This window comes from Vitis riparia, chromosome 1, assembly GCF_004353265.1.
Source record: "Vitis riparia cultivar Riparia Gloire de Montpellier isolate 1030 chromosome 1, EGFV_Vit.rip_1.0, whole genome shotgun sequence".
NCBI classification, from domain to species: domain Eukaryota; kingdom Viridiplantae; phylum Streptophyta; class Magnoliopsida; order Vitales; family Vitaceae; genus Vitis; species Vitis riparia.
The window spans coordinates 18,340,510-18,408,160 of NC_048431.1; the positions used below are offsets into that span (position 1 = coordinate 18,340,510).

Genomic DNA, 67,651 nt, shown 5'->3' on the forward strand with positions numbered 1-67,651 from the left:
TCTACTGGCGATAAACATCAGTGCAACCCTGCATTACACAGCAACTTGGTATCAAATCCATGTTTCTGCAGCCAAGGTTTGTTACGATTATGAGCTACCATGTTTAGAATTTGTGCTTAAGCTTTGCTGGATTTCTTCTCTTTTTACCAGGCAGCTGTTGATAGCATAACTAGGAGCTTGGCATTGGAGTGGGGAACATATTATGATATAAGAGTGAATGGGATTGCAAAAGAGCATGAGCCTCTGTTTAAACTGGGGGAGAAATGGGATATTGCTATGGCTGCCGTGTACCTTGCATCTAAATCCTTGTCCATGTGAAATATATATAACTTCTCCTTATGAAAAGGAGATGATGATTCCTATGGAGAATGACCCTCACATTTAGCAGTCAAAATTGCCTCTAAAGATGGATTCTAATTGAATAGGTTACAAGGGTGACTATGTAAGCCTTGTTTAAGAGATTAAGAAATGATGGAGAAAGACAAAATCATAAATTCAGTGTAGAGAAAAGCCCATGCTGCTCGGGATGGGCTGATCCTTCTAAACTATTTCACATCAGGACAGGATGATGCACAAGTCCAATGCAGTAGGCAAGTGTAGGAGCCATTTTTGGATGATCCAAACCCCTGCAACCTTACAAAGAGGACTAAAAAAATCCTATAAACCCCCCAACATTCAGGGAAACCTTTCATCTCTGCAACAACTTTCAATGGCGTTCAATCATTTGGAGGGGGTATTCCACGTTATTTAAGAACTCTCATGGGCATTCTAACAAACAGTTTGAGCACAAATGCTCTACCCAACAAACTATAATATGAAATCAATAAGATTAAACCCAAAATTTTTCTTCCTTAAAAAATAACCCAACAAACCACAAAAATCACAACAATCAAACAAACCCAAATCAACAATGAGACGACAACCATATCAAATAGGCTCTAAATAATAAGATATCACCAAACAAAGTTTTTCTTCCTTAAAAAAAAAGAATTTAGATAATACACAATGGGAAAATAAAAAGGGTAAAAAAAAACATGGGAAAAAATATACTAAATATAAAAGGCCACAGGGCATGGGAAACTCAGTTCCTTTTACCCCCATTCCGCTTGGAGGCAACTACCACCCATCCATCATCTGCTTCAGCAACCTTAGGGTTTGAGGCCCTTGGCTCCTCTACTGGCATGTCTGCTGGATTTAAATTTGGTGGGGGGGCTTCTGGTGCATCCACAATCATGTTTGATGAATTATCATTTCCCATGTTCTCATCATTGTCGTCGTCATCATCATCATCATTGTCCTCATTAACAGCCTGGCACATGATAGAAGAGATGCAATCAGAAATAAGCCTACATCAGTAAAATTTCAACTTTCCTATTATCATATACTAGTTACCCATGACTTTAGACCAGTCAAAGGGAAATTGAGGTTTTTCACCACAAATGTTTTCCCAACATTCCTGATACATCTAGAAAGAACCACCCCTTAACCCCCCACTCCTCCTAAGAACAAGAAAGAAAACCCAGAGAAATAAATGGTTATAGAAAACTGCCACTAGAATTGTCCTGGAGCAGCAGTGAGTCTAGCTCCTCATGAATATATATTTGGTAAAAAAAAAACCACTATGGGATAGGTCACACACAAAGGCTTAATTCCACATATAATAGAAATATTTTGATAATATTGCATAATATGATTGCAATAATAAGTAACTAGCCTATCATATCAAAACATTCATTTCCTGATTTTATTTCCTCTAAAAAGTAAGTAGCTCAGTGTTTCTGGTAACTTTCCAAGGCCTTCACTAGTAACAACTGATCCATTGCTCCATTCCCAATAAGCTACCTCATTCAGATGGTCTCAATGTTCTCTTTAACCAAGCATACCCTCCCAAACCCTGAAATGCTACCAGAATCCTATCATTAAATTTTTGTCTCTAATCATTTAGCCTGAAGGTTTCATCTCATCTAGATGCCTCTACAATTCACTGATCACCATAGTAGCTGTAGTATAGATAAAATTACAAAACCCCATTCTGGCATCCACTCTACTCTTATTACCTATAACTCTAAGGGTGCAATTGACACATGAAAAGGAATGGAAAAACAATCAAAATGGAGGTGAATCAAATTAGCTTATAGAAGAAGGGAATCAAAATTCTAGTGAGAGTGAGATTTGGTTTCCATGTTAATAATTTTTTATTTATTTCTATTCTCATCCTAAAAAATAATCCAAACACATTAATGAATGGGAATGTAATTGATTTCTTTCCATTATTATTGTTTATTCCAACATTCCAAACATGGCCTATCAGTAAAAAAGAGAAATGGAGTCACAACCAGCTCCTTTCACCCTTCTAAACAATGTTTAGTCAGGTTTGGTATCATTGCTGGAATTGCACTGATATTCTAATGGCGTTCCAATGGAAACAGAAGTATTGACTACAGGGGCAAGGAGGATTGAGGCAGTGAGAATTTCAGTTAAACGAACAAAGTGATTTAATTTTGTTGTTGTTTCATCTCTGTTCTGTCACTGATTTTTAATTGTGTCAAAAACCATTTCACCTTCTGCTTCCCAACCAAACAGCAAAACAGAACTCTAGAAGATAATTAATATTTACATAATTTCCTAATTGAACAAACTCTTATTCTAGAGAAAATTCTTATTTTTGAGAATGCATGATGACCTATCTCTCATTTGTTGCATGTGGATGCATGTGGATGATTCGATTGTTTTCTAGGATGTGGAGCTGAGACATGTATAATAATGTTTCAGCACACGATGATTTTGAGAATCAAGTTAGAGAAGAGCCACAGAGGTGCCTTCAGCTTTAGTTAACTTGTCAGGTGGAGAGACAGGTGTTGGGGGTCTGCAGATGTTGAGGCAGTCTTAGGCTGTAGAGTTGGCTCTCTTCCAAATATTTATCATCCTCTCACCTTTGGGCTCTCCTTTCCAGGCAAGGCAGTCCAGGATTGTTTGGTCACTTGTTGCCACCTTCTAGCCACATTTTCCCTACCATTCTCCTTCACAAGCTTTCTCTCTCTTTGGCAAATTTCCATCTCTAATGCCTTATTGAACAATTCCAATTTCCTAATATCCAAACACCATCACTCAAAGGTAACACACCTCTTCCACCCCACCAAGGGAAATGTGGCAAGAAGGTGGGTGAATGGTGTCCAAGAGAATGTCGAATCCAATGTGGGGCTTGGGAAAAAATCAGAATGAATATGAAACTTTGTCAAGTACATGCACTTTGTAGTGTGTAACGCAGAAGGAATTCTTTTATGGCCAGATAGGTGGTGTGGGAGCAAGCTCTAGGGCATATACCTTGGTTGCAGAGTATTCAGGTGGGGATGGAGAAGGAAGGAGTTTTTTGACTGCATGGTTTTGCTGAGAGCAAGAAGTCATTGGTTGCATAGCACTTGTGGGAATGGAGAAGGAAGGAGTGGAACTCCAAGTCTTACTAGGAGTGTCAGATTGGTAAGTTGATTACCCTGACAGAAATGATGTGTGATAAGTAGGCCATTCAACTTTTCTGAAATTTCTCCAAGTAGTGTCATTGATTAGTTCAAAGTATTCAACATGTGCTTTCAATGTTTCATCTCATCTATTATGCCCTGCAATCTCAAATCATCATATACAGTAACTGTCAGACTGAACCATTCCCTCTATTCAGAGATTACTTATCCTCTTATCAGTGAGAAGGAAAAATGGATTCAAACCATAGCTCTCTCACTCTCATAGATGTCTTAAGTCAGGTTTGGCGCTTTTTGATGGAATTGCACCAGGCCTTCTTCTAATGGCTTTTCCAAAGGACAGAGGGATTCTGAAAACAGCTGAGAAAGATAGAGAAGGCAAAAATATCATGAAAGAAGACACAGTGAGATTATAATCTTTAGTGATTTCATGTCTGTCCTCTGAAATGCTTGTAAAATTTGAATTAGTAATTGAGTCAAAATTCATTTCTCCTGCTTTCTCAACCAGGCAGCAAAACAGAACTCTGAAAATATAAGTGTATCTACAGGATTTTTTTAACTTAAAAAAAATTCTACTCTAGAGAATGCATGGCGATCTCATTGTTATATGCAGATGATTGAGTTTTTTTCTCAAACTATTAATTTGAGATCGATCTTAGAGAGGATGATGCAAATGATTCCTTCTAAAACATCTTCTTTTACTTTGCTTCTTGACAGATTTCCCATCATGCAATGAACTCAATCCATAAAACAGAAAATAAACAAGAATAACAAAATCATGAGACACAGGACAACAAGATATAGGGCATTATCCTCAGTAAAGAAGAATATCATTCTCATGACGGAGCAAGAAGTTGTTTAGGCGAGTACTAATAACTAAATTACTGTCTAATATGATGAACAGCAGGCCGGGAACTGGCTTCCCTTAGTTTTTCAATTGACTGATAATTACCTTCCAAACATTCTTCATGCATAGTCATTAATTTTTCAGCTACCTGCTTCAAGTTATATAAAATGCACCATTGGTAAGAAATGCATCCCTGATTTCTGAACTAAATACAAGCCAAAGAAAAGCATAAGATTAGATATGGCATGAAGAGTAGACACAACAAGATAAAAGCACTCAAGAAATCTTTTTCAAATCGTTCACATCTAAATATAGTGAGGGTGAGAATCAAAGTTTTATAGAAGGTAGTATAAGTAGCCATACTGTTCCCAACTTGTACAAATAATGCAAAATTGCAGAACACTAGAGCTTTGGTCCTTTGAGGCATGTGGATGACAGCAGTTTAAGCAGTCCAAAATTTGTTCATCTTTAGCATGACATGCAAATCACAAAGAATTACAGTCCACAAATTTTAGGGTGGATAAACTGAGATAAAAATTAGAAATGCAAACACTAAAGTTTGCAAAATTTGGATAAGATACAGGGGAACTAACCAAGAATGTTAAGACATATTATCAAGTACCCATCCATCCAGTTTTGTCATCTTGATTCATTTAATGTTAGATGCAAAACAATAGCAAGACGATGTGAACAGAAAAGCTAGTACATGCCGGATGAAGTAGGGGTCTGAATTGTTGCATAATGAATATGCTGATATATATCAATCAATTGAATAAAAAATTTATACTACAGCTATAAAATAAGCCATATTTCTACAGTAAAATGCTGGGTAATCAATAACAAAGCTGTTAAAAGAGAACCTAGGCCCAAGGCACAACACTCCATCTATAGTACTTCGTTTGCGAAGGTGCACGCCTTACTGAAGAGGGAAGATGATATGACAGATGAAAAGAACTGGCTTCAAACCAGGGACAATCCAAACACTCAATAAGGCTCAAAGAAGATCATTGTGCTTCCAAATATCCATCAATACCACAATGATAAACAAATAAGCCTAAGAAGCAGTTATGTTATGGCAGCTCGTTATGGCTCTGTTTTGAATTAAATGGGTCATGCCCTCCACAGTAAGAGAGGCCCTTTTTGGGCTGGCATAGATCTTTTTGCAAGAAGAAGAAGAAAAACTTGGAAAGCTGCTCTTTTGTATTTATTTTGGATCAAGCTATCAAGTAATCCCTCATGTATATTTTTTGGGGGTTGGTTAGAGTTACAGAGTTAATAGCTCTTTGTCCATGTTAGACTTCATCGACTCCCTGAGCTGTAGGTACAGGCAGGGGAATCATTTTTTGTTCATCCCTCAACTTTGGTTGGCCTTTTCACGCCTTTGTATACAACATGTATACTTTTGAGCGTCCTTTTGTTAGATAGTTTTAATATATTTTATCTTTGCCTATAAAAAAAGGTTTGTTTATGATTTTATCTTTCTCTTTCTTTTCCCTTTTTGTAATTTTACAAAAATAAAGAAAAAATGCTACTGAAGAAGAAATTTTTTTCATTAGAGTAACATGTTAGCATCTGAGAACTAAATGCTCTACTAGTGAATTGTGAAATGCCTACTGCAAGAATGACAACGAATTAAAGGTGCAATGGTGAGTTTACAAAATAAAATGTGTTATGAAGATGTTGCTTTTGCAAATACCAGAAATGCAAATGAGAAAAATCATAAAATAATTGCTAACTTATACTATAAGTTATTTCAACTGCTAATAGTTGGGTTTCTGAACCCAAGATATCCTTCCATGTATTACAATCTTCCTTTTGATGAAATTAAATATCACCATTTCCACTTAATAAAAGATGATTCCTAGGGTTTAAAAGATCACTCATCAAGAATATGATTGTTGCTCGCCCATTGTGTAATTAACACATTTCTTTCTGATAATAAATTAAATAATAACAAAAATATGCATGGACTGTGTCCATTGGAGGCTACAAAGTAATGCAAAGCACTCATACCTCCTCAATGCTGCGTCCTCAGTCATGGTGTTGAGCAAAGCATAGCTTCATCAAGTATATTTTCCAAATCATCAATGTAAAGCGGCTCTGATGAAAATAGGAATTACAAAAAAAGATATAAAAAATTATATCAGAATCAGAGACCAAACATCACTTAGGTCTTAGGTTCTGTTTTATTCAAAATTGTAACCCAAAATCACAATTCAATACGGAATTCACAAAATTGACATGATCTGTTCCAATTAAAACCAATTAAAAACATGGCTAAATTCGAAACCACGATAGCAAGGTATTACTGATCTATATCACCTGTTCCATCAAGTATCAGTTCATATTTCACAAAAACCACATCAATTTCCAAATTGATGTACAAATTTGAAATATTTAATCATAAAATCCAGTTAAATGGCCATTAGAAATTTACAGTTCGATCAAGCGTCAATTCGGAGCATATATCTATATATATCAAAGCATTAATTCGACTAATCAGAAGCCGAATACTTCAAAAAATAAAATAAAATGAAGTGCAAGAATTCGGAAATGAAATGAACGTTGAAAAGTTACCCCTGGAGTGTGTGAACCAGGAGAAGATGTCGAGGGCGAGTTGGTCGGCAAGCTGGCTAGACTGACGACCACCCCACTCGTTATGGACGGCCATCTGGAGAGCAGACCACTGCGACAGAAGCATTACTATGCCTTGTTGCAGATGATGAGTTGCCTCCTCTGACAGCTGTGGCGCTACGCCTCCACTATCCATGGCAAAACCCTAACCTAGTTCTCCCTCTGCAAAACCCTTACTTCCTCTCTTTCCCCGTTTAGTCTCCCGATTTCCCTCGTCTGTATAGAGTTTTTGATAAAATTGAACGAGAGTTGGTTGCATACCCAGTTGTCCTCGTTTACTGTACAAAAAACCAACCAACATTAATGATTAATTTTCAATTTTCAATTAAAGACAATAAAATAAAATAAAATAAAAATCTTCATGAATGTAAAGTTTGAGTATGGCTTGCTTTATACTTAGTGTAACCTTCTTATGTGAATTTGAGCCTAAACTCTATTTACATTTCATTGATTATATCTCATTGGCTCTTATTTCTTAATTCACTAGGATTAAAACGTAAAAATGGCTTCGAATTAACATCAACTACAACTAAAATTTATCCGTTAAAATGTTTAAGGATTGCATAGTCTGAAGTCATTTGTACGTCAACCCCATGTGCCTATTTCAACCAAAACCCAAATCAACAATCAATTGTTTCATGGCCACCAATGGATGGAGAAAGAAAAGAAAGAAAAAGAAAAATAATATTAATTCTCAATGTGCTCTGTTGTATTAAATACTATATTATATGCAAAAATTCCTAACTTGTCAGCAGTTAAATGGAAACTTCAGTTGGTTTGGTATGTCTAAATAGAAAAAGAAAATAATTTTTTCTAACAAAAATATTAAAAAGGATTATATGTAAAGTGGGAGAAAGTGAAGGGGTGCTTTTGAGGGAAGTAGCAGCTCATAAATGGTGGAAAGAGAGAGCAAATGGTGGGGGCTGTGATTCTGTAGGAAAGGATAGCACAAATACAAAGAGGTGAGAAAAGGGTCTACTATGTATTCATAGTAGACTGTACCCAAAAGTAAGAAAACTTTGGATTTTGCTACTGCACATTAAATTCATCATATCCCTTTCAAGTTTCTGAGCATTTATATCATTTGATTGTGTAATAATTGCACAAGATCTGCACTCTCAAAATTTCAAAGCTTTATAGGGTCATAGCTAACAAGGTAGAGTTGTGTGTGTAGAGTGTAGAGAGGAGGCACAGGCAAAGGCAAAAACATGGAGGTGGTATTACACAAAAATCTGTCACCAAACACAAATAGTTTATCTAAATTCCTGAGAGTGATAAAAACATAAATCTTACACAAAAAAAAAATGATATTATCATACAAACAATCTTGGTGTTTGGGTTACTGATTGAGCACCACAAACCAGCTCTTGTAAAAGCCTTTCACTTTATACACACGACAAACATTATCATTGAAAATGTATAGGCCATAAATAGATTAAACATGATAAGAAATACCATAATTTTTGCAAGTATATATCCAGCAAACAATTTCAATGCCCCTAATTATGATTTCTCACTTTCAATAGAAACCCCCAGTCACATAAGTTATACTCTGATACGCCAATGTTTCTTGCCATCTGAACCATTTGATCTAATGTCCATTGTCTGTCATTGTTTCAACCTCTACATGACTTTTCTTTTTTCTTTTTCTTTTTTTTACTTTTTATATGATAAGTTAAATCCCATACAAATTCTAAAAGATAAAGACCCAGCAACCTTGGGGTGATTTAATCATTTGCTCAAGTTTGTACAATTGCTTTCTTCAATCACCATAAGGAATTCTCTGTCGGGTTCTGCCATTGCTTTGTAATAGGACAAATTATCCTCCAAAGCTATTTTAATCTTGTGGGTTATAAAATATTGATATATTAGTTTTTTATAATCAGAACAAAAGAATATAATTTGGGATATGGAAAGGGAAGGGCAGCTTATGACAGAAGATTACTTTGAAAGCCTGATAATCTATCTGATATTGATAATGGCATTATGTTAAAAATTCCAAAATCAGCATTGGGGTTTAAGAAGAAAAGGATAGGAGGAGATGCTCTGTTTGAGCCTCATGCCTTTGATCCATCTTTAAGATTCTGGAACCTCATTGCTTCTTGGTAACAAATTGGGTTCTCAGCAGATTGAGTGGATATTGTATAAAAAATCACTGCTCATGTAAAACTAAACATTTCAGATGCCAAATCATTTTAGAATTAGGTTCCTCTGTAATTGGTTTCTGGGCTCACAGGAACTGTAAAGCCATCTTGATCTTTGTGGAAAAGAAAGGAATGATTTGAATTACCAATTTCTTTGGCAATGGGGGGCATACCATTCTTAAAAATCCAGCTGCTAATGACTTAAGGAAGGGTAAAATAGGGTAACAAGAGCTTGGCATTGGAGTGGGGAACAGATTATGATAGAAGAGTGAATGGGATTGCAAAAGAGCATGAGCCTCTGTTTAAACTGGGGGAGAAATGGGATATTGCTATGGCTGCCGTGTACCTTGCATCTAAATCCTTGTCCATGTGAAATATATATAACTTCTCCTTATGAAAAGGAGATGATGATTCCTATGGAGAATGACCCTCACATTTAGCAGTCAAAATTGCCTCTAAAGATGGATTCTAATTGAATAGGTTACAAGGGTGACTATGTAAGCCTTGTTTAAGAGATTAAAAAATGATGGAGAAAGACAAAATCATAAATTCACTGTAGAGAAAAGCCCATGCTGCTCGGGATGGGCTGATCCTTCTAAACTATTTCACATCAGGACAGGATGATGCACAAGTCCAATGCAGTAGGCAAGTGTAGGAGCCATTTTTGGATGATCCAAACCCCTGCAACCTTACAAAGAGGACTAAAAAAATCCTATAAACCCCCCAACATTCAGGGAAACCTTTCATCTCTGCAACAACTTTCAATGGCGTTCAATCATTTGGAGGGGGTATTCCACGTTATTTAAGAACTCTCATGGGCATTCTAACAAACAGTTTGAGCACAAATGCTCTACCCAACAAACTATAATATGAAATCAATAAGATTAAACCCAAATTTTTCTTCCTTAAAAATAACCCAACAACCACAAAAATCACAACAATCAAACAAACCCAAATCAACAATGAGACGACAACCATATCAAATAGGCTCTAAATAATAAGATATCACCAAACAAAGTTTTTCTTCCTTAAAAATAAACGGACCTGCAACACGTGAACCAGAATGCTCTATTGAAAATGAGAGTTTTAGAAAGAGAAGTACTGGAAAATGAGAATCGAATGCTCTATTGAAATCCTAAACCCAAATAAATTTGGGTCAGTTACCTTCGATCAGATCAACGATGCTGAATGAAAGAGGAGCTTCTTTCCAACTCTGTAGTCTCGGAAGGAGAGCGATGGAGGAGGAGAATGAAGAAATTATTGCTTTGGGATGAGGTGAGGGTTGAGGATCGGGGTTGCAGAGAGCTACAAGGGATGGGTGGGTAGGTTTGGGCGTCGGGGTTCGGGTTCAATCGCATTTGGTAAAGGTTTAAAAAATTGGCTTTTTCTAAATAGAAAAAGCCAAATATTTTAGCTTTTTTTATTTAGTCAAAAATTTTAAAAATTCAGTAATAAGTCATCAAAAATTAAAAAAACAAACAACCTAAATTCTGAAAGTAAATTGTTTTCAGCAAAAAGTCAAAAAAACAAACGCCACCTTAGTGAAATTGATGGTGGAGAGATATTATGTTTGGTTCGCAATGGTGGAGAATGGCAATTTGTAGATGTCAGTGTCTTGTAGTAGTGTAAGCTATCAAAATATAATTTGTGTTTGTGGTGAACAGACGAGTAGCGACAATTTCCTGAGGAAGTGAAGGTGTTGAGGGGATTGATTTTGAGGGTAATTTTGGTCACGATTGAAGACCACTGTTACAGTGATGAAATCATGGTTGTGAGTTATACAGTCAAGGAGCTTGTTGCAGCTATGGCTGTTCATGGGTTTGGATATTCTGGATTCAGATTCACCAACACTTCATTGCTTAGCTATGTCTTAAATCATTTCATTTTGCTTAGCTATGTTTTTTTTTTTTTAGCTTAATTCTAAATAGAACTTAATTTAACTTAATACTAAATAGTGTTTGATAGAGTTAAGTATTGAGTAGTTTATTCTTAAAAAATTTTATTTCTATTAAGTATTAAGTTGTTTGTTTTTTATATGCTAAACATCAACATCTTAACATCTTAATGCATTAAGAAAAATAATTTAATTTAATGTATTTATAAAAAAATTTAAATAATAAAATTATTATAATAAATCATTTATCATTATCATCCTTGAAAAAAATAAATATTATATTTATTTATTTTATATAATTGAAAAAAATATTTAAAATTAATAATCTGAAAAATAATAGATTGATAAAACCTAAATCAAACTAAACAAAAATACATATCCTAGCATATTTATTACACCTACATATTGTGAAAGTTGCTAGTAAAATTGGCTGAATTGTTGTTCATCCATTGTTTCTTTAGATCATAAAGTTCTCCGATTACAGACCTATACAGGATATGAAAGTTGGCTGAACTGTTGTTGTATTCTACACAAACACAAATGCATGCAACCCACCAGAACATTAAAAAAAACATTAAATATCATCAAATGAAAGAGAAAAGGAGAATTTTATAAATTCAATGGGTCATTTCACTATCAAGTAAAGTGAACAACATCAAGCCAATAACAAGAACTCAATTTCTGCTCCACCACAAAAAGAAAAGAAAATAGCCCCAATTTCAAACAAAATCATTCATCCAAAGACACAACACTTTGGACCCACCACTCAACCTCACCCAAATAGAGTGGTTTTAGCTTTATCTATTATCCCTGCTTTTCAATTTTTTCCAAATCAAATCTATTTGTTAATACTAGAAATAAGTATACTCATATATCTAAATACGGTATATTGTTTTTAGTAAAACAAGTAGAAAGAAAAATTTATATTTTGCATTTATCAAAATAATTTTAAAATGAAGCGTTCAAGAGTTTTGGAGAAAGGTTTTTTATCAGAAAGAATAAGGTCGGTGTTTTTTTAAGGAAACCCCATGTTTAATTTTTAGGAAAATTTAGTTTGTATTTAATAAATTTAGTGAATACCAACAAGGAATTAGTAGTATCAATAAAAACATAAACTGGGTACCTCAGCAAACATGAAATTGATCTTACAAACCAAAGAAAACACATTGCAATCAACTCCTCCCCCAATTTCTGAACTCAATTTCAAGCATTTAGCATAATGACCACACTGGGTTTAGACACACTTTGAAAAACTAAAGACAAAATTGATTCCTGTTCTTTATCATACACGTGACAATTCAAACAATGACTGAGAAGTACTAATCAAAAGCATGAACTGGGCAATCTCAGCAAACAGGAACTAGATCATACAAACAATAGAAAAACACTTGACTTTTTACTCAATTCAATGAATCAAAAACAAAAACAAGAACAAGATTGCACAATTCAACACTAAAAAACCCACAAAACTGATTCCTGTACCTTATTCAAACTATGAAGCACTTCGGTGTCTCAGAGAACATGAAATTCATTCCAAAAACCTAACAAAATTCATTGAAATAGACTCTTCCTTCAATTCTGCACTCAACATCAAGTCTTCAGCAAAATAAACAACAGGTTCTGACTTATTCCCATAATCCAAAAGCAAAAACAAAAACAAAGCCAAAACTAAAAATCCTACCCTTACCAAACAATGAATGAGCAATATAACCGAAAAAACATGAACTGGGTTATGACAGAAAACAAAAAATCCATCACACAAACCAGACAAAAAAACAGGTAGAAACAAAAGGGAAACGAAAAGGGTCAGTTGCAAATTAATAAGATGTAAAATTCCTTGCGGGTCACTGCTTAATCATATATGCAATATTTTTACCCTCCACTACTTTCCTGATTTCATCAAACATGCTTTTGGCTTTTGTTTGGATTTCATGAAGTTTTATAGTTGTTGCCATTTTCGTCACACAATGCATCAACATTAGGACCCGAAGAAAAAAGAAAAATAATGCTTCCTTGCTTGTAGAGAAGGCAGAGGAAAACAGAATCATACAAACAGAATCAAAATACAATCTGAAAACACTAACCATTAAAAGCTTGACATACACCCTGAATCAAAAGCCATTAAGCAAAATTATGAGTTGCAATTCATCGAACAAATGACCAAACAAACATCCCCAATTTTTTGTGCAACCAAAACACCAAAAGAGAAAATGAAAGGAAAATATTCCTAATCTTCTCATCCTTTCCTTGTCTTTCCCGACAATCAAATCAGAGATTGAAAAGAAAAAAGAAAAAAGAAAAACTTGACATACCTTGAGAAAACCTAGATTAACAGAGAAAATGGAGAAGAAATGTACCTGAGAGAGTTGGAAATGCAGCAGCGGGGCTTTAGATGTTCGTATCGCGAGGGCAGGGTAGAGAGTGAGGTGAGATCGTGTTTTGGGTTCAAATATTCCTTTTTAGCGTTCAGATTCAGTCCAAAATTTTAAAAATTAACTAATAAGTAATAAGTCATCAAAAACGCAAAACACTAAACAACCAAAATTCTAAATCCCTCTCAACAAGAAGTTAAAAAAACCAACACTCAATCAATCATCTTTTATTATCTATATTATATTTATTTTTTAATTAAATAAAAAAACAAAATAAATAACTTCTTTTTATTTAATTAAAAATAACTTATCGATATCAGTTAATATAACTAAACTAAATTTAATAATAATAATTTTCATTTAGTTATATTAGTTAATATCAATTAATAAACTAAACTAAATTTAATAATAACAACTTTTATTTAGTTATATTAGTTAATATCAATAGCTATTTTTAATTAAATGAAAAAAATCAAAATATTTCATTTTTTATATTCAATAAAAAACAAACATCATCTTAATTTTAAAACTAATTACTAAGTTTGAATATATATATATATATATATATATATATATATATTTAAATAATAATAACTTTTACATAAAGCCTAATAACAAAAATATATAAACTGGCTATATATTCTTAAAAAAGAAAAAATTAAACGTGGGTAACAATAATAAAAATTATCTAATACCTCAATTTTTATAAATAGATTTTAGAAGCCATTACTTGAGTGTCATTTCCATACATTCTTTTTTATTTTCCTATTTTTAAAAACAGAAAACATTAAGAGTGAATTTCGTCTATGACTCAAAAGTAAAAAGCAAGAAGGTGACTCATTACCCATATGATGAAATGAAGAAGAAGAAAAGAACCTTACCTCCTGCAATCTCCATACACGTGGAAGAAATCAAAGGCACAATGCCTTCCTGAAGCTCAAAGCCTCTGCTATAAATAGAGTTTGAAGGCTCCTTCCTGAGGCAGAGTTGAGAAAGGGAAAAAGAGAGTTAAGCGAGAGTTTGAGAAAGTTCCTCAAGAGTTCAAGAGCTTGAAAAAAGTTAGAAGAAATATTAGAGAGTTCAAAAATTCTGAGAGTTCAAAAATTTTTCTCTTGTAATTTTCTTTTTGAGTTCGAGTCATCCCTCTGCTGTCAACAACCTGTAGTCATCAACTCTCTGTAAATCAAGGTATATTTCAATAAACAAAATTTTCAGATTCAAATATTTATGTTATTATGCTTAAATTTCTGCGATAAATTAGACAGTATTAGACATTAAATATTTCTGTTTTTATGCTTGGAGATAATTAGACAGAATTAATTACTGCGTGCATGAATTGTTGTATGTCTGGTGCAAATGGTATCAGAGCCATTTTCTGCTTGAGAACCGAGTGGTGTTACGAGTTGGAACAGTAATTAATCGCAGATTTCGTCCTGACTTAGTTCGGGTTGAATTTCCTGTGAACGGTTGGTCAGCCTGTGATACGCGGTGTTTAAGGGCAGAAGGAGCGTAAGTCCCGTGTTGATCCGCTTGTGGTGGTCCCTGTTCAGGAAATTATCTGAATTGATTAAGGATAAAATTGTGATTATTTTCTGTGACAATGAGTAATATTATTAGGAGATTAAGTAGAAATAGTTATTCCAGATCTCTTAGGTCTCATGATAGTTCTGCATCTGCATTAAATAATTCTGCATATGATTTAGAAAGATCTTCATATAAGATAATCAGCTTTATTACATCATCATCTGCATCATTCTATAGTTATCACATAAAACTTAATATTTCAAAATTAGATGAAGAAATGAGTCAAATAGAAAATCAACTAAAAAATATGTCAAACTTTGTTCTAGAAATTCCTCTTTTTAAAGAAGAATCCGAGTCAATTATTTTCTCTCATGAAAAAACTCCTTTAAACATAAATATCATTAGAAAAAGATACATTAAGAGAAATCCTTTTGTTCCTGATGTAGAATTGATCAAAGCAAATTATTTTTCTCCTGAAAATACTGCAAAAAGAAATTATTTTCAACAACTTCCTCCTCAAGTTAGAAATGCCTTAAGAAAACAATATGAAAAATATATGCAACAAGTTAGGATTACTATTCCTTTTTTCCTTTGGTTTTTCAAATATAGGAAACCCCTTAAAAGAATTGCAACATTAACTTCAAGAAAAACAATAGAAAACTCTCCACATAATAAAAAACTGTTAGAAAAACAAAACTTAAACCAAGAAGAGTCAAGTAAAGAATCAAATGAAGAGTCAAGTGAAACAAAATTTAATCAAATTTTGTTTTCTTCTGCCCCGGGAGAGGTGGAGGAAGCAAAGATAGAAGAAAAAACAATAAAAGAATTAATGAAATACAAAAATAGAAAATAAAGAAAAACAAAACAATAAATGTAATATCTTCAAAAGTATATAAGCAAATATTTTTTGATGTAGTAGATAAAATTCAAGATGAAGAAACACAAAGAAATTATTTTAAAATTTTGAAAAATTTAATTCTCAATGAAGACTCAAATAAAATTCAAATTAAACCTACACAATATTCAATGGATGAAATTTATAATAGATTCAAAAAGACTCAAAGACCAATAACCATTAAAGACTTAGAAGAAGAAATAAAAGAAATAAAACTTCAAATAAATCAATTAAAATTAGAAAATGAACAAATAAAAATAGAAAATGAAATAATAAAACAAGAAAATGAACAAATTAGAAATATAATACAATATAAACAAGATTTTGCTGAAACCTCTGATAATCAAGAACCAGGAATAATTATACCTAATAAACAAACTCCTATAGAATCATTTATAAATACAATAACAAAAATAGATTTTCAAAGATGGTATACAAATATAAAACTCATAGTAGAAGATTTTTGAAATGGAAATAGTAGCATTATAGACTCATGAGCTGATATGAATTGTATTCAAGAAGGATTAATTCCTGTTAAATATTATGAACAAACCGGACAAGAACTTTTTGCTGCAAATAAAGAAAAATTAGAAATAGAATTTAAACTTCAAAATGTTCATATATGTCAAGATAATTATTGCTTTAGAACTCAATTTATATTAGTACAAAATATGAACGAACCTTTAATCTTAGGAACTCCTTTTATTACATTACTTTACCCTTTTCAAGTAAATGATGAAGGTCTCAAAACTACAATATTAGGAAATACCATATTCTTCCCTTTTATATATCCCTTAACTAAAAAAGAAATACATCAAGTTCAAAGTGATTCAATAAATAAAAGAATAGATTTAATTCAAAGAAAACAAGCTCATATAAATTATCTATCTAAAGAAATTCAATATAAAAGATAGAAGAACAACTTGTAGAAGAAAAGGTTCAAAAAGAATAAAAGAGATTCAAGATCTTTTTCAAAAAGAAATTTGTTCTGATCTTCCAAATGCTTTTTGGTCTAGAAAGAAACATGAGATAAGTCTGCCTTACGTTCAAAACTTTGATGAATCTAAAATTCCTACTAAGGCTAGACCTATTCAAATGAATGAAAAACTTTTAGAATATTGTAAACAAGAAATTGATTCATTATTAAAGAAGAAATTAATCAGACCCTCAAAATCTCCTTGGAGTTGTGCCGCTTTTTATGTACAAAATGCTGCTGAGATAGAAAGAGGAGCACCTAGATTAGTCATTAATTATAAACCTTTAAATAAAGTATTACAATGGATAAGATACCCTATTCCTAATAAGCAAGATTTACTCAAAAGACTACATAGTTTCTGTAATATATTCAAAATTTGATATGAAATCTGGATTTTGGCAAGTTCAAATTAAAGATGAAGATAGATACAAAACTGCTTTTACTGTCCCTTTTGGTCATTATGAATGGAATGTCATGCCTTTTGGACTCAAAAATGCCCCTTCTGAATTTCAAAATATTATGAATGATATTTTCAATCCTCATTTTCAATTCATAATTGTATACATTGATGATGTTTTTAGTATTTTATGATTCATTAGAAAACATTTTGTTCATCTAAAAAAGTTTTTCAATGTCATTAAAGCCAATGGAATGGCTTGTTCTGCTCTAAAAATGAAATTATTTCAAACAAAAATTAGATTTTTAGGACATGAAATTTTTCAAGGAAAAACAAAACCGATTCAAAGGTCAATAGAATTTGCCGACAAATTTCCTGATGAAATAAAAGATAAAAAACAATTGCAAAGATTTCTAGGATGTTTAAATTATGTTTCTGATTACTTCAAAGATTTGAGAATCATTTGTGAACCCTTATACAAAAGACTTAGAAAAAATGCACCTGCATGGACTGAGCAGCATACTAGTTTGGTCAAAGAAATTAAACAAAGAGTCAAACGTTTACCATGCATCAGCATCCCTCATCCAAATGCATTGCTCATTGTAGAATCAGATGCATCTAATTTAGGTTATGGAGGCATACTAAAGCAAGAATATAACAATCAAGTGCATATAGTTAGATATCATTCAGGGATCTGGTTGGGCGCTCAAATAAATTATTCGACTATCAAAAAAGAAGTTTTATCAATAGTTTTATGTATTTCAAAATTTCAAAGTGATTTGATAAATAAAAAATTTCTTTTGAAAATTGATTGCAAAGCTGCAAAAGATATTTTACAAAAAGATGTTAAAAATTTGGTTTCAAAACAAATTTTTGCAAGATGGCAAGCTTTACTTTCAAATTTTGATTTTGAAATCGAATTTATCAAAGGAGAGTTGAATTCCCTTCCTGACTTCCTTACTCGGGAGTTTTTGCAGGGTAAGGATCCTTCTCCATCCTAATGGGTACTCCCGTTAGGCCTCAAATTCCTTCCTCATCCAAGAAAACAAAAGCTTCATATGCCATGATTTCAAACTTTTCAAATGTTCGTCCTACTTTTCCTTTACAAACTTCAAATTCCTTTCAAGTTTTGAGTCCAGAGTTTCCTCCTCTTCAACCTTCAAAAAGTTTTATTCAAGCTTCTAAATCAACCCCTAAAAACACTGTTGTTCAGAGACAATCCAGCCCCAACACTATTTCAACATTACCTTCTCATTCTCAGTTTCCTTCTCAGTCTCCTTCTCCTTCATTTTCTTTTAGTCAATATGTCAAAAAACCCAAAACCTTAGAAATTGCTTTCATAGAGCCAGAGTTCAATTTTGAAGAGATTCCTAAAATTCTTCCTTACATCTTTCCTCAAGGAGTCAACTTCAATTCTAATGATCCTTTGAAAACCCATCAATTCTATGAGTTCATCTTGGTCGACACCGATTCAGTTGAGATTACTCATAACACTAACAAAAACAATCCTCAGAGGATTGCTTTTTCCAAATGTCAAATTCTCAGAGTCATGACCATTACTGATTGGAATAAAAAACCCTTCACTTGCAAGGCCTTTAGTCAACCTTTTCATCCCATGAGCTACAATTACATAGATTATATGGATGCTTGGTATAATATGTTTTATTTACAGAGATACCAGCATTCTTGGTTCATCCAATTTTCAAGAAATTGCAATACCCAATTTACTGCTTGGTTTAAAAAATGGTGGACTTTCTTTGGTCTACTAGATTCCTTATTTCCTCCTGAAATTCAAGAAAAATTCAACTTCTACAAGAGCAAGACTTCATATCAGGCTATCACTCAGCCCAGACTCCTGACTTTCTGTTCAAGATTAAGGATTCCATGGATTCTCTCATGGAATATTATCAAAAAGCAAGAACAACCTCTTCCATTTCCATTATCTCTTTCGAGAGAGTTTAGCATCAAATGGTGGGACAAATTCAATCATGATTTTGTATGTCAACAGAAGGTTTTGCAATTAATTTCAACAAGGCCAGGATCATCAAATTCAAAAGATTCAACCAGTTTTTCTCAAGGACCGACTCAAGAAGAATTCTTAACTTTGAAATGCCAATGTCAAGCCTCATTAGCAGCCGCTACTGATTTAGAGCAATATCGTCAAGGACTCATTCAAACCCTCAAACAGTTTGGAGATCAAGAAAATGAAGAAACTGAAGATGCAGTCTATCAGATGATTCATACGTAGACCCTGAGTTTATCCTTTACGGAGGACCTATGGGTCAATCCAGATAAAAGATTTCAAGAATCTTTTGTACATTTGTATCTTTGTAAATTCTGCTCCCTTATGTTTATCCAGTAAAAAAAAAAAAAAAAAAGTGAATAGTGTTTTGTGAATAGTGAATTTCGTCTATGACTCAAAAGTAAAAAGCAAGAAGGTGACTCATTACCCATGTGATGATATGAAGAAGAAGAAAAGAACCTTACCTCCTGCAATCTCCATACACATGGAAGAAATCAAAGGCACAATGCCTTCCTGAAGCTCAAAGCCTCTGCTATAAATAGAGTTTGAAGGCTTCTTCCTGAGGCAGAGTTGAGAAAGGGAAAAAGAGAGTTAAGCGAGAGTTTGAGAAAGTTCCTCAAGAGTTCAAGAGCTTGAAAAAAGTTAGAAAAAATATTAGAGAGTTCAAAAATTCTGAGAGTTCAAAAATTTTCTCTTGTAATTTTCTTTTTGAGTTCGAGTCATCCCTCTGCTGTCAACAACCTATAGTCATCAACTCTCTGTAAATCAAGGTATATTTCAATAAACAAAATTTTCAGATTCAAATATTTCTGTTATTATGCTTAAATTTCTACGATAAATTAGACAGTATTAGACATTAAATATTTCTGTTTTTATGCTTGGAGATAATTAGACAGAATTAATTACTGCGTGCATGAACTGTTGTATGTCCTATAAAAAACAAACATCATCTTAATTTTGAAACTAATTACTAAGTTTGAATATATATATATTAAATAATAATAACTTTTACATAAAGCCTAATAACAAAAATATATAAACTGGCTATATATTCTTAAAAAAGAAAAAATTAAACGTGGGCAACAATAATAAAAATTATCTAATACCTCAATTTTTATAAATAGATTTTAGAAGCCATTACCTGAGTGTCATTTCCATACATTCTTTTTTATTTTCCTATTTTTAAAAACAGAAAACATTAAGAAATTCTACGTAAAATGCAAATACTCTATGACACTTAGCCTATAAAAAGTAATAATTTTTAAAAAATAATTAAAAATATTTAAATATTAAAAAAAATTACCACCTCATGTATTAAAGTTATGTTAGGTTCCTAAAAAATACTAAGAAAAAAAAATGTAAAGGAAAATGATTTTTTCATATTTGGTTGTCCTATGAAAAATATCAAAGATAATCAAACATAATTAAAACTAATTAAAAACTTATATATTTTTAAATTATTTAATCTTTATATTGATGAGTTAAAATAAATAAAATAAGTTTGAAGTAAAAATAAATAAATATCAACTTTTAATCTATTTTTTTATTTTCCTTCACTTTTTCTTTCTTTCTACTTTTCTTTTGTATTTTCTTTTCCTTGCATTTTCCTTCAAATTTTATGGGAACCAAACATAGCATAAGGCTCTGTTTGGTTCCCGGAAAATACGAGAGAAATAAAATTGGGAGAAAAAAATGGAAGGAAAGAAAAGGTAAGGAAATGAATATAATTTTTTTCACTTGTTTGGTTATCCATGGAAAATTCAAGGGGAAAAAAAAAGAAAAAAAAGAATTCATTTTCTTTTGTTTGGTTAACCACAAAAAAAAAGTCAAGGAAAAATGGAAGGAAAATAAAATCAACAATTTGTCTTAAATGGTTATCAATTTGTTGAATAATAAAATAAAGTAATCCAATAAAAAAACTGTTGAAAAACGTGAATTTTTCGACATAAAACATTGCTCATAAAAAGTCTCTGCTATTATTTTTTTTATTAATAATTATAAGATTTATATATAAAATTTTCCTCATGCAATACAAATAAAATATACGAGTAATAACTATTTTTTATTTTCAAGGGAACATTTATAGCTAATAAAAAGCTCTTAAAAAATTCAAAAGGATTTTCAGAATCAAAATTTAGAAATAAAATATGTTCATATAATGTAAAAATAAAAAAACTACTATATAAAATATAAAATTCAAAATTAAAAAGAATTTTCTAAATCTAAATTTAAAAATTAAATTTGTAAAAATAAAAAGATACAATATAAAATATTTTTTATTTGTAAAAATAAAAAATAGTAACTTTTTATTTTTCCATATTTCGATCTCGGCCAAAACTCACTAAGGAGCTCCTTCAAAATATCCAAATATAGGCCCAAACCAACCCGACCAATTTAATCACTCAAGTTTCATTTTTCATAAAATTGAATGTTGAAGCTACCGTTTAAAACAAGATATATGATCTAAAAGACATTTATTGTCAATTTGGAAGGTTTTTTCCTTCTTCTTTTATTTGAGTTGAATACTATATTATATAGATACATAGCAAAGGAATTTGGGAACCTATTCTAGCCTATACACGGGTTGTGGTAGAAATGGTGGATCACACTTGAAGTATGGAATTTACATTAATAGATTTTCCCTAATTATCTAATTAGACAACTCACGCCAACACTCCCCCTCAAGTTGGAGCATAGATATCTCTAATGCCCAACTTGTCAAGTGAGTTGTAGTAGTTCCTTGCAGACACTGCTTTTGTGAGTATATCAGCCAACTGGTCTTCTGATTTAACAAATGGAAGCTGAATAATCTTTTCTTCAAGGTTCTGTTTGATGAAGTTCCGATCCACCTCAACGTGCTTAGTGCGATCATGTTGGACTGGATTGTGGGAGATAGCAATGGCTGCCTGTTATCACAGAACAGGTTCATTTCAGAGCTGGGAGCAACGCCGATCTCAGCTAGCAGCTTTTTCAGCCAAAGAAGCTCATATATTCCTTTGACCATTCCCCGAAATTCAGCTTCAGCACTAGACAATGCAACTACCTTCTGTTTCTTGCTCTTCCATGTAACCAGGTTGCCTCCCACAAAAGTAAAGTACCCTGAAGTAGATTTCCTGTCCGTGATGTTCCCTGCCCAGTCAGCATATGTGTAGCCAACAACATTCAAATGATCATTCTTTGAGAACATAAGTCCTTTCCCAGGAGAGGACTTCAAATAACGAAGGATCCGCATTACGACATCCATATGGTCTTCACTCGGGCAATGCATGAACTGACTCACTACACTCATAGCATAAGCAATATCTGGTCGAGTATGAGATAAATAGATGAGTTTACCCACTAACCATTGATACCTCTGTTTGTCCGCTAGCACTTGGTCTACATATTCTCCAAGTTTATGATTCTGGACAATTGGAATATCAACAAGTTTACACCCTAGTAATCCTACCTCTGCCAGCAAGTCTAGTATATATTTCCTTTGGGAAAGAAATATGCCTTGTCTTAATCTTGCTACTTCAATGCCTAAAAAATACTTAAGCCCTCCTAAGTTTTTCATCTCAAACTCAGTTGACAATTGCTCTTGAAGCCTGGAGATTTCTTCTATGTCATCCCCTGTAATGATCATGTCATCTACATAGACGATGAGGGCTGTTATTTTTCCCACTTGATGTTTTAGGAAGAGAGTATAATCAGAATTGCTTTGTTGAAACCCATATTTCCTCATTGCCGAACTAAACCTGCCAAACCATGCTCAAGGTGATTGCTTTAGTCCATACAATGCTCGTTGTAACCTACATGCGATCTTTGCCTCTGAGGTAGCAGTATAACCTGGTGGAAGATCTATGTAAATTTCCTCTTCAATATCACCATGGAGAAAGGCATTTTTCACGTCCAATTGGTGCAATGGCCAATCTAAGTTTGCTACAAGAGATAACAAAACTCTAACAGTTTTTAGTTTGGCTACAGGTCAGAAAGTTTCCTGATAATCTATACCATATTTCTGTGTATAACCCTTTGCTACCAACCTTGCCTTGTATCGATCAATAGACCCATCTGTTTTATATTTAATGGAGAAAATCCACTTGCACCCCATCGCCTTCCTTTCTTTAGGCAATACACTCAAAACCCATGTGTTATTTTTCTGCAATGCCTCCAATTCCTCTTTTATAACTTGAGCCCATTTCGAATCTGATAAAGCTTCTTCAACACTACTCGGAATCTGACATGAGGATAGTGTATGTGCAAAGGCCCTGAGAGGTTCAGATAATATTTGAGTGGACACATAATTAGCTATTGGATACTTGGATCGTCGTTCTTCTATGTCTGGGGAGTATCGAGTTGGTGGCTTGCCTCGATTGTGTCTGAAGGGTAGAACGTAACCCGCAAATGTATCTATAGCATTAGTTTGTAAAGGTATGATAGAAGAGCTTACCTCAGGGATATTCTCAGGAGGAGGGTCGTTAGGTACTAAAGAGTGAAGGGATTCATCATATTCTACATCTTTCGATGATTCGGGTACAGGTTCAACTTCAGTTCTTGGAGGTTTAACCATGTCGTTGCCATAATTCGGATGTGCTAGATTGTCACCAACGTCTTCAACCATGTTATTGCCATCATTCGGATGTGCTAGATTGTCACCAACGTCCATCATTTCAACATCCAACCAATTCCGTTCTTCACCATGGATCTCCCCCTGAAGAGAGGAATTGGACATCGGTGATGGGAAAAAAATTTCAGATTCTAGGAAGGTGACATCCATGGTGATGTAGGTTCTTTTGGCAATGGGATCGTAGCATTTATATCCCTTTTTTTGTACTCCATACCCCAAAAATAGACACCGGACAACACACGGATCCAACTTAGTTCGTTGATTCTTATGGATGTGAACAAAAACAACACAACCAAAAATTTGGGGAGGAATCATCAAAACATTAGGTAATGAGACATGATCGGAAAACACCTTAATCGGAGTCTGAAATTGTAAGACTTTGGTTGGCATACGGTTCAGAAGATGCACGGCTGTGGCAACGACATCACTCCAGTATCTATTCGGCACATGTGCATTGATGAATAGAGCACGGGCAGTTTCTAAGATATGCTTATTCTTCCTTTCAACAGTACCATTCTGTTGTGGGGTTTGAGAACATGAGGTTTCATGGAGAATACCATGACTATTGAAGTATGTCTGGAATTGTTGGCTAACATACTCCCCTCCATTGTCAGAACGAAGGATCTTAATTTTTGCAGAAAATTCTGTCTGAACCATGGTATGAAATGATTGGAAAACAGCAAATACTTCATCTTTGTGTTTTAAGAGGTAAAGTCATGTCACTAATTATCTAATTAGACAGCTCACGCCAACATTTATAACTTTTCAATTATGATGAGGTGCTTCAGAAACTAATCAAAATGAGTACTCTCTTAGCATTAAAAAAAAAAAAAAAAACACTTGGAAAGAAATCATTTTGTATCATAAAGACTGGTATTTTTTAATTTTATCAACATGATTATATATACGGTTGATGTTTGTTGAAGGGGTAATTATGAGCCACCCCTACATGCACATGGGTCCAAGGAGAAAAACCTAAATGACAAAGGTCCTGAATGGTATTTAGTATGTATCTGGCTGTGCTTTACACAGAGAATCCATTAAGAGAGGGAGACAAGAATGGTAAGGTTTGAAACTGTCATCTCTACCCATTTGGTGGACTTGACTCATGGCACACCCTGTCTTTAGAAGGTAGCAGTTGGAAAAAGTTGAAGTGAAGCCCCCTTTTGACTCTTGCAAATGGCTAATGGGCACCCCCTTCTCTCCAATTATCTCCATTATTTTTTTACTTAGAGGGACTAGTTTGGAGATGCCAGAAGGGCATTCACACTGTTTTCTTCTATTTTGAAATATTAATCCTATCACAATAGTGAGACTGTAATCTCACTGCCCTAGGCCTCCAGAATTAACAAGAATCCAAAGAAAATCACAAAACTAATTTATGATCTGATTAAACTGCTACAGCATATCAAAAAACCCTTTAATTACTAAAAGAAGAATCACTAGAAAAGAAATTATCAAGTTCGCCATAGAAAAACAGAAACTACAAAAGACATCTCAGTGTTCCAAGGCAACAGATCATCAAAATAAACAAACAAAACACGATCAAAAGTTTCCCTATTATCTATACAAAACATATCACCTTAAGCACCTGAGACAATCAAATTGAACTCTGTGCTCTGTTCGGTAGCCCATAATTTGAAACGTAGATAATAAGAGAATTCAATGAAAGAAGAAGTCCAGAATTTGAAATTCAATTTGTAAATTATCGAAAACTCAAGAAACAACAAGGTGGTCTAAACCGAAAAAAAAAACATAATTTCCTCCATTTTTCAGCTAACCAAACAAAGGAATAATTGAATAACATGCTGAAAAGATAGATGAATAAAAAAAGTCTTCATAAGTCTAAAAATATAATAGATCAATTTCTAATAGTCAACTATCATCCATGAGTTTTAATATCAAAACTTCACGTATAGCCCCAAAACAAAAGTAAAACTAAAAATAAAATAATCTTCATCTCAAATTTGGCATAAAAAAAAGTAGGTCCAAATTTAACTGACAACCAAAGCTTACGCCTATCAATTGGACAAGCAAGGAAGGCTCGAGCTGCACTCACGTCACCGGTAAGAGCTTGATATGCTTTCATATGAGATACATCACTCATGCCTCCAATCTAGCAATCTCTTCAAACAATTGATCTTCTATATAATTTTGAAGGTTGCTTCTATCAAGAACCGCAACAACTGCATCCATTCCAACTCTAATTGACCTCAATTCTTCACTTCCAATGTCAGCATATTTTGCTTTTCGCTTTTTTGTTTCTTTGTTTGACTTTGGTGTAGAAACAAATGCATTTGCAGATGAGAAAAATGTCTCAGTTGTTGCTTCATTTTCAACATAAGCAAATGTTTCATCTCTGATCCCATGTTGTGATGATCCTAATGGAATTGTGCCATCCAAATTTTGTTCCTGGGCCCAACGAAGTTGTCTTTCTTTTGCACCTGCAACAAGACTTCCTGTTGTTCGATCTTTTCCAAGAAGAATGGACAACTTATCATAATTTCTAATAGGTTTGTATCTGAGCTGAGATGCTCTTGGGTGTGCCTTTTAACATCAGAAAAAACAAATATTAACAAAACTCGAGTTCAATTATGATAATGTCTATTAGAAATTTATAGCTCTACATTACATGCAAAATTTTTATTTCGAATAACTCAAAAATAATAATTAACTTACCTTAGTGTAAGTAGTCCATACTTCCGTGGTAACTTCGATCATTTGAGTTGATTCATTGAAACCAAATCCACTACCATTTTGTAAAACTTCTTGAGCAGCATAAAAGTTTTTTTTTTAAGTTTTCATTCTATTTTTTATGTGCTCAGAGTTACAACTCAATTCAAAATTTTCCCCAATTTCTTGCGCAACCATTGCATAACCTGTCTTGGTGAAGACTCCTCCTATCTTTTGCCCTTTATGCATTTGCTCCATTAATCGATCAACCAAAAAGTTGTCCATTTCATCAATCCAAGTCAAGTTTCTTTTTTCACTTACACTTTTGTGTACTTCAAAGCCTTCACTGTGTTCCATCTAAAATAATATATATATATATATATATATATATATATATATATATATATATATATATATATATATGTTTAATATGAAAAGTCAAGAGGAGGAGATATAATAATAACTTCATTGTAACTCATTCAAAGTGTGATTTTAACTAGAGGAGTTATAGTTCTAAATACAATCACCGTACTTAATATGAAACACAAAAAACTATACAAGAAAAGAACCATAAAATAAAAGGACTCATCAACGGTTTCTATTGTAATCTTTCCACATATCCATAGCTATTTTCTCCCTTAAGATTTCTCCTTCCTTGCATTAACTCAAGACCATTGTTCAAACTCCGCTTCTTCGCTAAAAAACTCTCTATCGACTTCTACTATTAATCTTTCATCTGGATCAACACCCATGAGATAGTTATGGAGGATACAACATGCTAGTATAATATCAGATTGTGTGTCAACAGGGTAATGTGGCTCCGTCCCACTAGCTATTATTGGAAACCTTTTCTTCAAAACACCAAATGCTCTTTCAATTGCATTTCTCAAGGACGAGTGTCAAAGGTTGAAAACCGCTCGAGCATTTTCTGGTTGATGAACACTATACTCTTTTAAATGGTAACGAGTGCTTCTATATGGGGTAAGAAATCCAGTTTTTAGCTGAAAACCCACATCAACCAAATAATAGTTACCTAAGAAGCATAGATAAAGGATCTATGTTATTAGTAATAGTCACTTGAGCTAATAAATTATTATCTAATCACCAATAATCACCTTGTGGAACAATCAATTATCAAAATCTCTCATTAATGCCTTATCTAGGATTCTCGAGTTTGATGCAGATCCTTCCCAACCAGGTAAAACATATGTGAACTTCAAGTCAAAGGAACATGCTGCTAAAACATTTTGTGTTGGATAGTACTTTCGCCCTCTATACCTTTGTACAACATCATTTGACACTTTTACACGAAAATGTGACCCATCAATCGCCCCTATGCAATCCTATAAAGAAACAAAATTATTAGTTTATTTTGAAATATAAATAATATTCTAATAATGTTTATTAGATAAGTAAGTTTACCTTAAAGTAGGTCCAAAATTTGGTATTGTCCTTGATTTCTTGAGGACACTTTAATCCATCAGGCTGCTTTAAGAAGACATCATCTAAAGATATTATAGCTCTAAGAACTTGATGAAAGTGACGACTAACAATTTCACTAGAACGCTTGAAATAAAATTTCATAGTTCTATTCCTTAAATTATGACCAACAATGTGAAGGAATTTGGCAACTTGTTCTTCTATATTACTATGTGCACTATTTCTAAGACGACCTGTTCCCTGAAGAATGTTTACTAGTCTTGCGAATGCATCATTTCCCATTCGTAGTTGATTATAACAATCTTCATCATCCATTAGTGTAAGTCCTTCCATCAAAGCATGTCGTTCAAAATCTCCTTCATTACAGATTGATCTCTCCAAATAGTTTGAGCGATGATAAACTGAAACAAGAATTACTGCATATGTAGCATACATAGCTATACAAGTTGCAGCCCATCTTCTAAGTTTTTGCCACTCTTCATTATAAGTCGACATGATAGCAAAGTAAGAAGAATGATTTAGTAAAGTCATTATTCAGTCTTGAAATGTGATAGTTAAATTAACTTAATCTAAGATTGATTATGACAATTTATGATAGTTAAATTAATGACAAGTTACCACTTCTTGAAATAGTAAAACAAACCTTACTAGAGTTGAAATGTCTAGTTTAAAGCATGATAACAAAATGGAACTCTTTCTAAGTTCATGGGTAGAGTAGAGTATTAAGAAGAAGATGATGAATGAATGACAAAGAAGTGAACTTACCTGAAATCGTTCAGTTACCAAAGGGTCATTCGGATTTTTGTCAGGATGAACTTGCTTTGCCTGCACAAATAATAGCAAAAGTTTTGAGAAAGTATTATTCTTGCTTTGAGTGAAAGAAAAAGGAGTATGCATTGTTCTGTAAACCAAACAAGGCCATGGGGTAGCTTCTGCATTAGTATCATTTATAAAAACCTGCATTAGTACTTTGAGATTATGTCTTTATCAGGCTCATTTACATCTGGTGATATAGGGTAGCTTGCATGTTAAGCATTATACTGGGAAATTCTGATGGGGTGTTGTGTTTTGGTGGTGGACTTGCAGGTTCCTTAATGGAAGTTAGTCCAATTCAAGTAAGGCCTTGATTTCCTGTAACTGCTTGTGGGCTTGTTAAATATATCTTTTATTGTGAATTATACTCCTAGTTCTCCTCAAAATTCAATGAAAGCTAGGCAACTAAAATTAAGAAAATGGGGTCTCTAAGAAGCGCCGAGGAAACATCCTAGAATCACTTTAAGCCAATTACAATTGAACTGATCTCTCTTGTGGGACTCATGTTGTGTTCTTTTTCTATGGTGGTTTAGAGAAACAGAATCATCAGGGGTAACCTAAAAGGACATGTATGCCGCTAAATATTCTTCAGTTGCTGCAAGTACTTCCGCCTGGTAATTCGAAAGCAGAAAGAGTCCCAACAACAACAGCAGAAGCAGCGGATGGGGACAAGAACTTCATGACTCTGGCATCTGCTGTCTCAAAACTAAGCTATCTGGATGATGCTACTTTTGCTGACCTTTATCAGTGATGGTTGAATTTGGAACTAGGGTGGTGTTGCTGTTGAATACTTATAATTGGTATGGAACTTGGAACCATCTGTATCATAGCATATGGAATCACTAAATGTAATGAAAGAAGCTATTTTTGCTCTTGAACCTCATTTCCTTGGCTATTTCTGCCCTATCCCCTGTTTTATTTCTGCAATATATGATAACCCTCTTCCATGAGCAGATGACAAGCTTCACAGGTATTATAGTCTATATTATCAACTTAAGACAGACCAAATCAGAATGTAAAACAATCTCTCTCTCTCTCTCTCTCTCTCTCTCTTTTTAATCATACATTAGCAAACATCCAGAACACAACCGGTGCAGCAGATGATCTAAGATCACAAGCTAAAAGTTTTGTCTCAACAATATCAGCTGAAGAAGAAAAAGCAGTGCGTTCTTTTACTTCTAGTTATCCTTATTTTGCGAGGTTCATGAAGAAGTTCAATATCAGTGGTTCATATACTCTAGTGAGTAGTTTTCTACAAATTGTTTATTAAGGACTGTAGGAAAAGTTTTCTAAATGGATTTGAACCTGGAACCTCCCCCCTTCCCCACCCGAACCCCTTGCTACTGGGGTCTGCCCTTGATGGCTAGGAAAATAGGAAAAGTTATATCACTTTTTTGGATTTTTACTATGTAGAAGGGTAATTCATGAAGTCATATTCCTGGTTTTTACAATTTTAAAATGGTTAACCATAATTTTTGCAGATCGAAAAAGTTAATCACAGACAGCAGGAAAACCAGATTGGTTTACCAAAATTGGAATTATATAAGATGGTAATTAATCTCAACATGACCATTTCTCCAAATTTTCCTGCAACCTGTATGAATTATGCTGCTGATATTGTTAACTTCTTACTTCAAATCAAAAGAGGAGATATAAAATTCAAATAAGAGAATTTAAGATATTTTTCTATAATTCTTTCTTTTCCTATCACATAGGAACAACAGAGGCTACAGAATATTTGAATCACATTGATGGATAAACACAGAACTTTGCTCAACTTTTCAAAATCTTCAATACCATCAACAGACTCTATATAACAGACCTCCTTCAAACCACTGCCAATACAATTCTTTTCTCAATCTCATTTTCCCTTGAACCAAACATAACCTTTCCCTGAACGAAGGTAAATATGCTACAATACAAAGCTCCAAACATAAAGGGTCCTCTAACCCGTTACTTACACAACAAACACAAATAAAAACCCGAGCCTTTCAGGCAAAAAGAAGCTTAAGAGTTACAACACCCACATAGGCAGTCCAAGCCAAACGCGGTTTTACCAAATCACCTGCAATCGGATTCACCTCTCTGAACATCCGGGCACAACCTACCAAGGCCCCAAACAGTCCCATACATACAACCATCCCCTCTTCTCCCACTCAAACAAATCACAATCCCCACTTCCCATTTGAAAACACAAGCCCAATTACAGCATATATGCAATAAACCTTCCAAAAATTGATGCCACCAACAATGATACAAAACAATAACCAAGCACTCAGAGGCAGCAACAACATACATATATGCAATACACAACTGTAGACCCATTCCCCCAACCAAATTATGAAAAAACCATCAGCCAGTAAACAATAGCAGAACATCAAGGGTAAAAATCAGATCAAATCCAGAAAGCAACAAGTCAAGAAAGTTTAGAAAAATTCTGACGAAATTTAAGAAATGGGAAAGGCGAAAGCAACCTAGAAACCCAAACAGAGAACCCAAGAGAGAATGATTACCTTGGGTTCCGGGTTTCACAAGATGAGGTGGATTGGAGTTCAATTCATACATGATCTGAAGACATGGATCCAAATACATTCACTGGATTTGAAGAATCCATTTCATCCATGAGAACTTGATTTGAAGAACGCACTTTATCCATGGGAACTCGGGTGCTTGAAAAAGGTAGGTTTTCGGCCATGGAAGGTAGTCAGAGTGATTGTGGTGGCAGTTGAAAGGGTCGACGACGGTGAGAAGCCATAGCCACCGATGAAGAGGAAGTGAGAGGTGAAGCCTCGATGAACAAGAGCCCAATAAAATTTTCCCCCCAGCCCGATAAAATTTCCCCCCCCCCCCCTCCCCTTGCCCTTCTCTTTTTCTCTTATTTTCCTCGTTATTTTTTAAGGAAAATAATAGGGAAAATATTACAATATTTTCTTTAATACTTTCCTTTATATATTTTTTCCATCATATTTTTCATGTCATCCAAACTAAAGAAAACCATTTTCCTCTACATTTTTTTTCCTTTCCTTAACATTTTCCGAGAACCAAACATAGACTAAATGAATTTTCTCTAAATTGGGGATGGCAATGTCCTCATTTCTACCCATCACAATTATTCTAAATAATTTTAATCCTCATCCTAACTTGCCAAGCACGTGTATCGAATTGGATGACATACCTCTAGTGGATCATGAAGGGTAGGATATCATAGCACTTCTTTGACAGAGCCCACCTCTCCCCAAAATAAACCTTAACTTGACCAAAATTCACGAGAATCTAAGAACAAAAACATAGATCAAGTGAATGTGATGTGGTTGGATGGCCCAAAAAACAGGAAGATTTCTTAAGCTTGTATCTTAAACCATCATCTTAGCATGCAACAACTCATAATAAAATGATTGAAGGCGGCCCAAATAAATGAAATGCATTGCTCCATACCGGAGAAGATCAGTCACATTATTCAAGGAGACCATAAACCATTACAGCATAAAAATTGAGCAACCATCACATTCGTTGAGCAGGCACAAGGAAATAAATGCAAAGACAAGCACAAGACAACTTGAAAAAAAAAATTGCAAGAATCCTACCATAAAATTCATTACTTCAAAACCAGTGCTCTAGCTAAATGTTAAGCTAAGCTAATCAATCAGCCTCAGCATAAGGTGTCTCAAGTTGTGCTTGCTCCGCCTCCTGCACTTCCTTCTCGGTCTTCTTCCCCTTCTTGCATTTGTAGTAAACACTCATAAAAGTCCCCACTGCTCCATACTTCTTTCTGCAGTGCTCATAAAGCCCAGCATCAAACATCCTCCAGAAGTTCTTTTCAGTCAGCTCAGACACTGCATATTGTGGCTGGAATCCATGGTTTTCAATCAACCAGTTCTCCATTCGGCGAACTGCTTCTGCACCATCAAACTTCTCACCCCTCAAGACAGGCCCTGGCGCATAGTACACCCCCACATCTGTGTACATCTGGGCATAATGTGTGTCACCCTGTCTGCGATGCAGCTCAAAGCCTGGTTCAGGATATATCATTGTTTTGACAGGAAGCTTGTACAATCGGTGTGGGCAGAGCCAAATTGGGTATACCTAAAGAATAAACAACAAGCATACTAAATAAGTTACAGGAAAAAAAGCCAGTAATTTGAAAAACTAACTTGGAAGTCATCAACTCAACAGTGTTTGTGGTTGCATCTAAAATTGAAGATTTAACCACGAAACTGATTAAAGCAAATGGATATATAAATGACTTCCAGGTATAGAATAAACTGTCAGAAGTCAAAAGCCCTGGGCTTCGACAGTCTGCAGGTATAGAAATACAAATAATGCACTGGTCACTCATCTCTGATCCAGACTCCAGTAAAGCACGATGCACTTTTGGCAAGGCTGTGATGGTATGGTGTTGATTTTAGTTCATTTAGAAACCAATGTAAGGCAAAAGAATTAGTACAGAGACTCTATTGAAAATATGTATGACTGCAAGGAAATAATAGTGTACCTCCATCTCATGATGTACCCATTCTAGAGCATCCCCAACTTTGTACAGCGGGACAAGCATGTCCTGAATTACATGCATCTCATGGTAATAGTTTCTGATAGCTTCACCTTGAGTAGCCTTGAGGAGAGAAACCTTTGGTGGCATCAACCACCCAAACAAAAACCTAAACCACCATTGATCTGCAAATGGAAGAATAAGTTTTCCCTCCCAATACAGACACCTAGTGTGCCTATGGTAATATTCCCTGGTTGGGATGTACTCCACAAACTCCCCTTTCTTTAGGGCTGTCTGTGCATGTTGATAGAACCAGGGCTTGTACCACCACCCAACACTGTTAATCACGTTTCCTTTCTTCTTAGCCTCTTCTTTTGAGGCATATCTCCCTGTCATACACACAGCTTCAGTAGGATTGTAAATCATGGTTTCTACAAAGTCTGGAACCTTCTCAGGATTATCCTGATCTCCGTCTCTGGGAGCAAAAGAATTCAAATAACCCTGTGCAAGGTCTTTCAGATTTCCCACTACTGGTTTGTAAGTCAACTTCATGTATTCCTTAATGGGTATAAGCTTGATCTCAGCGGCAACAAGAAGCCCCAGTGTTCCCTGAGACCATGGAATGGCATAGAAAAGATCAGAGTACTCATTGTCTTTGGTAGCTCTAACTAGCCGCCCATCAGCCAAAATGATTTCATAAGCCACAACAGTGTCAGAGAATAGGCCATAAATGTGAGAGCTTCCTTCAATTCCATAGCCATTGATGAGGCCACCAACTGTAAGATCATCAAGCTCAGCAACCACAGCAAGGGCAAGATTCATTGGGACACAAACCCTGCTAATCTGCCCCATGTTGACTAGGGGTTCACATCTGGCAATCATTCTCTCTTTGTCAATGTCCAGGACATTTCTGAAAGCTGAAAGATCAACTTCAAAATGCCGAGCCCGCTTATAGTCAACATTTCTCATTCCAACAGCAATCCATGGTTTTCGGGCTGTGCAGACAAGGCCATCCCTTGATGGGTTCCTCTCTTTGAGACGTTTTATGACTTTTTTGACATTTTCATTATGTTCCTCCTGACGCTGCTTGAAAGATTTCGATTCAGATCTGACATCTCCAAGATATGTGAGGAAGTACAAAGTGAAGGAGATAGGAAGGACAACAAAAATGACAATAATCCATCGGAAGTGAACAAAATAGTCCACCCAAATTTTTTTCCTCTTGGGACGCAAGGGAGCCTGAAGATCCGACATGATGGGAAAGGATAACCCCTTTCTGCTGTAACAAAGCACAATGATTATAAACATGCATGAAGAATTTTACGGCACTTAGATCAAAAGGGCAAAAATAAGAGATCCGCTGACTAGATAATTGTCTTGCATTGGAGTAACAAATTACAATTTTCAACCAAAACATAAAATTTTCACTTATCCCCAAAAGAGTTCAAATTTAACTAGATCAGATTCATTATAGAGTTTTTCTCAGGGGGAAAATAGGAGAGGGAGGAGGTGGTTGGGGTTGTGGGGTAGGGGGTGTGGAGGGGAAGAAGAAGAAGAGATCCACTATACAATTTGAGCATGGAATTACACTTTCACACGCATATACAGATTTTTGTAAGCATCTACATCATAAAAAATTAGACCATTTGCGACACAAGAAGACAACTAACAAAAGCTAAATCAATTGCAATAAATTTTGGAAAAGACTCAGCTAGATCAATCAGTTTGAGAATAAGTCAACAGCAGACCAACAATTATAAGTCATCAATATTCTCACATACAGAGTTCTGGCATCAGCCAAATTCCAACATAGATTCTAACAAAATAGTAATCCATAGCAAATGACTTTCGAAAACAAGAAGCAAGATGGCATCTCATAAAATCAACTTGTAGAACTAAAACATCAGCAACAGATCAAGATCTACTAAACAGAGTAGAAATGTGCATGTGCCGAAAATCTCCATTTTGACTGATAAAAGAACCGAAACAGTACTAGGAACCAAAATGTACTTTGCCCACGTTTTCTGAGCAACCAAAAAACACTTCCAGGGTAAACCACATTACAGCTCCAAAACCCTAAAAACATGCTCAATCGGTAACAACATCCAAACACTAGCATTAACCCTTATGATCTGTTTGGTTTCAGAGAAAAAGTGGGAGTACAAATGAAACTGAGACTCCATGCAATTCCCCTTAAGAACCAGAAAAACGAACAAAATCACAAAGAGAACCATTTTAAAGCAAACAATCAAAACTTTTCTATCATTTCCTTGCTCTTCCTCGAGATCCGAACACAAATCAGAGCTCGAACAAAAGACCTCCTCTAAACTAGACCCCCCTTTCAAACAGCTCAAGCTTAGTTTGAAAACTGAATCTAGAAACCGGAGAACAACAGTTCCTCCATTTCCACGGCAAACAAAAACCGAAACAAAAATCTAGAAAACAGATAAAACCGTTCCTACATTTTCTCAGCAACCAAACATGCAAACTCAAAATCCAGACCACTAAGAAAAACCGTTCCGTCATTTTGATAGCAACCAAACACGAAAACCACAAAATCTGAAGACAAAACCGACAATGTTAAGAGTAGGTTGTTGATCTTCCTCAGAAGCCAAAAACGGAAACAGAGAACTTAGAACAACGACAAGCATAATTCCATGAATTTCTCAACAACCAAACAGAAAAAGCGAGAATCGAGAAGAGTAAGAAGCATAGAAAGCGAACCCTAACAAGAGAGAGCGGAAGTACCGAGAGAGGAATGCAGGAGAGGAACCGGAGGATCGGAACCGCAGGAGATGTGGAGTGAGTGTAGTGATAACAAGAAATGGATTTATAGAGCAACAAACAAAAGGAGTGAAAATCTCGAAGGCAGATCACGCTAGCCAAAGATTCGTTGTCCCTCTCACCCCTACCACGTGACTCAGTCTCAGTTTTTTTTTTTGTTTTTTTTTCATTTTTTATTTTTTATTGTTTCTGCCGTTTCTTTCTTTAAATATAAATATACCAATTCAAAAAATAAAGGGTCTTTTATAAAGGTTTTACAACTTTTGCCTTGGCGGATCCAATGAGTTCAAAAAAAATTCAGGGCCTGTTTGGCGAACAGTTTCTGTTCTCCACAACCAAAAACACGTTTCATCTCTTTTTCTTTTATTAAAACAAAAAATAAAGTATTTTCTAATGTTTTCAAAAAATAGGTTAAAAATATTTTAGATTTTCAAATATATATATATATATATATATATATATATATATATATATATATATATATATATATATATATATATATATATATATTTTGCAAAATTAGAGAATTTTTTTTTTCAAATTATTTTCGAAAACATATCCTAAAATATTAAAGTTTTTTCCAAGTAAAATAAATTAACCGAGGTGTGTTTGGTTGGTGTAAATTTGGACGGAAAATGTTAAAAATAGATACAAATTAATAAATCATTTTTATATATGTTATTTTAAAATAATTTTATTCATTTTAATTTCTTTATATAAAAATAAATAATTAAACAATATTAGAGTTTTTAGTAAATTTTAATTATATTTTATTTTTTATAAAACCATCCAAAAAAACATAATTTCTTATATTAATATTATTACTATTTAAACATAATTTTTCTAATAGTATGTCTTTATTCTAAATAAATTATTAAAAACAAAACTATCAACTTATCTATATTTGAAAGAATGTAATCAACCATTTATTGATTATTTTATCAATTTTTTTAGAAATTCTTTTAAAAAATATTAAAATAATATGAAAATTTAAAAAAAAAATCATATTAATTTCTCATTTATACAAATAACAACAAGACAAATTCGTTTTATTCTTAAACCTATTTATTCAAAATAATTATCATCAACCCTATTGAAAACATTAAATGGGATAAGGTAGGTATTGCAAATTTCCCATATCAACCTCATTTAATTTAAAAAAAAAAAAAATTTAATTTCATTAAATAGACATATTTTTATAAATAATTAAAATATTATAATTTTTATAATTTATTTTATTACAAATTAATTTATTATTATTATTATATATTAAAAAAAGAAAAGGAATTTGAGGAAAAGATGGTATGAAAAGGAAAGAAACATGAATACATGATGTGCCTCCACTTTTATAGAAACAATATTAAAGAAGGCAACATTATTGATTTGGACCTTTTTTAATATAGTAGGAAACGTGGGGTAATGTGGGAAGAGGGTCTTACGAGCCATGATCACAGGTTGCCATTATCTTTTTGAATCTCAGGAGGCGCACCATCCGAGGTCCCACCTCTCGCGCTTTTATTGTTTTTTTTATGTCAAAAGACTATTTTACCCACCATGCCTTCATAGAGGGCAATGTCGTTCCCTCCCAAAATATTTATTAATCCAGTCTGTAATCACGTGATCTTCACATGACATGCTTTGTTTTTGGAGTATAAAAAACCCGACACCTGAAAAAATTCAATTCTTTCAACGAGAGGATTCAAACACAAGATTGATAATAACAGGTCTTAATCATTGGGCTAATATCCATATATATGCATTCAAAATTGTTCCCCTTAATTAAGTTGTTGGCTTCATTATAGTTGATTATTATAGTTTTAACTTTAAATTACAAATATTTTTAATTTTTTTTTTTAAAAAAACAAGTTACTTTTATAAAAAAAAAACTCATCCAATTGTTTTAAGTGTCATCTTAACCTGAAAAATACTATTTTGTCGATAAGAGTCGAACAAAATCCACCATAATGTTTTTTTTTTTTAATTTAAAAAAATTTAGAAAATATTTTTAAAAAATTTAAGAATTATTTGGAAACTGTTTTTAAAGATAGATTTATATTTTTTAGAACAAAAAATATAGAAGACATGTTTAACAATAAAAAACTGTTTTTTTATTTTTTATTTTTAAGAATAAAATATAAGTTTTTTCAAAAAAAATATTTTTTTAATTGTTTTATATTATTTTCACTTATTTATAAGAGTTGTTTTAAGAAATAATTATATAAATATATATGATAATTAAAAATAAAACACTAATAAAATTTATTTTTAAAACATATCTAAAAATATTAAAAATAAGTTACAAATATTTTAAGTTTCCAAATAAAGTTACCTTTTACAAAAATCAAATAGCGATTTTAAAAAACTGTTCTCCAAAACTATTTTTTAAAATTATTTTTCAAAATAGTTACCAAACAGAACTTTATAAATTTGTAGTATGTTTTCTCAAAACAATTTTTTTCATTTAAAACATTTCAAATATAAATACTTCAAATAAAAATACTCTCACGTCTTAATAATGAGTTAACATTTGTTTTTAGACTTTTAATTTATCTTTAACTTAAAAAGACATTTTGATAGTTTTTTTTTTTTTTTTAATTCAAATTAACACAATAATTGAATTTTGTAAGGTTAATTTTAATTAAAAAAATTAATCATTAGAAAAAGAATGTAACTCAATTTTCATTTATCAAAATTAAGTAATAATATCTGTCAATAATTTTATTAAATGATGAGTCATTGATGGGTTGCATTGATTTCAACATGATTTATAAATTATTAGTCAAAAGACTCAAAACTTATTATGATTATTATTTGTAGCAACATTGAGGAGTGAAAGATCACGTTTATCATCTTTTTCTTTATGTTCGAAATATAAGGGTTATTTTTGAAATTTCACAAGAGATATAGGGCCCACCAAATGATCTCTTTAATGCTGCATATGGAGAGGAGTAATACAGAGTGTCAATATTTAATGTCACCTTTATTTCCTGTTTGGTTGGTGGGAAAACGTGGGCTAGAATATATCAAGCAACCGTGTGGAGTAGAATAAATCAAACAACAAGATTAAATGAATCATTCTACTCCCTCTCTCTCTCTCTCTCTCTCTCTCTCTCTCTCCTCTTCATTTCAATCAAGGAGGGGGTTGAGTAATGTTAGTAGATATCAAGTAGAAAATTAATTAGGGTTTTGAGAAATAAAAATAATTTAAGAAATGAGCTATATTCACAATTTTTATTGAAGGGTGTGCTTGATAAGAAAGAATATATGAGAATTAAAATTGAAAATGGAAAAAAATCTTATAAGAAAAAAAATTTTAATCTTGATAAAAGTGAGTTTTCGTCTCCTCAAAAATAAATTTTTGATTCTTATATCCATTTCTAGTTAATCATCACCATAATTGGTGAGAAATGAAATAGATTTTTTATTTTTGTTCTTAAATTCAATATTTTTAAATATCCTCTTATTTATTTCCCATTCATTATAATATTGAGTAATAAAAAAAATCTTAAAATAAATTATATATGTGTTATTTTGACTATATTTGATTCTAGAAAGTTGGAAGAAAAATACAAAAATATTAAAGGGAAGATAAAATAAAAAATAAATTTAAAATTAATAAATCAATTTTATAAGTTATTTTAAACTCATCTCATTTATGTTAATTCTTTCAATATAATAATTATATAATTTGAAAATATATAAATTTTTAATTATATTTGATTTTTTTTAAAAAATTCATAATACAATTAAATATAAAAAATTATTTTTTTAACATTTTCTTTCCTTTCTACTTTTTAAAACCAAACATAACCTTAAAAGATTTTATTTCCAATGTTCAAATTTTGAATCAATGTTTCAAGAGAAGTTATAATTTGTTTTATGGAAAATTGGATTTGTTATTCTTTAAAATAGTACCGAAATAATAATATATTTTATCAAAAGAAAAGAATGATAAAATTACATTAGATTAAAGTCAAGATTTAGAGGTTTGGAAATGCCTAGAAGGCCTATGATTCAAAATGTTTTGACAATGAACACACCTAGACAAGACAAACTTACATTCAAAAAGGCTAGAGGTCATGAATCTCATGATTCATAATGGTTTGAAAATGAACGCACCTAGACAAAAGAAATTTATGTGAGACCAAAGGCAAATTCAAGGTATTTTGTAAAAATTAGAACTTACCTTGATTTTTAAAAAACTTATTATCATATTTACCCATTTGTCATTTTTTTCATTTAATTTTAGATGTATCCTAAAGTATTAAAGTCATTAAGAATGATATTCATGCGATTTTGTATTTACTCTTAACTCTCTTTCCCTAGTCTGTCTTTTATTTTGGCCATTTGACTTTTTCTTTTTATTTTAAATATAGTTGGAATGGAGTTTTATTAACTGTTTTTTACCCTCATTTGTTTTAAATATTTACAAACTTGCCATTTATTTCATTTAATGTTAGATGTACCCAAACCAAAAGTATTGAAACCATTAAGAATGACATTAATGTAATTTTGTCTCTATTCCAACCCTCTTTCCTAGTTTGCCTCCCTTTTTGCCCAATTGTTTTTTTCCTTTTAAAAAAAATATTTAAAATAAACATAAAACTGCAAGATCATATGCAACCATACATGTCCATGCAATACCCAAAGAATGCCACATTTCACACATGCCACCAACACAACCATACAACTATTGTGTTGATGTTGAAACACTTCCACATTGCTTTGTCCACAGCCCCCACCTTCAAAATTTTGTTTTTTCTGCTACATTGGTTGTGTTTCAAATTAAGCAGAATATTTTTAAATTTTTGGTTTTCTTCCCTATATTCAGTTTGCTTCAATCTAAGCAAGTTATTTGTTTGTTTGTTTTTGTTTTTTTTTTTTTTTTATGTGCATATTTTTATTATTTCATTTTAGTAATGTAGAATATTTGTTTAAAAAAACTATATTCTACAATAAAACCCTAAAAAAAGTGATATTACCATCATTGGTAAAGGGGAATACAAAAAAACCACACAGATTTGAGCTATAGAAAACCCAGTTTACAACAATAAACTTGCACAACAAATTTCTACAACTCAAATGGAAAAACTAAAGAAAGCTAGGGGCTTGGAGTTGTATTAAATCAGGTTTTACTTCGATCTTTTAGATTTACATCTAACAATTTCGATTTGGAAAGAATGCAAAGAGAGAAGAAAAAAAAGAGATTCTTTTAGAGAGAAAGAGAGCAAACAAAAAGAGTTCCGGCGTTGTGTGGTTTGTAGAGCACTATAAAATATGAATATATAAGTATCATTTCAATTAAAATGTTAGTTCGATATATTATTAACATATTTTTTTGTTTCATACTTGTTATATTCTAGTCAATCTAACCGATTAAATTGTTGTTCATGTTTAAATGAAATGAATCGAGATTGACAAGGAGTTGATCAATGATGATCAAACATGTATTTGTTTTGAGTCCCTATTTATTTTCTATCGATAATTTCTAATTAAGGTTTGAGTAGCAAATGGCGTCTCTCTTCTTGTAGAATCTCATTTAACTTCTTCATGTCTATTACTACTAATTATTTCAGTTTTCTACTATAACCTCAATTATTTTTATTAGTTTAAGCTAGATACAACTTATTCGAAATTCATCAAATGAATAATTAGAAAAAATGTTTCTATGAAATTCAAAATATGGAATATCGCCCTCGTGCATCAATTACCAATTCTTGGCTCCAATTCAAGAAAAATGACCAAACCTAGGTGGTGTTTGGTTTTTACTTAATTATAAATAGAACTTAAAACTAAATAGTATTCAATAGTTTTAAGTATTAGATTATTTGTTTTTATAGTAGTATTTTATTTATATTAAAAATTAAAAATTAAAGAAAAACCAATATGTTGTTTTTTTATTTAGAAAAAAACTAAATATTTTGATTTTTTTATTCAACAAAAAATTTACAATTAGCCATGAAAAAATAGAACAACAAATAACCTAAAGTGTAAAAGCAAATTACTTAGAACAAAAAGCTAAAAACATAAACACCCTCCTAGTGTGATTAACATACAATTAGTTTATTCGGTAGTTGGTGGTGAGTCTTCACGAGATCTTTTAGGTTATGCTTGGTTTCTAGAAAATTCGAGGAAAAATGTATTTATAGAATTGTGATTTTAATAAATAAAATAAAGTATTTATCTATGTCCATTTGAAATGTGATAAACAAGAAAATAATACTTTGAAAGAAGATAGTATTTCTAAGATGATGGTATGTGGACCCTGTATTTTCGCACGATGCGTTCCCACTTAATGGCAAAACTCACTTTTTTTATTTATTTGGTGAAAAATTGATTTTTAGAAAAAGACTTTGAGTCGTCACTTATTTTTGTTTTATTTTTTTAAAGGAAAAACAAAATAAGAAAGAAAAACCCTAAGTGTGACTCCTTATTTGGAAAAGCAAGTTTGTGAAAAATCGAGTCGGGGTTCAAGGGTCAGGTTATTTATCGAGAAGGTACGGTGGTGAACCATAACACCCCTCTAAGCCCCTAAAAATGGGTTTCTATTAATAAAATGAAGCATGTATGATAATTAACTAAAAGATCAATGGATACCAAAGAGATCATAGATTTAAAGCAAGTCATGATAATGAATAAATGAACAAAGTGAGAATGAGAGCGTACCTTGGCATCAAGTAATGAAGCGTTATCATGAAACAGAGTTAGTGTGCAATAACAAATACAAAATATATCACATGCATATCTAAGAGCAAGATTAAGATCAAGCAACATTCATTAAGTATAACAATCGACAATCAGAAGAGAAAACTCATATGTAGGGCCTCTACCAAAGCCCAATTTATCTTACATGAATTGATCTTACAAATTTCATTATTTTGAAATTATGAAAAATTCATTCTTGCTTATGTAAAATCAAGGGAAATAGAAGATTATTTAGAAACCAAAGTGAAATTAAACTTGTTCGAGAGAAAATTGGATTTTTGAAATTTATTTGAAAATTGAAGTCTTGAGAATTATTTGAAAATTGGAGTCTTAGGAATTAAATTTAAGAATTGAAATTTTGGAAATTAAATTTGGAAGGAATTAGAACTTTTAAAATTATTTGAGAATTAGAGTTTGGAAAATTAAATTAAGGAATTGGAACTTTGGAAATTAAATTTAAAAGAAATTAGAATTTTAAAAATTATTTGAGAATTAGAACTATAAAAATTGGAATTGGAAATTATTTGAAGATGGAATTTTTAAAAATAAATAAATAAAATAATAATGATAATGATAATGATAATGATAATAATAATAAATAAATATGAAAATTGGAATTTTGGAAGTTGGAAGTTAAATTTGGAAACCGAAATTTTAAAAAATTATTTAAAGATGATATTTTAAAAATAAATAAATACATAGAATAATAATAATAACGAAAATAATAATGATTAAATAAATAAATGTGAAAATTGGAATTTTGGAAATTGAAAATTAAATTCGGAAATTGAAAATTTGGAATTTCAGAAATTGGGAATTAAATTTGGAAATAAGAATTTTGAAGAATTATTTAAAGATGAAAGTTTTAAAAATAAATAAATAGAATAATAATAATAACAAAAATAATAATGATTAAATAAATAAATGTGAAAATTGGAATTTTGGAAATTGAAAATTTGGAATTTGGGAAATTGGGAATTAGATTTGGAAATAGGAATTTTGAAGAATTATTTAAAGATGAAATTTTTAAAAATGAATAAATAAAATAATAATAATAATGATTAAATAAATAAATGTGAAAATTGGAATTTTGGAAATTGAAAATTAAATTCGGAAATTGAAAAGTTGGAATTTCGGAAATTGGGAATTAAATTTGGAAATAAGAATTTTGAAGAATTATTTAAAGATGAAATTTTAAAATAAATATATAAATAAATAAAGTAATAATAATAATGAAAATAATAAGGATTAAAATAAATAAATGTGAAAATTGGAATTTTGGAAATTGGGAATCACATTTGGAAATTGAAAAATTGGAATTTGGGAAATTGGGAATTAAATTTGGAAATAGGAATTTTGAAGAATTATTTAAAGATACAAATTTTAAAAATAAATAAATAAAATTATAATAATAACGAAAATAATAATGATTGAATAAATAAATGTGAAAATTGGAATTTTGGAAATTAAAAATTAAATTCAAAAATTGGAATTTTGAAGAATTATTTAAAGATGAAATTTTAAAAATAAATAAATGAATAGAGTAATAATAATAATGAAAATAATAATGATTAAATAAATAAATATGAAAATTGGAATTTGAGAAATTGGGAATTAAATTTGGAAATAGGAATTTTGAAGAATTATTTAAAGATGCAATTTTTAAAAATAAATAAATAAAATTATAATAATAAAGAAAATAATGATGATTAAATAAATAAATGTGAAAATTGAAATTTTGGAAATTGAAAATTAAATTCGGAAATTTGAATTTTGAAGAATTATTTAAAGATGGAATTTTAAAAATAAATAAATAAATAGAGTAATAATAATAATGAAAATAATAATGATTAAATAAATAAATATGAAAATTGGAATTTTGAAATTTGGAAACCGAAATTTAAAGAATTATTTAAAGATAGAATTTTAAAAATGAATAAATAATAATAATAATAATAATAATAATAATAATGAAAATAATAATTATTAAATAAATAAATGTGAAAATTGAAATTTTGGAAATTAGAAATTAAATTTGGAGGTCGAAATTTTTGAAGAATTTATTTGAGAATGGAAACTTGAAAAATACATTCAGGATTTTAATTTGACATGTAGGATAAAAAAGAAAAAGAAAAATGATACATGACCATTGCATGCCAAAGATGGCCATGCACAGGTACAAAAACGGGCCCAAGGTCATTAAGATTGCACCATTGGGATGGACCCAAAGTGGAGAAAAGCATTTAAAGGTTGTTCATGGGCTTGAGCATCTGGTAGTGCATTGTCCAGCTTAGGTCCCACTAACATTCATCTTCATGGACCTACCCAACCTAGAGAGAGGATTTCGGCCAGACACACCTTTGAACCCATTCCGAAATAACCCTTTTTCCACTGCCAACTGGATTTTTATCAGAACCATTTTTAACTGCCAACAATTTGTCATTGGCAATCAAAGGTGCTTTCTAATTCCATTCAGAGTAAGAAATTCCATCATTTGGTTTACCTCCAAACCCAATAATGTCTTCATTGTTATCACCATGAGCCCACTTGGACTGAACATAAAATCCAAGATAAGCCTAGAGGGTAATCAAAATCAACCAAAACAGTGCCCTATTATTCCGAAACCACTGAGAACCAACCCCACTACTTCTAGCTTCTCTTTTTGGGGTCCGACTTGAAAGCGATCTTCGAAATGAAGGAGCTCCTAGGAATTGATCTACCTGATAATGTCGACTTCAAGCTTCCACCTGGCCTTAACGGTGACTATCTAACTACATTTCCATGAAAATCCCCTCTACCATTATTTTCCTCCATTAGTTCTTCAACTATATTACATTGCCAAAAGAACCTAAATCTAGATTGTTGGAATGATATCTAGACCAAAACCAACATTGAAATGCTTAAAGATTGTGGATCCAACCTATATTATGGAAATACTTCAAAATAACATTCTTCTACAACTCCTCAAGTTTTTATTCAGATTTTCTTGAAATCAGGTGTCATTAAACCCAAACAAACAAATGGATCTCCCAATCCACACCAAAATGACAAACCGGTGCCCACAAAGACAGCTAAAAATGGAAATCCAACCATATAACAAAAAATGAGAAACTAATAAGCTGTAGGAGTCATACCTGGAAAGCTTTCCTCAAGCCAAGAGTTGCTCCTCTCCACCGTCTTCCTCTCCTAAGCTACTTGCGAAAAAAAAAAAAAACCTCTGTCCCCGCCCAAAAGAAAAATATCTCTTTCTAAATTGCCCAATAAGCTTGCCGAACCCACTCCACTGTCCCTTACAGCTATGTTTTCTTTCCCCCCCCCCCTTTGCTTCCCGTCCTCTTCAGTCGCCTAAATACAACTCACCCATCAGCTGCTTTCTTTCTTTTTCAGTCCCATCTAGCTGCCCAACGCAGCTCAATCTCGGGGTGGTAAGAAGAAGTCGGGAAGAAGAAAGAAAAAAATAAGAAAACCAAAGAAAAAAATGCCCCCCATCTAAGGGGTCCTACATGGTATGATATAATATATTGTTATTGAAATATAAAATAAAATTTTATTTCCATTTAATTTTATACTTTACTATTTAATAATATTAGAAATATTAATATATTTATATTTCATCTTCCACACTATTCAAGTGTTAAAGATAACAAAAGGATGAAATATATTTTAAGTTTTTTTTTTTAATTACTTTTGTATATTTTCAACTTCTTATTCTTATTAATTTTATAACATATTAAATGCATATTTATTAGGGAAAACTTGGTTATGGGCCGTTGATCCCAAAATATTAGGAGTTTCAAGCCCCAACTTTGGGAAAATCAAGAAATCTACGTTGATGCCAAAAATATTGGCAATTCCATGCACTCTGCACCGAGGTGTGCTTTCATTCCCAAAATGCCCTCCCCATTCGTCCAGCTCAGCCTCCACACTTGAATACCTAAAAAACCTAAAAAACCCCCTCAAAAAAAAAAAAAAAATGTCTCACGTTTTTCACCCCGACACCAACTCTCTCAACGGAAACCCAAAACTCCATTTGCTATTGTCCTTCCCGGAACCCTAAAATTTTGGAACCCTAACCTCTGCCTCGTCTTTCTCTTCATCTTGAAAACCCAAATCCTTGAAAGCCTAATCTCATTTTTCATTTTCAGAGGGTGAGGTAGGAGTCGTCGCCAACACTTGATTTTCATTTTTCTAAATGAGAGTAATAGGTTAGGGCTTCTTCGTGAGTCAACAACGTAGATCAAAGAATTTGGGGAAACTGTAGCTGCTCTCTTCGTCTCTGTTTACAGATCCAGCTCCGAATCTCTATCTTCATCACCATCATCAGGTGATTATCTTCTTGACTAGTCATTTGAATCATGTTTCTCTCCTTCGTTTTCTGTTTTTGTTGATGTATTTTTTGTGTTGATTTATTTATGATTTATTTGTGTTGGCTTATTTTCACATTGATGGAGAGGAGATTATGTAGGGTTACAACATTTTTGGAATCCAGGTATTATGATTCAATTTAGGTTTTGAGTGGTGCACATTTGGAAACAAATAGGTTATAAATTTATTTGGGGAAGTTGTGTTCTAGGAGGCCCATATGAACAGATCCATAAAATACAGGGATGGAAAAAAAAAACAATTTTTTTTTGTTTTCCTTGGGGGTTTTGCAAGGATTTTCTCGGAAATCAAACGAGGATGAATTTTCCTGGAAATCAAATGGGAGATGGATTTTCTTGGGAATAAAACGGGGGTTTCAAAAAAAAAAAAAAATTAATAACGTGATTAGATTAGTACCTGCGAGGATTGAGAGTGGCAGAGGAAAATAGGGCCTTTTTAGGGATTCTCTCGTCTGGAGGGAAACTTCAGAAAATGGCTCCTTGATGGCCAAGTGAGAGAAGTGGGTCACCCTTTTGAATTTTGGATTTAGTATGAAAAAAAATGAAACAAATCATGAGAACAATTTGCTCCATATAAATAATTATTAATTATTAATTATCCATTTTAATTTTTATTAAATCAGCTGATAATCTATTGTGTCTTACACTTCATTTATGATTTGGCTGAAATGAGTTCCAATTCATGGCTATGGATACTGCAAATACACATGTTGTTTGTTGTTACCCAGAAAATTATGCCTTCGAGCTAAGTTGAGTAATTAGTATGGCTACTACAATTTTTAAGATTTATGTCCATGGCATTTTGATATCTTGTGAAAATTATGCTTGCTCTTCAGTTTGAAGATTGAATTACTATTTCCAAAAAATGGTAAGGTTAAAAATATGATTGGTTTTGCAGCCCTAATCAAGTTTTAACTGACTCAAACAACACTGTAGGAAATATTAGCCATGAAATAGGAGGAGAAAGTATCTCGAATTTGTCTGATGTTGGACCTCAAGAGCATCATAATATAACAGTGGAAAAACTAGATGATGAGTGTTTAAAATATGGTTCTCAGCAGAATTCTAAGTTCCCTCCTGCTTATACTAATGCAAAATGCAAACAAAACCATGAAAACATTATGATTCAAGCCAAAATACAGAGTAAGAACACAAATGTCATAATTTGGTTTTTATTTATACATCTGCTCAAACCAATCACAGCCTTAGGCTTACCAATATAATCTACAATTGTAACAATGTTTGACCCCTCTAATTCTTGAAGAAAAGCAAAAAATGATTCAATGAACGTGTCATTCACTGGAAAATGAGGAGTCTCCGGACCCTCAGAAATCTTTCGTTCTGCTTTTTCCACAAAAACTAGAATTGGCAAAGAGGGGATGACCTTTACAACTTCTTGAGAGCTCTTCACATGTTTTATTCCCACAGATTCTGCCACAAGTGATACGGGTCCTTTCTCTTGAAATTATACTTTACATTCTCCTGTTATTTCTTTGAATTTGTTGATGTGAAACAAATACGTTGTTGATATAACTTTGTTCCTTCACTGTGGCAACCTTCTTAGTCCTTGTTCTTTACTATAGTGTTAGTGGTTATTATCAAGGGTAAGGAGGAAAACTAGAACCATATTTGGGGCAGAACAAAGTTTGCTTTTTCGATATCTTCTATTTTTATGAAAAAGAAACTGCCTGAAGAGCAACCACTGTACCATACGCCTATGTCATCTAGTCTGGCAAGTCATTTATTTGTTTTAGTTTTACACTTTCAATCATGCCATTCATCTATGTCTTAACATTTCTTATTCTTTCTTCTATGTACCAAAATTGTTGTGTATTACGTCTGGTGTTCTGTGTAAATGTGTTTGTAAATATAGATTTTATTCTTGCTTGGGCGTGCTTCTGGAACTATTATTTCTATTCCATTTTGTTGTCCCCTCTGTCTTGAATCCACCTTAAGCTTTTTCTTTGTAAATAATGAATATAATCTGTATTCTTCTATTCTAGTCCTTCTGTAGACCCTATGCTTTGATCTAAATTTACTTTAGCAAGTTGTAACATGTAATTTGCATTCTTGTTTACTTTATGTTATTATCATTGTTGTGGTTAGTAATAAATTGGAGAAGCTCTAGAGAGACCTTTCATGTTTGGATCGAAAGGTTTTTGTTTTGTGTGTTTGTGGGTTATGGGGTGTTAAGGCAGCTGAGAAGAAACTGCATGCGGGCAAACAATACAGTAAAGGACTGTGATACACAAACGCTTTAATTTCAGCCAAATATCCTTGTCGACATGATATGACGTGGGTGTAGGTGTGGGTGTGAGATTCGTTTAAGATATATTGCATATTTAGTTGCATTATCTCTTTCTTTAATTTTTTGAAAATTAAGTATATATTGGTTCAGATACATTTATTTCTTTTTATCTCTTTCTTAATTTTTTTAAAATTATACTAGATAATAATTATAAAATAAATTATACTAAAAAATAAAAAAATTTAAATTGATTTCTAAACCTTGTAACACAAAATTAAAGAATTTTTTAATTAATTTCTAATTCTTGTAGCTTAAGTGTTTTATCTTTTTCTTAATTTTTTTTTAAAATTATAATAAAATATAATAATTAATAGTTGCTTTATCTCTTTTTTAATTTTAAAATAAAATTTAAAGATAAATACAATAATTAATATTATATTAAATTTAAAGATAAAGAAAAATTAATAGAATAAAAATATAAAGATAAATATCAAAATCAATATCTTAAAAAAATCTAAAGATAAATGATAATAATTAATATACAAATTCAATTTTTCATATGAGAAAAAAATTAAATGTGAATTATATTTTATCAATATCTAATCTATTATAATTTTTTTTTACAAAATTAAAATAAAAGACTTATAATAAATACGTTCTTCATGTATAATTAGCAATAATACCAAAGTAAGATAAGTTTAATATCTTCTTAAAATAGAAAAATTATAATAAATATGTTTTCAATTACAATTAACCATGTAATATTATAGATAACTTAAAACTTACCTTACTATGCTTATATTTAATGTTAATTATTAATTAATGTCGTATCCAAATACTTGCGCTTATAGTTGAGATCCTTCTCAACTGAATCTCTAAGTTCTAGACTCCTAAGATTTTGGGATGCAAAGGATCTAACACCTAGACGTGTACCCGCAACCACCACCCTTACCTGAACCCATGTAACATATGTATAAGTAAAGGAAGAGGGTGGTTTGAGGATTAGAATCTTGTTGTTTCTCAATAGAGCTTTGTTAGGAAAGTGGTTGTATAGATTTATGGTTGATATGGATTGTTTATGGAGAAAGTTGGTACTGTAAAATTTGAGTAGGAAGGTGGTGGTTGGAGTTTCGAGGTTCTTAAGAGGCATTTGGCTTATGTTTGTGGAAAGCCATTAAAAGAGGGTGGGAGGGTTTTCATGCATATAATAGAATCTTTGTGGGAAATGTGCAAGGATGAAATTTTTGTTTGATACAAAGAATCTTCACTGAAGTACTGCTTTTCAGGTTCATTTGGCATTGTAGCAAATAAGGGTGCCTTGTTTGCCAATTATCGAGTGTGGAGGGAGGTCAAGGGCATTGGAAGTTAGGTTTCTCATCAGGCTTCATGATTGGGAGCTTGAGTTGGTGGAGTCTTTCATGTCAGGCATTATTGAATCTGCTGTTCTCAAAGGTAGAAATGACAAGCTAATGCAGAAGCCTTCAAAGATTGAATGTTTTTTTGTGTTGAGGAGTTCCAATGGATCTTTTCCTTGGTGGGTGGTGGGGATTGTTGAATGCTCTCTCTAAGGTAGGTTTCTCAGTGCAAGAGGTAATTGGACAACACATTCTTACCATTGCCCAACTTGTTAAAAGGTGGGAGTTTGTTGAGTTTGTGCTCTTTAAAGAAAACAAAGGAGTCTGCAAGTGGCCTGCTAATCCACTGTGGAATGGCTCATAGTCTGTGGTTTGGTTTACTCATTTGCAGTCTCTTGGATGACATGAGTTTGCAAAGGACTCTTTCTTTAGTTAGTGATATAGTTATCAATGAGTGAAGGAAACTGCACTGTGTTTTTTTGGTGTTTATGTTAGAATTGGAATTGAAGAAACTTTGATGGTCTGGAGCATTCAGAGTTAAACCTGAAAAATTCTTCTTAATTCATTGTTTGTTTGGTTGCTGGATTAGTGGGATAAAAGGAATTTGTTCTCTCTAGATTTCATTGAGAAGTTATGGTGTTTCTGGTTTTATCATTTGCTTTGATTATTTGGTGTTCCTTGTATGCCTCCTGTTTTCTGGTGTTATGCCCCTTTCTTTGGTACCTTTTGACATATTTTCTATATATTTATAAAAAAAAATAAATAAAAATAAAAAAGAAAAGAAATTATAGAACGTGTCTGTGTTCAATACTGCCAATATCAAGATGACAGGTAAGTGGTTTTGGTGTTCAGAAACAGTGTCCAAAATTGAGGATGTTTGTGTATCTAAGAGAGGAAAAAAAGAAAATATGTAAGCTAGGAGCTCCCAGGATTTGATTTTTTATGATACTTCCTATGAAGCTAGTGGATGATTGTTAAAATTAATAACTTGAGTATTTTATTGGCCAGCCTTTTCCTCCAAATTCATCTGCGATCTAGGGCTCATGGTGCCTTAAAAAAGGTGTAATAATTGCATTTGTTTGAATTCAACCAAATAGGAAGACAACTATGTCATGTGGAAGCCTCTTTATGCATTTTATGGAAGATATATTCATATATGATCAGTGTTATAAATATTTCTTATCACAGGTCCAAAAGATGTAAAAGGCTTGTTTTCCACTTTAACTTATGTGCATTAATTATAAAAACCTGGTTGTTCATCAAACATATTGATTTACAATTTGATGGCTATTTACTGACTGACATTTCCATTATGATCAACCAGATATATTCTCAATAGTTTCTCAATTTATATAGTGATTATGAGATTGAAGGTGATTAAAATCTCTAGTTAGGAATTATTTTCTAAGTGAAGGAATTGATGGGACAATTCTTATTCTAATATAACAATCTGATGCAATATGATAAGTCTTGTATATAATGGAGCTACTAATTGAGATATGTTAGCATTTGGGTTTCCTATAACATTTACGTAGATAGCGGATGAAATGTTATCATCTAGGTAACTTAACAACCTTGGTTCTTGAAATAGCATTTAACCTTGAGTTAGTTCTTACTCATGATTACTGTAACTTGGAAATTGGGGGTTCATGAGATGGGATAGGATGCAGCTATTATTGTGGTTGGTTGATGTAACTTTCTGATGTTCTCAGCATGTTTCTATCTGCATTTTTGTTGCCTATTTGTTTTAATTTATCTGGGTTTGTTTTTATTTATTTGTTTTATTGTTTCTTTAATTTATTATATATCTCTTTTTCTTTCCTTCTAAATGTGTTTTATTTAGGTAACGCATCCTACCATCAAAGAGAGAACAGAAGTGTCAATTGTTTCTCCAGAATTATTGAGTTTGAAACGATGTAAATTTGTAGCAATCCCTCCCCTGGTGTCCTGTTTATGTAATAGCTAAAATAAAAGAGCATTGACCTACTTGTTTTTCATCCTCTCATGCATTTATTTTCTGTATGTTTTTAATTGTAACCTATCTTTGGCAAACTCCTCAATAGTGTTATTATTTACTTCACAATTAATTTGTTGCTACAAATTATACTCGTTATTGGTTAAATTAATGTCCCTGTGGGGGCTGGGGTGGTGGAAGAATATGGTAGTTCTGAAGGGAAGAAGTCATTGTATTACATTTTGCATCACATTTGGATGTTTTCATTTTGTTTATTATATTGCTTGTACTGAGTCTAATATATTACAAATTATTAGTTGTTAATTGAAAACAAACCAATTCATTTAACAAAAAATGAGTATAACACGACAAGAAGGATTAAATAGCGTTAAGAAAAAAATAACAACAGACCAAGACATGGATAAGGATAACTAAAGCAAAAGTAACAAACTTAAGTGAAAAAAAATCCCCATAAAAGGGTTTAAATAAGAGCTATTCCCATAGCCAAAAGTCTGATATTTCATGTAGGATCAATTTTGAACTTCTGCCAAAAAGGTAGTAGAAAATCTAAATGATATAATTCTTGAAATCTTTTAAGCATGACCTTTTGCCTTGCTATGCTATGAAATTTGGTAATGAATGATTTTATCTCCATGGGATGTTTGGATACACCCTTTATAAACCAAAAATGTTATTTCCTTTCTATGTATACTCATCTATTGCTTCCACATTTGTGTTAGCTTTTTGTTTATCAAGTTTAATTTTTTGCAGGAAGACTACTTTACCTTCCCTAGATTTCTGGCGCAACCAAAGGCAGTTTATGATGTGGTTCGTGATATCTTCCTGCCTCATACATGGTTTCTTATCTTGACTTTTGTATCTGTTCAGCAGACACATGAATGCATCTTAAACTGTTTACACACACACACACACATGTTTGGGGTGGGGTGCATGGTGAGTTGTGGGTTTGGTTTGGGTGTGGTGTAGTGTTTGTTGGTTTTGTCCATAAAATTTTCTACCCGATGACCTTAATTGTTTTAATTTTCCTTTATTGAAAGCTACTAGATAATTTCCTTTCATTTTCCTCGTCTTTCTATTTTAGCTTAGTGCAAATGACATTATCTTCCTTTAGTACTTTCCCTTTTTTACTTGACTATGTAAGGGAGTGTTCATCCAACTAAAAAATAAAGTTTTGAAAACTATAGTGTTGAATCAAAGTGCTAAAGATTAGGTAGTGTATTGTAGAAGTGAATTATTGGTTTCAATTTAAATTAGATGTTGAATATAATTAGATTCATTACAGATTTGTCAACATGCCATTACTAAAGTGTTTGTGGCTAACCACATGTTGGATTATAAACATATAGGAACATTGGTATTTTGTAGGTTATTGAAGATATTGTATACAACTCAAATGTTTCCTATAGTTAAAAAATTGAAATGCAAATATGTCGATATGAGCTTTCCTTTTGGTCTAACATTGACATATTAATGTGACATGCCTTTTGTTGTTTACAGATTTCTAAAAAGTTCATGATAGAATTTATTTATTTTTCATTCGACCTAACACTTTTGTGTCTTTGGTTCTTTAAATAAAAACTCATTTCATAAATTAAAATATTTTCATAAACAAAATGGAAAGTAGAAAGAAATCAGGATTGACTATTTCTTTGTGATTAAATTCATTGCAAAAGAATTCTAAACTAAATAGGAATTTGGCATAAAAAGAGAGGGTAAAAGATCTGGTCAAAAGTCATTAATTTTTAAAACCCTTAGGTGTTATGCTTTAAGGTTCAGTTAGGTCTCTTTGACTTAAATTTTAGGTATTTTTAGTAGAATCTACTTTTTAAGTGCTAATCATTTACATTTTGAAACACATGTAATTTTGCTTGATGTGTTTGGTCTCTAAATTATTAATATTCTTATCAAACATCCCTTTAGTGTTTCTGTATGTAATCATCTGGAATATGAGCCCTCAAAATTACTTGTACTTATACTTCAACTCTATTAGTTATCCAGCATTTAGAAAATGCATGTTTCAGTTGTGTTTTGTTTTTTTTTTATGCAAGAATGAGAACATTATGATTTTGTTCATTTTCAAGATCGGAGATTACTGGAATTCAGGAAGTCTTGCATGTGGTAGAACCATCTAGAGGTTTGTGTAGTAACACACTTATGATAATCTAGTACTTTCTGTTGCACTTAGAAAGAAAACTAAGATGAATGTTTACAATGGTAGTAATGTAGAAATGAACACAATGCTGAAAACTATATAAAAAAAAATGAGATGTTAAGTGGTACACCTAGATTTTAATTGCAGTGATGATGGGTCCCAACTCATGAATGTTTTACATCCCTAGAAGTTACAAGGCTCAATAAAGAAAAACAAACAACAAAATACCTATTCTGCTGTACATGAATTATGTATTGAATCACCACTTGTCCATGTAATAATTTATCCTATTATTTGGAGGCATTGCCTCCCTTGATCCACTATTTTGCCCTTGAAGCCATATTTTTGTTAAAAGCATGAGATTCTAGCTCTCCTTCTACAGCTGGTTTATCTCTTTGATTGACAATTGTTATTTATCTAGATTGCTAGTTATTTTTATTGAAGATATAATGCCTCTAATTTATTTTTCTGGCTATATTATATCAGAAAACCGTCATTTGGCTCTATTTTGATCTCTATGGTTCTCTTGTTTTTCTTTTCTATATTTCTTTTTAGAAATAAAATTTTCTGCTACTATTTATTTATTTATTTATCTTTTCTCTCTTTGGATAGTTCTTAAGCCTTTTATCTATAGTTATTGATTTGGTCATTGGAAGCTTGCTAAAACAATAAGACATCATAGTTGTTAGCAATTCTGTTGTGGTACAATTTAGGAATTATTATTGGATTGGTTAGAAGCTAGGCACTCAGGCATTTTATGGATATTCGTCATTTTTTTTTTCTCCTCTGTAAACAAATAACTATGAAGTTAATCCTCTTTAACTGATACTTTCTCTTCTAGTTGTTGCTAGATAGAGATTGTTATTGAGACTTGAGAGCTTTAATCTTAATTGATGGAGATTTTAATAAAAATTCCCTTTGCGTTTTAGAGTATCTTTTGACGTTGTTGGGCTGTGGAAGCTTGCTAACTTGTGAAACAATAAACAGAGAACATTTAACTTAGCTCACCAAAGCTTTAATTCTGACTACTTAGGTTTGGATACATGGCTTTTTTTCACATTTCATCTTTATCTATGAAGAATTTGTTCAGAAGTTTGAGATTTTGTATTTAAACTGTCGGAATATCATTGGTTTGGCTAAAAATATCTTTCTAGGAAAATATTTGTGTGTTTTTATATAATTAACTTTTCTTTCTTGTCTTTCTAGAAGAGAAGAAAGTATATGGGGGTGGGGTAGTGTTATGATTGGAAATTTTTTGTTTTCACTCTCTTTGTTTATCTTATTGTTGTACTATGAAAGTCTGAAGTTTAGTTATATAATTTACAGCAACCAATGAATGAAGGATTTTATGTTATCATTTTTTTTCTGATGACAAAGTTTAAAAAGATCTTATGGAAATATATTTAATCTCTTGGATGGATATTGATTCTTTATTTATTCTGTACTTGAAATAATATATGCTGATTATTTTCTCATAATAAATTTGTGCTTTAATTTTTTTTTTGGATGAGTGGTGTTGGGAGGAAGTAGATGGTGGGATGAGTGGTGTATGAAGATCTAATTCTCCTTATTTTGTTTATTATCTCAGTAAAAGGTACAAGAAAACTTTGTACTTCTATGAGTCCTGGCATTTGACTCCCAATATTTTTTACACCTGATTTTGCTACTCAAAGAGTGATATTTTAATGTTGTTCCAAGATGGACACAAACTTCTGTCTTTGATCATTATAAAAGTTATGGAATATTTTTATTAACTGAAGTTGTCCTAGGATTATAAAAAAGAAATACAATGAGATATAAAAGGTTAATTCTGCTTTCATAGGTAAGAAAATTATATTTAACGCACTAGAAAAGAGTGAATCCAATACATGGGAGAATGAAAGAAGTAAAATGTAAGTTAACTCAATAATATATATGTTTATATATATATGACAAACACCAAGGGTCCATTTTGTAACCGTTCTCGAAATAAAATTGTTTTCTATATTAAAAACACTTTTGGCAAACTTTTGATGAAAACGGTTTTCCATAAATTATTCTACAAACATATTGATTTTTAGAATAATTGAGGTGTTTTCAATTGTTTTTGTTGCATTTTTCTACTGTTCACCAATCCTATATAGAATATCACATGCCTGCACTATCTATTAGTAAAACAGCTTCAAGTTCATATTGGATACTTACCACAATATGTTGTAGAGTCTATATTATATCTGCATAAACTTTATGAATTAATTCAACTAGTCTTTGATCCAGCTACTTCACTGGTACTGCTATATGAATCCTTCGTTGCCAACCAACTTCATGTTTGAATCAACCCTTCACTGTCATGTTGTTTCTGGCCACCTCTACTCGCATGCTTAATGGTTAATAGTTGAATATAATATTTTGAGTGATAGAATCTGCATAGTCAGGGTATATGCTGTAATTTGATTGAGATTTGTTTATATTAGCTTCCAGATTCTTTCTTGCTAGTTCTTGCTTCTTAAAAGTTGTCTTCAATGCTTATTTTGGCCTTCCTTTTCATAGGCCTTGAGACCTGGTTGGCGTAGCAAAGTGTTGGGGTGGGATCCTTGTAGGTTTCCATTTTAATTTTCAGGAGAGGGCAAAAATGTTACCTATATAAAATGTTTGTTTTGTTGTCATATTTATTTCCAAACATAAGTGACTTTAACTTCTTCTTGTTCAAACATACTAGAAAAGCCCTATGTTGTTTACAATAAACATTAATCCTTCTTAGCTTATTCATTATGTACTATATCTAAGCTTTTACATTCCTCTCCTGTCCCTTTTTCTCTTCCCATTCTCAGCTTCTACTTGTTGGACTACATATATATACGGACTTTTTGAAGAAGCCAACTTTGTAGCATTCATAGATTACTTGGGAACTGTTTTTGAGGTATTCTCTTTTTCCTATGCTCCTTCTTCTTTCTTCTTTGTGTGTCTGTCTCTATCTCTCTCTCATTTTCTTGCGAGAACATCATGCAAATGTAGGGAAAACCCATAATTATTGTGATGTTTCTACAATCAACTTTTCTTCCTAACTGTGCAACTATTATCATCTGTTAAGTTCACTAAGACAGTAACTTATTTGTTTATAGTCAGCCCCATTAATCACTCACTATTTACAACATATTTTTGCTTTGTCTTTGTTTACCAAAATTGCTTTCAATTTCTTATCTTGAAAGGATGAGGTGATTGAATATTAACTCTATGAACGAATTTGATGCATTATACAAATTGATTTCGAAAAAAACTATAATATGGGATTTATTGAGATCTTTGTGAAGATACGATGGACTTTTCACTTTCGAATCAAGGTCCATGTATAAACACATTAGGCCTAGGTATACACCTACAAAGTTAAGATAGAAAGTTATGTACGTGAGAGTGAGAGTGAGAGTCACAAACTAATTGCATCAAAATAATGTCCCTCTTTGATATGTGCGATCATTTAACTATTAATGTCTTATCCCTGGTAAAAGGTTCTTTTCGATAACTGTTATAAGATGTAATTATGTTTTTAGGATGATGAGGAATGGAAGTGGAAAGAAACATAGAAAATCGGTTGGAGATGAGAACATGGGAAAGGTGGGTAGGGAGGAAGCCACCATTCATATTCATTAAGCAACTTCATGGCATTAGATTATGGATACATGTATATACTAAGGATTTGAATATAAAAAGGGGTCCTTCAATCCATGCTCCCTCGTTTACTCTATGTCTTATGTGTCACTAAGAAAAAAATCTTAGACGTTCAATTACCATCACATGGCCCGAGGATGGCCCTTTTATGGCCTTTCTCTCCACCCTCTCTTCTCCTCTTTCCTTCATCATTATATTAATACATAATCCCTATTTACTTTTGTTGTCATTTTTTTGTAACAAGTTTCTATTTAATTAAGGTGATGGAAGAGGACATGTTCTGCTACATTCATGAAGGTGGTCAGCTAGTTAAATGTGTTGGAGGGTCTGTTCAATATCAGGGTGGTCGTAGCGAATCAATGGCTGTTAGTCGGCATATGTCACATAGTGATTTCGTTTCAAAACTGTGTGATGCACTACACTTTGACCAGAATTCTATCAAATTGGAATTCACGGTCAAGTTTGAGCCATCATGTCTACTACCGTTGCATGATGATGCAGCCCTACTTAAGATGTTTCGATTTAACGAAATGTTTTGTCACGTCTATGTCTCATCATCAAGTGAAGTTGTTGAAGGTTGTATAGCACCGAATAGGTATTGATAGCATTTCCAACATCACATCCACTATGTCTATTAACTTTTCTTCAAATATATGTAGATGGATGAATATTTTTATTTTTTTTTCCTTTGTAGTGTCCCTTCTCCTATTGTTGGTTCGAATTCTGCACACCTACTTCCATCCAGTGGTGATCTGCCAATTAATATCTATAATGACTCTCTTACAATTAAGTCATATGGGTTTTCCCATAGATGTGATGAAGCAAATATACTCGAACGTGACTTAAGGCAGTTTGAAAATTCCATTATGGGTAGTGGACATACCTTCTCCGATGCTGCTGAGTTCCGTGATGCCGTTTATTTGATGTCAATTACTGGTAGATTCCGTTATCGCTTCAAGAGGAATAGTATGAAACACATGACAGTTGTTTGCACAGTTACTCAATGTCCTTGGAAAGTCACAACTTGTGCAATTGGGGATTCGAACATTGTCTAGGTTCACACTTTTCATAACCACCATAATCATAGTTTGGAAGATGTTGCTGCATGCCAACCTTTAGTGAGATCTAATTGGGCTTCATTGCTTATTGATGATGTCATCCGGTCCACTCCCGATTACCAACCCCGCCAAATTTGTAAGGACTTTCAAAGGCAACATGGGATGCAATTAACGTATCTTCAAGCATGGAATATCAAGGAGAAGGCAAATGAGCGCATTTATGGAGAACCCAAATATTATTACAAATTGTTGCCTTGGATGTGTGAGAAAATGGTTGCAACAAATCCGGGAAGCATTGTTGAGTTGGGGCATTCAAGTGATGGACATTTTGAGCAACTCTTTGTTGATCATTCGGTATCTATCCAAGGGTTTGCAATGGGGTGTCGACCAATCATAGCTATTGACTCCGCCCATATGAGTGGGCCATATAGGGGTGCGTTATTTTCAGCGACCGCATACAATGCTAATGACGCCATGTTCCCCTTAGCCTTTGGCGTGATGAGCTCAAAAAATTATGACGATTGGTCTTGGTTTTTTGCAAAATTTGAAGAAGCTTGTTGGAGATAAGAAAGTCGTTATTATTCGGATAGACATCCCGCTCTCCTTCGTAGTGTTCCTGAAGTGTTTGGGCTTGAAAACCATGCCTACTGTTACCGTCACTTGAAGGAAAATTTCAGCTCTTTCTTGAGCAAACATAACACAAGAGGAAACAAAGGTAAAGAAAATGCACTCCAATTCCTTGATAGTATTGCCTATGTAAGGTTAGAGCACGATTACAATGTTTCCATGTTTGAACTACAGAAATACAATGACGCTTTGGCCAAATGGGTTGAAGAAAATGAACCCGAGCATTAGGCTATGTCCAAATTCCCAAAACAAAGATGGGATAAAATGACCACAAACCTTGTCGAGTCGTTGAATGCTTGGCTAAGGAATGAAAGACATCACTCCATTTGTACATTTCTAATGGAGCATATGGCTAAGTTAGGTTCTATGTTTGTCAAACATAAAGAGGAATCAAACAATTGGAAGGGATGCATAGGGCCAAAAATTGAAGAAAAAGTGCAGCAGAAAATTGCCAAGGGTGAGGTGTATCCGGTCACTCATTTCATGAACGGAATATTTGGGGTTTCTATCGGAACCACCTTCTTGAATGTGGACATAATGAAACGTACTTGCACATGTAGGGGTTGGGAAATGTTGGGCGTCCCTTGTGAACATGCGGCAACCATTATTCTTTCCATCGGTTAGAATGTTGTTGATTTTGTTCAAGATTGGTACAAATTCCCAATGCAAGAGCTGATTTACTCGGGCTCCTTCTCCGGTATAGAGACCCATGACATGCCAATGGTCGCTAATGATGGTTTGGTTTGATTTATCACCGGTGAAGTTTTCCTCTCTCTTAACCCTCCCCATACCAAGCGGCCTCCCGACAGACCAAGAAAGAAGCGCATTGAGTCCCAATTTCAAGATAAACGGACTGTCTCTTGCTCAAGATGTCATACTTCCGGGCACAACAGGAAAACGTGCAAGAACCCTTTGTCTTAAGTGCAATGCTGTCACATTCTTCCATGACTGAAACTATGTGTTTTTTGTATATCCATTACATGTTTTGAACACTCTTCTAAAGGTTGTTACCAACCAAGAACACATATGTAACACTTATCATTGGTGTGTTGTAATGGGTAATATTACATAGCCAAGATTGTTATCATAATTCCTTTTGCTTCATTTCTTAGTAGGCTAATCTTGTTGAAAACCATATAGTGTACTTTTTTATTCCAATTTAAGGTATATTGTAAATATCAAGCTCCTATTTATTAAGAACTGTGTTGTACAATACTTGAACAAATGTTATTGTTGTACTAAACAAGCTTATACAGGTTGTAAATCAAAATCCATCATTCACATACATAAGGACAACTGTTTTATGTAAACTTTATGAATTCTCTTTGACCTCTGAACTCATTTTTATTCTATTTGAGATCAATTCTGATCAACTGATACAACTGCAACACTATACATGTGGCCTTTTAAGATTGTTATGCTGTTAATGAGGAATACATATATAAAACTGCTCATTTCATTGTGCAGATGCAACATCTACCCCTTGTATTGCTATTGTCACGGTGATGCTCCATTCACAATCTCTTAGTGCATAATTTTCCCCAACTACTAGTCTACGTCGTTGCTGAAATACTCAAGGAAAAGAAGCACTTCATTTATTAAACACATGGATAGTAGACAAAGGAAGTAGAGAAGCCATGTTCCATCAAGATCTGAAGCGGTAAAATATTCGACAACCCTTTAACCTACTTTTAAAACTATTGCCCTTGAGGCTTAACTTTGGAATTGCGACATATTTGTAATATATTTTCCTTCTTTCATGTTGTAGGTTAAGTTACCAAAATCCCGCTGCTCAGGAAAGAAATTTCTATCAATCATGGATACCTTCCCAATGGATAAGAAAAATGCCATCGGTGATATGGGATTCAGGGACTTGCTGCAGCTTGGTTGTAAAGAATTGCGTTATGAGCTAATAACGTGGATAGTGGCCAATTACGACATTGACTACCACCGCTTATGCATGGAAACAAAAGTTGCTGTCCCAGTCACGCCCAAAGATGTTAGAGAGGTGCTAGGCATCCCGAACAATGGCGTTGACATTCTCATCTACAATAGGCATGACACACCCAACCGCACATACGACATCAAAATATTGGAAGTTAATTTGCGTGATCTACCAGTTGGCGAAGAGTTCATGAAATCCTTCCTCATTTTTGCCTATGCACTATCCTTGCCTCCAACTCAAAACAAGAAGGTATGCATGACTTGTGGGACACGGTTTGGGATAGTGAAGTGGGGGTGCACAAAAATTGGGCCAAGTTTGTTCTCCAATATGTCGAGGATGGGATAAGGGACTATCGTACAAGTCACCCGACATACATTAGAGGTTGTGTCTTGTTTCTTCAGGTATTCGTTTCTCAACCTCTCCACATTAATGTTATATGCGTCTACCAAAATAATTTCTTCTTTTGTTGATATTGTAATAGCTTCTCTAACCAACTTATATTTGATTCCCACTTCACAGCTTTTCTATATCAGCAAGTTCTATATGACGGCTTTCAAGTTGAAGTCCGCAGTCCACTTTCGGCTGCATGGACAGATGAGCAAGTCAAGAGGCGCTTGGCTGCCGAAATACACACCTATGGCAATTATGACCATGTTTAGGTATGCTAAAATTCAGCAACTCCATAAATGTAGTTGGGTGTTATCATTAATTTATGTTTCAAAGTAATCATCAATGTTTGTTTGATGTATGGGCAGGTCATACAGGGAAACAAACCTTCTGCACATAATGATGGACATCCATACGAGGTGGGTTGCTCACACTCTAATGACCCAACTAAGGTATGTCATGGCACTACGACTTTATTACTTCACAAACAAACTTGAGCACCATCCTCATTCTAGTTGATCGTACTAATTGATATTCCTTCTCCTTAATACTAGACCATTGAAGCATGGCTAAGTCGGAATTCTGAACATCTTATGAGTCTCGCTTCATCTGTGGCACAAGACATTGCCACATTATGTGCAAGGTCCAGTGGAGGACAAAGTGGTTGTGCACTCACCCCACCACAAGAAGCTGTGAATGTAGAAAGAAAGAAAGACGAGGGAAGCACCGGTGTGCATCCTTGTAGTGATGAAATGATGAGAAAAGGATCCGGTGCCGCAAACACTCATTTTGGCCAGCAAAAAGTCACCGATGCAACAGTAGATGATGACCCATGTATTGACCACGACACATTCCCACCTTCATAAAAGAGTGTTGAATTGCAATCACTTAAAGGGGTGCAAATTGGTGTTCAAGAAGGCTTTGGTAGCAAAGAGCCTTCTCCTACCCCTAGGCGGAGAGTTAAACACACAGCGAAAAGGCTTGTCAAGCCAGCCGCCATTTGCAAATCCCTTTTCATCTCGCAATGTGTTCAACTATTTCCTAAAATCAGCCAATAAGAAAGATTGGTTGCGGATTATGCGTTGTCAGAAGACGGTGAGCCAAGGTACTTCACATGAATTCACTATTTATTGTTAAAGTTGACATTACTATTAATGTTTATGGCTATTAACTTAACACATTTTCGAGATCTTGTGTGATATGCATGGCACATATATAACACAGGATGAGCTTTCTTTGCTCAATGGAGGTCGTTGGGTAAATAGTGCGGTATGTCTCAAAGATTTCTATTCTGCCTTAATCGTTATATAAGATGCACATTATTATGTTTTATGGTCATTTACATGTGTACATTTTTAGATTATCGGACTGGTCTGCCAAATGATGAATACAGAACAAGTTATACCACCGCGCACGCACTATTTCGACCCATCATTCTCCGTGAGGCCTTAATCATAATTCTTTAATGCGTTTCTCTATTATTTTAAATTGGAGACTATGTGGTGAGTTGTAAGAACAAATGGACAGGTGGTGCTAGCTAGCTTTACGCCAAAGGCCAAAAAGTATGAAATCAAATAGCGGTGTCGGATGTTCCTTCTTGCTGAATTTATGGGCCATGATTTCTCAAGTTGTGATATGATACGTCAAACCTAGTACAATGGCATCATGGTCAAAGTCTTTGTTTCAGTTAATTATCATATTATAGTGCCCTACTAACCTATTAATGACAATGCCATCAATATGTGTGTGGCTATTTTTTCCCGTCTGTGACAACAACCATTGGCACATGCACGTGGTCAATATTCCAGCTTCAAGGGTCGAAATCTTATCTTCGTTGCCTTTAAGAAGGGGTAACGGGATAAGTGTCGTATCGAGACGCTTGTCTGATGCAATTGATCAAGCATTCCATGCTTAGGCGATTGGAGGTCTCAAAATTCCAGCATGTGCAACCCCAAATTGTGCAACAACTAAATAGGTAGATTACTTTAACCATTATTATTTTACGTATCATTAAATATGCGGTACTGATGTATTTGTCTTTTATGCTTGATGTCTGCATATGATTGGTGTAATGCAATTGGTGGTGTAGATATGATTGTGGCATGTTCGCAATCAAGTACATGGAACATTGGAATGGGGCGACACTAGCACATTCAATCGCGGAGGTAAGTGCAACCAAGACTTTAGAAATTGGTTTATTTGAATTTTTACCAAACCAACCTATGATTTTGGTGTGTGTTGTGCAGGACAAGATGCATCTATATCGACCGAGGTTGGTCGTTACTTTGGTTACTAATGCGGCAAACAATGCTAGAGATAAAGTCTTGAAGGCATGTCGAATTTGATTAATAGAGGCCACCTTAGACAGGCAAGGTCAATGATGGAACCGTAATTGCATGAGAGTCGGGCTGGTGGTGTTGGCAGTGCATAATCAGAAGGTGGTGCCCTCTATTTTTTTCTCTGTTGTTTGTTTCTCTTGAAAATTTATATTTGAGGGAATTACCTTTCTAATAAAAAATACTCAGGCATAAAAGTAGGCTTTTTCCTGGAATCACAATTAAATACATATGAACTAAGCCAATAAATTAGTGTCCTTGCGAGTTTTGATAAGAGAAGACACACACTAGAATGAATACCTTGTGAAGTAATTTATTTATTAATTTTTTTCTGTGATAAGTACCTTGTCAAGTGATTTTGATAGTTATTACTAAAAACTTTATACCAGAATTATATCTGCTGAAAAATATAGAGGCTTATTGTTTGAATATTTGAGCATGTAGGCTTTATCAGTGGAAATTTAATGGTGTAGAATCTGGAGGTGGTTCGTAAGCTGGGAAAGCACTGAGAAAAGAAGAACAAGAAAATACCAAGGTTCTCCTCATTAATGCGATCTCACTTGCACATGCCAGTTGTAAGTTCTCATTTCTTAGATGGTTTGGATCTTTATATTAAAGTTGTTAGTATCATGTGAAAGAGCTACCATCATACTATTGACTTCCTTTTTTTGTTGTGTTGTGAATTTCATTAGGTGCTTTTGTTTTTTGCTACTTTCAACGATATAGATAAAAATTATGTTATTATTATTATAATTTTTTCTTAATTGCAGGCGACACTTGGAAAACAAGATGGTTGACAACCATAAAGACATGAGCAACGTTACAATTCGGAATCGTGGCTGCTGGAGAAAAGGATGTGATCACAAGACATTCTCATCATGACTCAGACTTTATAATATAACTATTCCTATTTTGATTTTTGTTTGTAAATGTAGGCATGCCCAAGACCGAAGCCCTCTAAAAACTATATAGATACATCATAATTGGTTTTTTGGTTTACCATTTTTACTTTGGGCACCCATTGCATACTTCCGATATATTTGGGTTGTGACCCCTTTTCTGTTAGGTGCTTTTAGATTAATTTACCATTGACTATAAAAAATACATTGGTATATGAAATTTTTGTTGAGCTAAAGAGGTTACTCCATGACCTCTTTGTAGGTGCGTAGTTCTAAGAGAGCCATGAAATATGAGAAACTATTGGCTAGGTTGAAGAAATTGATTTCTATTCTGCCTACTATTTGGCCAAGCTAATTCTGTTATATGAGAGGTGAAGCTGAAATTTTTAAGTAAGATATGGTGAATTCTATTTTGTGTCATCATCATGAATAACACCTATTGAATATCTGCATACTATTGATATTGAATCTATAATGGACAGTATCTCTTGGATTCATTGAAGACGTCTACAGACTGGTCCATCTTATGCCAAATCCATCCCACTGTGAGCCTATTATATGCTTCTCTTGACATTTCTAAAATCGTCTTTTAGAAGTCTAATGTTAATGGATTTGCTTTAGTCCTGGAAGTAGTAGTTGGTTAACTAGTTAAACTTGCACATGCTATGCCTAGAAACATCTTTTTGAAGTTTTCTTTGATATTCCATCACTTGTGGCTCAGTTTTGATGTCTTTTCCTCACTTCAAAGGCAAACGGTGATTGCAACCTTGTATGCTAGGACTAAAAATTTGTTCCTTCATTTCATTCAGTTTGTCCCCAGTAATAAACTCGGTCGAGCAGAACATAGAAAGCCAACTGAAGACAAGGCACCCAGAATTGGTTGAATGGTTTAGAATGGTGGAACTGCCACGTATAGCGGGATTTTTCATTCCATTGTTGAAGAAGTGGTCTATGGAATATGCTGGAAGGTTAGCTCACAGAATTCTCAGTTTTTAGTATAACATTGTTGAATCTTGGACAAATTCCCACTGCTTTTACAAGTTTATTTTTTCATCTAGTACCTTGAATTGGGAAAATAGTATAAAACACAATAATTTTTAGTGGTGTTGCAGGGATTATTCTAGCTATAAACTGCTGTGTGGCAGTAGGAAAATTGGGTTCTGGCCATATTTCCTGCCCCTTGTTTATACTGTCTATTGAGAACTCATTAATAGAGCTCATGAATTGGTCACACAGTCTTGTTTCAGTGGATAAATTGCACCATTTAGCCACTGAGGTAGGTTTTGAACAGGAGTTCCTGTATAATTTTGGTACAAAGATTCTACCTAGCTAGAAAAGTGAAGATGTAGAATTTTGGATTGGTTTGGCTCAGAAAAAACTCACTAAAGCAATTCGCAGAGAAAGTGTATTTTCAGGCCTTCAGACTTTTCAAGACAAGGTCAGTTCAGTGATTCATGTAATAACCTCCTGCCCTTTGTCATGGACACTCTTGGACAATCCCTAGATAATTTCATTTTCAATTTACTGAACCATAAGAGTTTGTTCTGAAGGATTCCATCAAAGCTAAGTGTTCAAGTTCTACAGAAGCAAACATATAGTTATCATCCCAAATGTTGACCCCTCATTCGGAATTGTGAATATTTGAATGCTAAGGGAAGTATTTCTCATGTTCTAAGCCCTGGTCTTACCTTTCTCTATTAATGGTTGACAGGTTCAAGAGAGTAATTGTCTGGCTACTCTAGGAATTTTTGCATTTCTGGGAAGAAAAACAAGATTATTTTTGTTTGGAATGGGAATAAAGGATCTTGATGAGCAAGTTAAGGACTTTCTCAGGTACATCACTCTACATTTTTTTTTCTATAACCCTTTTAAACTTCTCAAATTTATCCTTAGACTCCAGTAGGTTCAGTGCTTTGATTTCAGTTACTTTGAGTGTGGTAGCCTTTTCATTTA

General features: G+C 33.0%; 4 protein-coding genes and 1 long non-coding RNA gene across 7 annotated transcripts; all 5 read right to left on the reverse strand.

Moving 5' to 3' along the window:
• Window positions 1-904: 904 nt before the first annotated feature.
• LOC117920841 (PR domain zinc finger protein 10-like) lies at window positions 905-6,341 on the reverse strand. The gene is made up of 3 exons (XM_034838538.1): window positions 6,334-6,341; window positions 4,361-4,468; window positions 905-1,312 (listed from the first exon to the last, which is right to left on the reverse strand). The coding sequence occupies exons 2-3, from the start codon at window positions 4,451-4,453 to the stop codon at window positions 1,082-1,084; spliced, it is 324 nt and encodes a 107-aa protein (XP_034694429.1). The 5' UTR covers window positions 4,454-4,468; window positions 6,334-6,341; the 3' UTR covers window positions 905-1,081.
• A 51-nt stretch (window positions 6,342-6,392) lies between these two features.
• Window positions 6,393-13,455, reverse strand: LOC117920918. The gene is made up of 3 exons (XR_004652279.1): window positions 13,350-13,455; window positions 6,898-7,232; window positions 6,393-6,420 (listed from the first exon to the last, which is right to left on the reverse strand). It is a non-coding gene; the product is annotated as an uncharacterized LOC117920918 (long non-coding RNA).
• Window positions 13,456-25,713: 12,258 nt separating this feature from the next.
• Window positions 25,714-26,803, reverse strand: LOC117923201. The gene is made up of 2 exons (XM_034841432.1): window positions 26,468-26,803; window positions 25,714-26,335 (listed from the first exon to the last, which is right to left on the reverse strand). The coding sequence occupies exons 1-2, from the start codon at window positions 26,507-26,509 to the stop codon at window positions 25,892-25,894; spliced, it is 486 nt and encodes a 161-aa protein (XP_034697323.1). The 5' UTR covers window positions 26,510-26,803; the 3' UTR covers window positions 25,714-25,891.
• Window positions 26,804-26,915: 112 nt separating this feature from the next.
• Window positions 26,916-28,615, reverse strand: LOC117923191. The gene is made up of 2 exons (XM_034841425.1): window positions 27,884-28,615; window positions 26,916-27,804 (listed from the first exon to the last, which is right to left on the reverse strand). The coding sequence occupies exons 1-2, from the start codon at window positions 28,430-28,432 to the stop codon at window positions 27,589-27,591; spliced, it is 765 nt and encodes a 254-aa protein (XP_034697316.1). The 5' UTR covers window positions 28,433-28,615; the 3' UTR covers window positions 26,916-27,588.
• A 3,491-nt stretch (window positions 28,616-32,106) lies between these two features.
• Window positions 32,107-36,049, reverse strand: LOC117917730 (delta(24)-sterol reductase). 3 transcript variants are annotated; one of them, XM_034834104.1, is made up of 3 exons: window positions 35,949-36,049; window positions 33,207-34,476; window positions 32,107-32,797 (listed from the first exon to the last, which is right to left on the reverse strand). In XM_034834104.1, the coding sequence occupies exons 2-3, from the start codon at window positions 34,452-34,454 to the stop codon at window positions 32,354-32,356; spliced, it is 1,692 nt and encodes a 563-aa protein (XP_034689995.1). In that variant the 5' UTR covers window positions 34,455-34,476; window positions 35,949-36,049; the 3' UTR covers window positions 32,107-32,353. The 3 variants fall into 3 exon arrangements, with proteins under 3 accessions (XP_034689995.1, XP_034690002.1, XP_034690011.1); XM_034834111.1 differs by having other exon boundaries at window positions 33,207-34,479; window positions 35,949-36,045; XM_034834120.1 differs by having other exon boundaries at window positions 35,925-36,007.
• Window positions 36,050-67,651: the final 31,602 nt, after the last annotated feature.

Coding starts and splice junctions, on each gene's coding strand:
- LOC117920841 (XM_034838538.1), bottom strand. CDS start 4,453: ATGACTATGCATGAAGAATGTTTGGAAGGTAATTATCAGTCAATTGAA. Junction 1,313..4,360: donor CTGCTGTTCATCATATTAGA/CAGTAATTTAGT, acceptor TCTATCATGTGC/CAGGCTGTTAATGAGGACAA.
- LOC117917730 (XM_034834104.1), bottom strand. CDS start 34,454: ATGTCGGATCTTCAGGCTCCCTTGCGTCCCAAGAGGAAAAAAATTTGG. Junction 32,798..33,206: donor GGGTACATCATGAGATGGAG/GTACACTATTAT, acceptor TTTATTCTTTAG/GTATACCCAATTTGGCTCTG.
- LOC117923191 (XM_034841425.1), bottom strand. CDS start 28,432: ATGACTTTACTAAATCATTCTTCTTACTTTGCTATCATGTCGACTTAT. Junction 27,805..27,883: donor AATTTTGGACCTACTTTAAG/GTAAACTTACTT, acceptor GTTTCTTTATAG/GATTGCATAGGGGCGATTGA.
- LOC117923201 (XM_034841432.1), bottom strand. CDS start 26,509: ATGATCGAAGTTACCACGGAAGTATGGACTACTTACACTAAG. Junction 26,336..26,467: donor TATGGACTACTTACACTAAG/GTAAGTTAATTA, acceptor TGATGTTAAAAG/GCACACCCAAGAGCATCTCA.